Genomic DNA, 72,089 nt, shown 5'->3' with positions numbered 1-72,089 from the left:
AACCATGGGGAGAGAGCCATGGTGAGTGCTCGTACCTGTTGACAACTGCTTCTTTGTTTGCTACAGTTTTGTGGGTCTTAGAGATGCAAACCTTATTGGATTTCAGAGTTAAGTGTTTTGGGAATCTGTCACTCAGATTGGTGTCTTAAAAGTGAGGGGGCCCTAAATATGGGGTCCAAACCCTTAATTCTTCAGGCAGAAGTTTGGAATTGGGGCTTTCCTCTCAGCTGAGGAGGAGAGTGGGGCTTATGGCAAACATGTGTCTCACTCAGCTTTCCTACCTGCGTTGCTGTGGTATTTTCTCATTTACTCAGTATGTAGGAGTCATACACTTGGCCTTTGGATTTCCTTCAGAGGTAATTGCTTTCTGTGCAGTAGCAGAACATTCAGTGAGTCCATGGGAGAAAGGGGTCAGGAGCCTCCTATGCCACCATCTTGATTGACCCCTCTTTCTCTCAGTCTTCTTTTAAAGTAGTTATACTTTTGTCTCATTTTATTGACATTATCTGTTTGTACTTAGCCTCCCTAATTTGACTCTAAATAACCTGAAAGCAAGGAATGTACCTTCATAATTTTCCATCTGCAGTACCAAATTAGTACAGAGCATATCCAGTCAATAAATGAACAAAGACATAAACCAAATGGAACCAAGAAGCCTAGTAATTATGTAGATAAATAGGTCCCTTCCTTCTGAGTCTTCAAGCATGATATCTGGAAAACAGTTTGAGTGAGATAAATTTTGAGTGAGTGAACTACAGCCACAGTTGCCAAGAAAGCCTTTTTTTATAGTTGGAAATAAACCACTAAACAATTTATGTAGGCTCAAGGAGTCTCCCCAAGAGGAATTCTCCGGTTGGTCCAGTGGCTAAGACTTCACACTTTCAATGTAGGGAACCCAGGTTTGATCCCTGGCCTGCAACTAAAGATCCTGCACCCTGTAACTAAAAAAAAAAAAAAAAAAAAAAAAAAAAATCCCATATACCATAACTAAGATCCAATCTAATAAATAAATAAACTTTTTTTTTAAAGTAATCACTCTGAGAAATAGCTCTGTTTCTTCTTTCATCTCATAAGAAAAACAGTAGGAAGTAAAGATGAAGAGGAACTTTGAAATAAAAAGCTTTATAAAGCAAAAAGAGAACCCCCTCATCTTTTAACTATTGTTCACAAGTTACTTAAAATTTCTAAGAAGGTAAATTAATACCTTTTCTTTTCACAGGTTATGAACAGATAAATGAGACTAGACTGGAGCCATCTATCAACAGAGTCTGAAGTCCAGGTGCTAGAGAAGTTCATGTTCCACACTGTTCTTCTGGCCTCAAGCAAAGATTAACCTTGCTATGAAGCTTGGACAATAAATGAAATAACCTATGAAGAATTGGAGTTTGAGTTTATACATATTTTAAGAATATTTATCAACAGATCACCAGCCCAGGTTGGATGCATGAGACAAGTGCTTGGGCCTGGGGCACTGGGAAGACCCAGAGGGATTGGGTAGAGAGGGAGGTGGGAGGGGGGATCAGGATGGGGAATACATGTAAATCCATGGTGGATTCATGTCAATGTATGACAAAAACCACTATAATATTGTAAAGTAATTAGCCCCCAACTAATAAAAAATAAATGAGGGAAAAAAATAAAGTCAACCACTCAGTCAAAAAAAAAAAAAAAGAATATTTATCTTCACTTAAATTTTATACAATTCAAGTAACTTATTTCTTTAGTATTCACATGTCTATTTTAAAATGGCGCTAGTGGTAAAGAACCTGCTTGCCAATGCAGGTAGACTTAAGAGACGTGTGTTCTATCCCTGGGTGGAGAAGATCCCCGGGAGGAAGGCATGGCAACCCACTCCAGTATTCTTGCCTGGAGAATCACATGGACAGAGGAGCCTGGCAGGCTACAGCCCATGGGGTCTCACAGAGTCAGACACAACTGAAGCAACTTAACACGCACAAGAATAGGGTAGTGTGGTACACACTCCCTCTATTTATGTCTGCATTTGAGGAAGCTTGATTAATTAGTCATTGCTGAGAATGTAGCTGATATTGTTGTCTTAAATCCATTTTGTGTGACCAAGCAGCCTGCAGGGGCTCTGAATTGACTCTAGCCCTAGATAGCACCTTTACAGTCACAAGTAAATGTAAGATCCTGATATGACTCCCCTAGATGCCTTTGGGCTGGCCTTCCTCCTGTGCAACCCTTACATAAGACACCCCACAACCTTCACCAAACTCCTGCTGTTTATGGTTTGAACTGACCAATCTGGACTTAGCCAGGGAACACCATTCCACCTGTAGACCCTGGTAAAGGCATGTGCCCCAGGTCATGCCACGCTCTCTCTGCCTGAATCTTGCCTTGCCCTGCTCAAACGGCCCATTGAGGTATACAGTGCACTGCCTCCAGGACCTGTGAGCGATAAACTTCTCTATTTCAATTCCCTTGTGGTCTTTCTTGAACTGTGGCTCAGCAACCAGACACCCAGGGCTCTACTTAACAAATGCCCATTTAACAAAGTCACAACAGTCATACAAGTACCATTTTCTCCCTGAGGGTAAAGTTCTTAAAATAAAGTGAAGTCGCTCAGTCGTGTCCAACTCTTTATGACCCCATGGACTGTAGCTTACCAGGTTCCTCCATCCATGGGATTTTCCAGGCAAGAATACTGGAATGGGTTGCCATTTCCTTCTCTAGGAGATCTTCCTGACCCAGGGATTGAACCTGCATTGCATGTAGGCCCCCGCATTGTAGGCAGATGCTTTATCATCTGAGCCACCTAACCAGCCCCTAAAGGGCTGGCCTTAAAAATCCAATCACTTAGAATAACTGCAAACTTCATGGTAACACTATAGAATTTTGTTTTCATCATTTCCTGCAAACAGTTATTATCTTCTTTGTGCCAGTTATTATCTGCTGTGTGGAGATATACACAGTATTTACACTGGATACAGTAGAAGACATTTCTGCTCTTGTAGGATTATAGTCTTAAGAAGGAGATGGTCAACAACCAAGTAAACAAGAAAAATGAAATGAAGTAGTGATACCTGACACAAAGAAATAAAAACAGGGCATAGTCTAGACAGGGTCAACAGTCATAGTCGTGTAGACAAAGGGATGGGGACAAGACAGTAAAAGATAAAAAGTAATAGGCAACCAAATATATAATTAGCTTTCCATCATATCCGCTATGTCACTTTCCCAATTGTGTTGAATAATGGAACTTAACAGTTAGGCTCAAACATGCTATTATTCTAACACTTTTTATTTTCCTTTTAGAAATTTTGACCTTTTTTAGACTTACAGTATGTAGACATTATACTTTAAATTTTTCTTGAAGTCAAAGGGTCAGCCTTGTAATTGCTCATTATGCTGTGGTATGTGGCTTGAGTGCCCAAAGCATTTAGCTTTAACTAATCTGTACCATCTGCAGAGCATATCTGAAGCTTGCATTCTTGAATAAATTTGCATCATTGGCATGTTTTTCAAAAAATAAATATCTGTACTTTTTAAAAGTAGAAAATGGTTTCACAACCTCTTAGAAATTGAGAAGTGATCTTTCTGAAAAATAACTAGCTAGCTTAAATACTGAATCAGGTTTCTCCTAAACAACTTTTCTCTAAATAAAATAATCTTTGCTGTTTTTTTGGAAGTGGTCTTTGACTTTTTTAGGTATAAAAAAGTGAAATTGAAATTTTTTTAGCATCAGTAACTTCTTCTGTCTTTGGTGGCTCGGATGGTAAAGAATCCGCCCGCAATGCAGAACCAGGCTCAATCCTTGGGTTGGGAAGATCTGTTGGAGAAGGGAATGGATACCCACTCCAGTATTTTTGTCTGGAGAATTCCATAAACAGAGGAGCCTGGAGGGCCACAGTCCATGGGGTTGCAAAGAGTTGGACACTCACTTTTCTCAACTACTTCCATTACCTCAGTTCAGTTCAGTTGCTCAGCCATGTCCAACTCTTTGCGACCCCATGAATTGCAGCATGCCAGGCCTCCCTGTCCATCACCAACTCCCGGAGTTGACTCAAACTCATGCCCATCGAGTAGGTGATGCCATCCAGCAATCTTATCCTCTGTCGTCCCCTCCTCCTCCTGCCCCCAATCCCTCCCATCATCAGGGTCTTTTCCAATGAGTCAACTATTCGCATGAGGTGGCCAAAGTACTGGAGTTTCAGCTTCAGCATCAGTCCTTCAGATGAACACCCAGGACTGATCTCCTTTAGGATGGACTGGTTGGATCTCGTTGCAGTCCAAGGGACTCTCAAGAGTATGCTCTAACACCACAGTTCAAAAGCATCAATTTTTCGGTGCTCAGCTTTCTTCACAGTCCAACTCTCACATCCATACATGACCACGGGAAAAACCATAGCCTTGACTAGACGGACCTTTGTTGGCAAAGTAATGTCTCTGCTTTATAATATGCTGTTTAGGTTGGTCATAACTTTCCTTCCAAGGAGGAAGTGTCTTAATTTCATGGCTGCAGTCACCATCTGCAGTGATTTTGGAGCCCCAAAAAACAAAGTCTGGCACTGTTTCCACTGTCTCCCCATCTGTTTCCCATGAGGTGATGGGACCAGATGCCACGATCTTAGTTTTCTGAATGTTAAGCTTTAAGCCAACATTTTCACTCTCCTCTTTCACTTTCATCAAGAGGCATTTTAGTTCCTCTTCACTTTCTGCCATAAGGGTGGTGTCATCTGCATATCTGAGGTTATTGATATTTCTCTCGGCAATCTTGATTCCAGTTTGTGCTTCTTCCAGCCCAGCGTTTCTCATGATGTACTATGCATATAAGTTAAATAAGCAGGGTGACAATATACAGCCTTGACATACTCCTTTTCCTGTTTGGAACCAGTCTGTTGTTCCATGTCCAGTTCTCACTGTGGCTTCCTGACCTGCATACAGGTTTCTCAACAGGCAGGTCAGGTGGTCTGGTATTCCCATCTCCTTCAGAATTTTCCACAGTTTATTGTGATCCACACAGTCAAAGGCTTTGGCGTAGTCAATAAAGCAGAAATAGATGTTTTTCTGGAACTCTCTTGCTTTTTCGATGATCCAGCGGATATTGGCAATTTGATCACTGGTTCCTCTGCCTTTTCTAAAACCAGCTTGAACATCTGGAAGTTCTCGGTTCACGTATTGCTGAAGCCTGGCTTGGAGAATTTTGAGCATTACCTTACTAGCGTGTGAGATGAGTGCAATTGTGCGGTAGTTTGAGCATTCTTTGGGATTGCCTTTCTTAGGGATTGCAATGAAAACTGACCTTTTCCATTCCTGTGGCCACTGCTGAGTTTTCCAAATTTGCTGGCATATTGAGTGCAGCACTTTCACAGCATCAGCTTTTAGGATTTGAAATAGCTCAACTGGAATTCCATCACACCCACTAGCTTTGTTCATAGTGATGCTTTCTAAGGCCCACTTGACTTCACATTCCAGGATGTCTGGCTCTAGGTGAGTGATCACACCATTGTGATTATCTGGGCCATGAAGATCTTTTTTGTACTGTTCTTCTGTGTATTCTTGCCACCTCTCCTTAATATCTTCTGCTTCTGTTAGGTCCATACCATTTCTGTCCTTTATTGAACCCATCTTTGCCTGAAATTTTCCCTTGATATCTCTAATTTTCTTGAAGAGATCTCTAGTCTTTCCCCTTCTGTTGTTTTCCTCTATTTCTTTGCATTGATTGCTGAGGAAGGCTTCCTTATCTCTCCTGGCTATTCTTTGGAACTCTGCATTCAAATGGGAATATCTTTCTTTTTCTCCTTTGTTTTTCGCTTCTCTTCTTTTCACAGGTATTTGTAACGCCTCCTCAGACAACCATTTTGCCTTTTTGCATTTCTTTTCCATGGGGATGGTCTTGATCCCTGTCTCCTGTACAATGTCACGAACCTCCGTCCATAGTTCATCAGGCTCTCTGTCTATCAGATCTAGTCCCTTAAATCTATTTCTCACTTTCACTGTATAGTCATAAGGGATTTGATTTAGGTCATACCTGAATGGTCTAGTGGTTTTCCCTACTTTCTTCAGTTTAAGTCTGAATTTGGCAATAAGGAGTTCATGATCTGAGCCACAGTCAGCTCCTGGTCTTGTTTTTGCTGACTGTAGAGAGCTCCTCCATCTTTGGCTGAAAAGAATATAATCATTCTGATTTTGGTGTTGACCATCTGGTGATGTCCATGTGTAGAGTCTTCTCTTGTGTTGTTGGAAGAGGGTGTTTGCTATGACCAGTGCGTTCTCTTGGCAGAACTCTATTAGCCTTTGCCCTGCTTCATTCCATACTCCAAGACCAAATTTGCCTGTTACTCCAGGTATTTCTTGACTTCCTAGTTTTGCATTCCAGTCCCCTATAATGAAAAGGACATCTTTTTTATGTGTTAGCTCTAAAAGGTCTTGTAGGTCTTCATAGAACCGTTTAACTTCAGCTTCTTCAGCGTTACTGGTTGTGGCATAGGCTTGGATTACTGTGATATTGAATGGCTTGCCTTGGAAACGAACAGAGATCATTCTGTCATTTTTGAGATTGCATCCAAGTACTTCATTTCAGACTCCATTACCTAGACAGCCTCAATTCAGATTCTAGAGCCCCACCTTTTACTTAACAGGCCCACAGTATCATTTTGTGAAGATTGGAGGAAGGGGCTTGATAAAACAGAAAGAACATTTTATATGAAGTCAGATATTTGCTTATACTTTATTCATTCATTAGGATATGAATATTTATTAAAAATCTTACCATGTGCTGGGCTCTGAGGTAGTGTAGTGGCTAAAAGAGATATGCTCTGTCATCATGAAACTTTTAGTCCAATTCCAGTTTTCTAATATTCTACCTGAGTAATTCTAAACAAGTCATTTCACCTCTAAAAGCCAGGATTTCCTCATGACTATAATAAGCAATGTGTAGAAGGGTTGCAGGAGAAGGCAATGGCACCCCACTCCAGTACTTTTGCCTGGAGAATCCCATGGACAGAGGAGCCTGGTAGGCTGCAGTCCATGAGGTCGCTAAGAGTCGGACACGACTGAGTAACTTCACTTTCACTTTTCACTTTCATGCGCTGGAGAAGGAAATGGCAACCCACTTCAGTGTTCTTGCCTGGAGAATCCCAGGGATGGGGAGCCTGGTGGGCTGCCGTCTATGGGGTTGCACAGAGTCAGACACGACTGAAGCGACTTAGCAGCAGCAGCAGCAGTAGCAGAAGGGTTGCAAGAATTTCAGATACTAGCATAGGCTTAGCACAATGCATGGCATACAGTGCTTACTTAGTAGATTTCAATAAGGACATCCTACCCAGAGACCCCATATATTCAGATATTTGTTTATTTGTGAGTTGAAATAGTGGAAAAAACCAGGGTTTCAGGAAGTCTAGGTATTAACTCATAGAAAAAGCATTTCAGTTCTAAAGAACAAATGAGGTAGTTTCAATTCATTGATTATTTTATTATTGTTTAATTTGTTATACTTATTGGATAGCTGTATTTGTTAGTTTGAACTATTATCTCCAGCTTTTTAATACCTATAAATAAATGATAACTTTAATTCCATAAGGTTGCCACTCACAAATGTGCATTTCCTAGAATAGGACTAACATTGGTTACTATTTTTAATCAATAACAAGAATCCAAGATGACACAATTTCCTTAGAATCCTCATTAATGGTTTTGGCAATAAATGTTTACTACCACCAATGCTTGTTTCAGAGTCTACCAAAACTACACAGTCAGGACAGGAACAGTAATTTTTCTTCCTGAGGATAAAAAAATTGAATGTTTCCTTCAAAAAGTTATTTTAATCCATTCTACCAAAATATAGTCAAGGCTATGGTTTTTCCAGTAGTCATGCTTGGATGTGAGAGTTGGACTATAAAGAAAGCTGAGCACCGAAGAATTGATGCTTTTGAAATGTGGTGTTGGAGAATACTCTTGAGAGTCCCTTGGACTGCAAGGAGATCCAACCAGTCCATCCTAAAGGAGATCAGTCCTGGGTGTTCTTCGGAAGGACTGATATTGAAGCTGAAACTCCAATACTTTGGCCACCTGATGCGAATAGATGACTCATTGGAAAAGACCCTGATGATGGGAGGGATTGGGGGCAGGAGGAGAAGGGGATGACAGAGGATGAGATGGTTGGATGTCATCACCGACTCAATGGGCATGAGTTTGGGTAAACTCTGGGAGTTGGTGATGGACAGGGAGACCTGGTGTGCTTCAGTTCATGGGGTCGCAAAGAGTCAGACACAACTGAGTGAGTGAACTGAACCAAAATATAACATAATCATACATTTTCAATCATTAAATTTAAAGTTCCTTGCAAAGATCTTACGTATACAGAATCATTATTAAAGATACTTCCTAACACCATACACAAAAATAAATTCAAAATGGATTAAAGACCTAAATGTAAGACTGCAACTATAAAACTCTTAGAGGAAAATGTAGACAGAACACTCTTTGGAAATGTAGACAAGATCCTCATTGACCTATATTCTAGAGTAATGGAAATAAAAACAAAAATAAACAAGTGGGACCTAATTAAACTTATAGGCTTTTGCAGAGTGAAGGAAACTATAAACAGGATGAAAAGACAACCCTCAGAATGGGAAAACATAATTGCAGTGAAACATCTAAGAAGCGATTAATCATCAAAATATAAAAGCAGCTCATAGCATTCAATATCAAACAAACAAACAAACAACCCAAACAAAATGGGTAGAAGATCTAAACAGACATTTCTCCAAAGAAGACATACAGATGGCCAACAAACATGTGAAAAGATTCTCAACATTGCTCATTATTAGAGAAATGAAAATCAAAATTACAATGAGGTATCACCTCACACTGGTCAGAATAGCCATCACCAAAAAATTTGGACACTGTTGGGTAAGGAGAGGGTGGGATGATTTGAGAGAGTAGCATTGAAACACATACATTTACCATATATAAAATAGATGGCCAGTGGGAATTTGCTGTATGATGCAGGGAACCCAAATCCCATGCTCTGTGACAACCTAGAAGGGTGGGATGGGGTGGGAGGTGGGAGGGAAGTTCAAGAGGGAGAGGATATATAAATATATATATAACTGATTCATGTTGATACATGGCAGAAACCAACACAATATTATAAAATAATTATCCTCCAATTAAAAATAAAATTTAAAAAAATCTATAAACAATAAATGCTGGAGAGGGTATGGAGAAAAAGGAACCCTCTTGTTCTGTTGGTGGAAATGTAGATTGATATAGCCACTGTGGAGAACAGTATGGAGATTCCTTTTAAAACTAGGAATAAAACTACCATATGACCCAGTAATTCCACTACTGGGCGAATATGCTCAGTTGCTCAGTTGTGTCGACTCTTTGTGACCCCCATGGAGTGTGGCCCACGAGGATCCTCGGTCCATGGAATTTTTCAGGCAATAATACTGGGGTGAACTACCATTTCCTCCTCCAGGGGATCTTTCTGACTCAGGGACCAAACCCACATCTCTTGTATCTCCTGCATTGGCAAGCAGATTCTTTACCGCTGTGCCATGTACACCCTGAGAAAACCGTAACTGAAAAAGATTTGTACCCCAGCTTCCATTGCAGCACTGTTTACAATAGCCAGGACATGGAAGCAACCTCAGTGTCCACTGACAGATGAACGGATAAAGAAGTTGTGGTACGTATATTCAATGGACTATTACTCAGTCATAAAAAAGAAGGAATTTCAGTCAGTTCTAATGACTGAATGCAACTAGAGCCTGTTACACAGAGTGAAGTAAGTCAGAAAGAGAAGAACAAATATTGTATATTAACACATTATATGTGAAATCTAGAAAAATGGTACTGATGAACCTATTTGCAGAACAGGAATAGAAACAAAAACAGAGAACAGACTTGTAGACACAGTAGGAGAAGGAGAGAGTGGGATGAAGTTAGAGAGTAGCATTGAAATATATACAGTAGTGTACGTAAAAATGGATAGCTAATAGGAAGCTGCTGTAACACGGGGAGCTCAGCCTGGTACGCTGTCACAACCTAGAAGCGTGGGAGACAGGTTCAAGAGGGAGGCAACGTATGTACACTTATGGCTGATTCTGTGGAAAGTTCTTAAAGAGATAGGAATGCCAGACCACCTTACCTCCCTCCTGAGAAATCTGTATGCAGGTCAAGAAGCAACAGTTAGAAGTGGGTGTGGAACAACAGACTGGTTCCAATATGTCAAGGCTGTATATTTTCACCCTACTCATTTAACTTACATGCAGAGTACATCATGTGAAATGCTGGGCTGGATGAAGCACAAGCTGGAATCAAGATTTCCAGGAGAAATATCAATAACCCCAGATATGCAGATGACACCACCCTCATGGCCGAAAGCAAAAAGCAACTAAAGAGCCTCTTGATGAAAGTGAAAGAGGAGAGTGAAAACGTTGGCTTAAAATTCAACATTCAGAAAGCTAAGATCATGGCACCCAGTCCCATCACTTCATGACAAATAGAAGCAGAAACAATGGAAACAGTGAAAGACTTTATTTTGGGGGGCTCCAAAATCACTGCAGATGGTGACTGCAGCCATGAAATTAAAAGATGCTTGCTCCTTGGGAGAAAAGCTATGACCAAACTGGACAGCATATTAAAAAGCAGAGACATTACTTTGCCAACAAAGGTCTGTCTAGTCAAAGCTATGGTTTTTCCAGTAGTCATGTATAGATGTGAGAATTGGACTATAAAGAAAGAGGAGTGCTGAAGAATTGATACTTTTGAACTGTGGTGTTGGAGAAGACTCTTGAGAGTCCCTTGGACTACAAAGAGATCAAACCAGTCCATCCTAAAGGAAATCAGTTCTGAATATTCATTGGGAGGACTGCTGCTGATGCTGAAACTCCGAAACAGGCCACCTGATACGAAGAACTGACTCATTGGAAAAGACCCTGATGCTGGGAAAGAATGCAGGTGGGAGGATAAGGGGATGACAGAGGATAAGATGGTTGGATGGCAGCACTGACTCGATGGACTTGAGTTTGAGTAAGTTCCAGGTGTTGGTGATGGACGGGGAAGCCTGGCGTGCTGCAGTCCATGGGGTCGCAAAAAGTCAGACGTGACTGAGTGACTGAACTGAACTGACCTGATGGTTGATTCATGCTGTTGTATGGCAGAAACTAGCACAACATTGTAAAGCAAGTACCCTCCAATTAAAAATGATTCTTTTTTAAAAGAATCATAATTAAAGTAGAAGTTTAACACAAAGCAAGGGGAAAGAGATTTCCTCTGAGTTAACTTGGTTTCATGTAATTTTCAAAACAACACGAATTCTCCACCAATATTACTTGGGAAATGCCCATGAGCACCAGTGTCAGGGGATGTTATTGCTTTACCCACAGAGGGACTAAAGTTTACACAGAGGAAAGAGGTCAAAAGATAGAGTCCAACTTAACTGGCCTCTAAAGGTTCATATGGAAAGACAGCTCCAACTTTGTTTTTGTCAGTTTCACAGGGAGGTGTATTTTTGTATAAAAGCAGGATTCCAAATGTCTATGCCAGTTCTATGAATCAAAGGGAATTGGACATTTATTGAGTCTGTGGTCTGGCTCCCCCAAAGTTGAGGTGGAACCCTCTCAGGCACTGACTGGTAAAGCTTACCTATTCTACTGCTGTATACTTTAGTTTTCTGTTTTGAATCTGTCCTTTGCTAGATGAGGTCAGGGATAACAATCCCCTAGCATACTAAATCAGTTATCAGTTTAGAAAGAAAATCAAACTTTTGTCTGTCTGGTTGACCAACTGTTCATCTGAATTAGTCAGCAGCTAGCAAGAGGCAACAGGTCTTATCAATAAACCAAATGTTGGCTGAATTGTTTGGTTAATTCACTGACTACCAAATTCCCTTTCAGATAGTGCCTGAATCGTTATGTCTTCCCTTGCTTTTTTGTTAGTGGAAACTACAGAGCCTCTGATTATTTACTGAATATTTGTGTTTTTACTTTGCTTTGTGATAAGCCTCTTCTCTTTCCCACAAGCTTGTGTCATATACGTCCTGGGGGAATGGACTGCTTTCCAATTAGGAAAAATATTCAGTGATTTTAGTCTCCTTTAACTGTCTTTATAAGTTGTTTTCATTGAACATCTCCAAATGAAGATGTCTTCCTAAGAGAGCACAGTAACTGGGCTGGCATAATTGAGAGGAAGGAGGGTATGGAAAAGAAAGAGAGAAGAGGAGAGGAGGGAGAGAAAGTGTCACCATTTATTAAGCACTTACTTTGGACCCAGCTCTGGGGCAGCGTGAATTACAGACCTATTTTGTGAGTTGGGCTTGTGGCTCTAGGGTCCAGCAGCATGCATGAGCAGAGTTCATGCAGGAGCATGTTAGCAGAGTCCACAATATTTCCATTAATATATATTTTTTATTTCCCCACTTCTGCGGAGGTGATAGAGGGAGAGATAGCAGTTGCCTATTAGGGTTTGGGGCAGGGAGTTAGTATCATCTCTCTACTGCCCTTAAAAACCTCATCTGCACAGACCTGGAGGCAACAGAGTGGCTCTTTCCTGAAAGGTTATAAAGTGTTTTTGCTCACATATATCTGTGATTGATATGTGGCTTCCCAGGTGGCCCTAGTGGTAAAGAGCCTGCCTGCCAATGCAGGAGACTTTAGACACACAGCTTCAATCCCTGGGTCGGGAAGATGCCCCGGAGGAGGGCACGGCAATACATTCCAGTGTTCTTGCCTGGAGAATCCCGTGGACAGAGGGACCTGGTGGGCCCCTAGGGTCTCAAGGAGCCAGACATGACTGAAGCAACTTAACGTGCACAGTGCGTCTGTGGTTGAGCAGGAACTTGAATCCAGGCCTGTTTAGTTCTAGAACCTGGGCTCTTAATCAGGCTTCACTGCCCTTCTAGCCAGTTCTCTCATATGTCTCACCTGCTTTCTGTTTCCTCTCAAGCCTTCCTGCACTGCAATAAGATATAGCAGCAGTCCTATAATTGCCTGGTAGTGGGAAAGTAGTAATTCCCTGTGCATGTATCCAAAAACTGTTAATTTGTTTAAGGTAACAGGTTAACCTGATTTTTTTTTTTTTTTAAGATTAGAAAAGACATAAAGGTAGCAGTGCAAAAGCAAGTCCAGGAGACAGGTAGAGGTTATGAGAGTCTGTGACCCCTTAAGGGATTGTTCCCTCACCAACCAACAAAGCAAGCCTCACCTTCCCAGAAGTTAAAACTTGGATGAGAGGCTCCCTTGTTTCTTTTCCCACCTCAGTGAGATAATGTAAACTTGCCTGTGTACCCAAGCCCCATGAGAGGCAGTGTTCATGGTTAGGAGTGGGGAATCCAGAACAAGTCTGAATCTCATCTCTGCCATTTTCGAGCTGATGACCATGGTTAAGTTATTTAGTTTCCCTGTGATACCATCTGGAAAGTAAAGATAATAAGAGTATTCACAACATAGGGTTGCTGTGATGATTAAGTGGGTTACATGTTTTTAGCACTTAGGACAGTGTCTGGGATCAAGCCCTGTCAACATCATTAGCAACAGCATCCAGGAGTTTGCTTGTATTCTCTCAGAGCCAAAGCCCTCTCTCTGAGATCTCCGGCTGTTATTTAAGCTTTTCAGGGAACTGAGTGGAGTTTTCTCTCATGCTCTACTCAATGGGCTCAGCCTGAGTTGCCAGTTACTGGGCATCCTCTGGGTACCAGGACTTTCTGTCCATGCAGATTCCAAGTTAGTTCTAAGAGCCCTTTGAAAAGCTGGAGCCAGATCTCCAAAGAATGGTACCTAGGACGCTGGATCGATTTTAAAATGGGATTAAAGTATTGAAGGCTTTTGTATGATAAGAGTTAGCAGGACGAGCTTAACCACTAACACGATTACAAGGCGCACACACTGCAGGATGTGACAAAAGAAATGGATGTGTTGTCAATGCTCCCTTCAAAGTAAGGGCAATTCCTTGGTAAGCTTAAATAATGTTGACAGTCCTGAACAGCCAGACACTTCCCAATCTTTATACATATATTCTTTTTGCACATTCTAGGCACATGTGAGGGGCTTCCCAGGTGGCCCAGAGGTAAAGAAACTGCCTGCCAAGCAGGAAACATGGGTTTGATACCTGGGTCAGGAAGATCCCCTGAAGAAGAAAATGGCAACCCACTCCAGAATTCCTGCCTGGAGAATTCCGTGGACAGAGGAGCCTGGAGGGCTATAGTCCATGGGGTCACAAAATAGTCAGATACGACTTAGTGACTAATCACAAACAAAATAGGCACATGTTAAGTGCTTCTACCACTCTGTATCCCATTTTACAGATGAGAAACTAGGTCTCAGAGAATTTTAACAGCTTGTTCAAAGTATGATTCATAAAGCAGAGCTCCAGGCTTTGTTTAGGACTCTCTGGTTACTCATGATACCTACCTCATGATTAAGCTCACACAGTGCTTTTTGATTCTGCATGTGTGTTAGGAATAGTAAAGTGGCTTCAGTCTTAGACCTTGTCTGTGGACAGCAGTACTTGGGGAGGGGGGCAGGTTCTGTGTCTGTCCTGAACTTTGCTTGGACAAAGACAGAAATGAGGAGCAAAATTAGGCTACTTATCTCACTCAAAAGAACTTGAGGGTATTGTGTTGTTGGTTGGTTGCATAAAGTGCCTTAGGCTACCTGGTTCTGAAACTTCTTTTCCCATTTACTGCAGCCCCATATTTTTTAAAATGTCAACGGTTTAATTTTTATTTTGTCTATTCAAAATTGTGAAAGAAAGCACTCTTGCCTTTGTATTACATCAGCATCAAAGAACCTGAAACCTTACATTCACATGCTTTTTTCTCTTGCTAGCACTGTGGAAATCAAAGCAGAAATAAGAGATTTAACTTTCAATTCACTAAGAAGTTAAAAGGAAGGGAATATATGGTCAATGTGATGAGACCTCTGTCTCTAAAGATAAACAGTGCTTGAGGAGAAAGGAGAGGGTTCTCCATCCCAGGCCCTCAATTCTCTACATTCTGTCCAAGAGTTCACAGATCTTCTGAAGTGTACCTGCCTTCCTTTTAAATCTTTCTTTTTTCCATAACTCTCCGGGCTAACATAGTATATTCAAGATAAGCACAGAGCAGGCAACTTTCCTTTCTTTCTTTCTTTTTTCCTCCCTCCTTTTTGTACTTTTCTTCGCCTTTCTCCTGGTTCCTGCTTTCATGAAAGCCCGAGGTTGCTCCTGATGAGGTAAAGATACAGATAGGAGAAGGGGTCACAAGTTCTTATTGAAGATTCTTTTCTTTCCCATTTCAGGTCTTGGAAAAAAAAAGAAAACACTCCTTCACCCAGATAAAAAAAAAAAATCCTCCGAAAACCTGAGTGGGGAATGAAAAGCATCCACTGTCTGTCCATGCTCCATGTGTAAGTTACAACTTTCTGCACGTTGAATGTTTTATCACTCATTCAGGGAGGCCATGCCATGGTGACACTGCCCTGGGAAAACCAAACAGTAGTGGAATTTGTGCTTAAAGGATTCTCTTCCATCCCAGAGCTAAATATTTTTCTGTTTATGACGTTTTTAGTTTTATATATCTTAATTATTTCTGGAAACACCCTCATTATCCTGCTAGTTTTATTCAGCCGTCCCCTCCACACCCCCATGTACTTCTTCCTGGTCAATTTGTCCTTCCTAGAGATGTGGTATACGTCCAACATTGTCCCCAAGATGCTGCTGATTATCCTAGCCAGATGGAAGACTATCTCTGTGGCTGGCTGCCTGGCACAGTTCTACTTCTTTGGCTCCCTGGCTGCAACAGAGTGCCTCTTGCTCGCTGTGATGTCCTATGACCGCTACCTGGCCGTCTGCCAACCTCTCCACTATCCCATTCTCATGACTGGCCCCTTCTGCATTAGGCTGGCTGCCAGCTCTTGGCTCTGCTGCTTCCTTCTCACAACAATCACGATGGTCCCACTGTCTAGACTAACCTTCTGCAGACCCAGTGAAATTGATCACTTCTTTTGTGACTTCGCCCCTCTGGTCCATCTCTCCTGCATGGACACCTCACTGACTGAGACGATTGCCTATGCCACCTCTTCGGCAGTGACTCTGATCCCATTTCTCTTCATCACAGCCTCCTACTCCTGCATTCTTGCTGCTATCCTAAGAATTCCATCTGGCACTGGCCGGCAAAAGGCCTTTTCCACTTGCTCCTCCCACCTCACCGTGGTCATGGTGTTTTACGGGACACTGATTGCCACATACCTTGTACCCTCAGCCAACTCTTCCCAACTCTTGCACAAAGGATTTTCTCTGCTCTATACCATCCTAACACCGATGTTCAACCCCATCATCTATAGCCTGAGAAACAGAGACATCCATGAAGCCCTGAAGAAGTGCTTGAGTAAGAAGCCAGGTTTCCTTAGATGATGAAAAAAGGAAAGTAGTTATATTTGTCTAATAGTTTATTAACTGGACTGAGTAATTTGGTTTCTACATGAAAGGCAACAGCCTACATCAATAGCTACCAAAGACTAATGACCTGTGAGTATAGCTGAGGCCACTGCTAAATTCTGAAAGCCTCAGGTGAGCTGGTATCCTGGGAATGGTTTAAACAGTTCAGATTCTTTCTTCATTATCTTCAGTAGACCTGGATCCTTGTGTAAAAACTTATCTCCAAGATGAGCTGATAAGACTGGTCACAATTCATTCAAATATTCACAGAGGGTCTACTATGTTCAAGGTATTGTATGAAATATAAGTACAAAATAAACAAAAATAGAATCAGTCCTTGCTCTCACTAAACTCACAGTCTCTAGGGGAAAGGCAAACATTAATCAAATAATCAATGTAAAACTACATATATAAATATAAAATTACACTTATGATTCAAAATTTTAAATAAAATAAATGGTTTTTTACAAGGGACTTCTCTGTGCCTAAGACTCTGAGCTATCAATGCAGGGGGCCCAGATTTGATGCCTGGTTAGGGAACTAGATCTTTCATGCTACAAATAAAGATTGAAGATCTTGTGTGCCACAATTCAGACCTAGGGCAGCCTAAATAAATAAAATACTTAAAATAATAATAAAATGACTACTACTTATCTGTTAGAATGACCAATGTCCAGAACACGGACAACACCAATGAGGATATGGAGCAACAGGAACTCTCATTCCTTGCTGGTGGGAATACAAAATAGTACAAATGCTTTGAAAGACAGTTTGGAAGTTTCTTACAAAACTGAACATACTTTTGATATGACTCAGCAATCATACTCCTTGGTATTTACCCAAATAAGTTGAAAGCTTGTGTTCACACACAAAAAACTGCACATTTATAGCAATTTTATTTATAATTGCCAAAACTTGGAAGCATCCAAGTCCTTCCACAGATGAATGGAAAAATAAACTGTGGTATATAGACAACAGAATATTATTTAGTGCTAAAAAGAAATGAGTTATCAAGCCATAAAAATATAATATATGGAGGAAACTTAGATGCATATTACTAAGTAAAATAAGTCAATCTGAAAAGGCTATATGGCATTTTACCCCAATTGTACCATGTTGTGAAAAAGGCACAACTTTGGATACAGTAAAAAAAAAAAAATCAGTGGCTACCAGAGCTTAGGGTTTGAGGGAGGAATAAATAGGCACAGCCCAGAGGATTTTTAGGGTAGTGGAACTGTTCTTTGTGCTACTTCAATGGTGGATATATGTCATTATATGTTTGTCAAAACCAGTAGAATGTACAATACCAAGAATGAATCCTAATGTAAATTATAGACCTTGAGTGATCATGATGTATTGATGTATATTCATTGATTGTGATACATGTACTAGGCTGTTGTGGGATGTTGATAGTGGGGGTGGCTATGAAAGTGTGGGGAAAGAGGGATGAATGAGAAATCTCTGTACTTTCCACTCAATTTTGCTCAGAACCTAAAATTATTCTAAAAATACACTTAATAAAAATAATAGCAGTAATAATTATAAGGTGTTAATTATATATCAAGAATATGGAACTTTAATTCCTTTCTCTGGAATAATTTGGCTTAAGCAAAGCATTTTCTAATCCTTTGCACTCAAGATTTAGAAGTGGGAAATAAAGATTTGGGGAAATGAGGGCTCAGTAGAGGACCCATGGTGAATCTGTGGTGCTCCATCTCCTCTGCTATTATGGTGGCAGACTCAGTTGGAGCTGGAGCTTTGTATTTGAGTTCCAACTCTTCCTGTCATGCTTCTGTCTGCACTTGCTCCTCCTCTTGCTGACACATGTTCTCAGTACTTAGAAACATAGGGCGTGGTGGGCATGTGTTCTTGCCCTGAGCAACTCTAAAGAGCTGAGTTGACTTCAGAGTAGAAAAGCTGAGATCAGCATTGTACACTCAGTTGCTGCCTGCCTTCTTTTCTGGCTCTTGCAAATTAGGCTCCCCTAATTGAGGATAAGATTATCTCTTGTCTAAACTTTCTGTTTAAGAGTTCTTCCTTTTTTAAGCGAAGAGATTATGTTCACTATGCATGGGAGTTAACTCAAAACCATGGTTGGGAAACAACAGATGCAAGACTGGGTATCTCCAGACATTCTCAGATTTTGCTTTATAAAGAGAGAATTGCCCTCCTCTTGCTCCTCTTGTAAACTAAGAAAATATTGTGAGATCATCTGAGGGTACTCCTGGTGAAAGTATAGCTTGTCAGCTTTCATTAATCCACAGGTGACTCATCTGCAGCAGATGTTAGTGTCAGATTAGCTCTGCAGGAAGTTGAGTAGGAGAGCAGGTACTTGTGTCGTGGGAAAGTTTTTAATTCTAGCTCTGCCACTTTCTTGCAGTGTGCTTTTGGTAAGTTACCTAAACTCACTGATTCTAGCCTTTCTCATCTGTAAAGGAGGAAATGCCATGCCCATCTCACACTGTCCCTAAGTGCACTGTTTGGCCCATAGCAAGTGCTCAGTAAATGGTAGCTCTCGTAACTCTTTCTCTAGATTCTGTACCCAATCTCAGACAAAATTATTATGTAGTAGAAATTCATTTTTTATATTATGAAGTAATAAATATTCAGAATGTTTAAGGCCCAGAGAGAATGTATGGACTATCCAACATTTTTTTTTTTTTTTTTACAAAAAGTGATCTCCTGGTGGATTAAGTGGACTTTCCCTGGGCAACACAGACTAGAATCTAGCACTTCTATATCTGAGTCCAGATATACTCTCTCCCATGTACCACACTACCTACCAACTCAGTGGCTTTTCTTCTTACTTGGGGACACATAAGGAGCACTCCTGTACACGCCAGCATCATTGGTTATATTCAGCAAAAAGAGTGTGTAGTATATCACAGCACATGACAGAGCCATGGAACTCCTCCTCCAGCCCCAAGACCCACACTGCACCTGCCATAAGCCTGCAACTCCAATCAGGTAACAAAGCCTCAGGATGTTTGCGGCCAGCACTATTGCCCTCAGCTGGGAGAAACTTCCCCACCATTTCTTCTGTAGGAAGCCATATCTCCCAGTCTCTCAGATGGGGAAGGGGAGATATTGATGGTAGAACTGGCTTCTTTTTTCCACTGAGGCATGGCAATGAAACATGAAGCCTGAGGAGTCTCCAAGTTAGTGAGGGTTGCAGGACTGAAGCAGCCTCAGCCCTGGTCCCTCAACTGAAAACAAGCCCCTGCACTGGCGAGGAACCCAGGGGTCTGATCTCACTCAGACCAGTAGTTTTCTGACCTTAGAGTTGGACAAAGGTGCCTGAGAAGCCACAAAAAGAAGGAAGAAGATGAGCAGTCTCTGAGACCCACCCCTGTGCTTACCGAGCAGCTCTTTTTATGTATCTTATTTACTGCTGTTCCATTTAAAGCTTCATTTGAATAAAGGCTTATGCTGCTAAATATGTGTTCACACATACACACACATTTTTTTTTTTTTTTTTTTAAAACAAGACCTTTCCTATCTTATAGCTTCCCTTATTTTCCCTGCTGGAAAAAATGTACAAAAAGATGAAGGTCATGTTTGGATTAGTTTTATGTCCTATAAAGTCAATGACACTTGGTGTGCACTGAGAGGACAAGATGGAGAAAATATTTAGAGGAGACTACACCTTCTAGGATGATGGGCTTCTGCAGCAAATTTTATGTGTTAGTTACCTGCACTGTAGTTTTAAGCCTCTGAATCTTCGTAACTGCCTCTTACAAGGCTGAGTCTCAAAGCAACCCTTGCCAGTGACTTTCCTAGGTTTATGAGGGAGGCCTGTCTTTGTGGGACACTGAACACCTCCAGGTAGCATGACCACACCCTGTCATATTTGTACCTTTAGACTCAGGAGTGGGCTGGTCTACAAAAAGAGCCTCTTGTCACCTGCAGTCTTAGATTCCTTCTGAGAAGAAATGAAGGGAAGGCTACACAATGAGCTTTAAGTTTCTGATTCTTGTCCCAGGGCTATGCAGGCCTTTACTGATGGATAGGAGGGATATAGATGTACAGACAAGACCAGATGGAGTTAGGAGAGAAGATAACCACTATTGCAATCACAGGGAGTAACTGTGTTTCCATAGAGACCTATTACCTTGCTCTCTCTGAGCTCAGGCAGGAGGACAAGTCCATCTAGTCCATATAATCTTGGTGGTTTCTCCCTGGTCCATATTTGTGTGAGCTTAAAGAATATGGGACCTTAATAAGAGAGAGTCACAACTTTCAGGCAGAAATCAAGAGTCTTTGGCACACGTGGTCCACTTTTGTGCACCCTTCTGGGGTCTGACCATCCCCCTAATGACTGAAGGAGTGGATGATTGTGGTATCTGCTGAGCTCTTTCCTAGCTGAGACACCTGGGGAAGTCTCTTCAGCACATTAGGTCTTATGCTCTAAATCTGAAAAATCTGGAAGATATATCAGGAGTGATCTAAGGAATATGCTGAGGGTAGCAACTAACATTCATATCATACTTTAAATTTTATAAAGCTCTTCCACATAGCTTCTTATTTGATTCTCATTTGGCCATGAAGTAGAAATGATCTGCACAGAATAGATGAAGAAACTGATTCAAAGATGTTAAATGACTTAAAGCATCTCTCTGAGTGCCTTCTAGTTTCCAACACTCTGTTATTTCCTTTACAGCATACTCCTAGCTCTGAGTTCCATAATTCAGTTCTTCTCCTTGGGATATGTGCTACAAACTGAAAGTGTTCCCCAAATGCATACATTGAAACATAATCCCCAATGTGATGGTATTAGTAGATGGGGACTTTGGGAAGTAGTTAGGTCATGAGGGTGGGACACTCATGAATGGGATTAGTGGCCTTATGAAACAGATCCCAGGGCTCTCCATCTCTCTCTTGAGCCTTGTAAGGACACAGGAAGGAAATGACAACCTATCAATCAGGAAGCAAGTTCTCACCAGATACCAAACCTACTAGTGCCTTGATCTTAGACTTCCCAGCCTCCAGAATCATGAGAAATTAATTTCTGTTGTTAATAAGCTACCAAATCTATGGTATTCTTGTTAGAGCAGACTGAATGTACTAAGACATTCTTTTCTAATTTTTAAATTTATTTTTTATTGAGATAACATTGGTTTATGTGTTAAGTCATTTTAGTTCTGTCTGACTCTTTGCAATCCTATGGACTATAGCCCACCAGGTTCCTCTGTCCCTGGGATTTTCCAGGCAAGAATAGTAGAGTCAATAGCCATGCCCTCCTCCAGGGAATCTTCCTGACCCAGAAATTGAACCAGCATCTCATTATGTCTTCTGCGTTGGCAGGCAGGTTCTTGATCACTAATGCCACCTGGGAAGCACCAACATTGGTTTATAATACTATATAACTTTTGTGGGTACAACAATGTATTTCTACTTCTACAATTTTTACTTCTACTTCTTCTATTTTGCCTAGGGCCTAAATCAAGTAGCCACAATATATCACAGACATTATGTTAAAAAGTGCCAAACTATTTGGCATGTAGTATCTGGGACAGTGATGCCAGTAGGGGGCTGCTGTAGATGAAAGTTTGCCAATCCAGGCCACATTGGATTAAGTCTCAAAGGAAAGGCATATCGTTGTTGGTTATTGTAGCCATAATAAAAAAAAAAAAAAATACTGCCTACCCTCAGCTTGAGGATTCTATCTGTATTTGCCTCATATCTCAATAGTGTTTATTTTCTAATAATAAAAACAGATTAACTCATTAAAAAAAAAAGCCTAAATGAGAACCTAATAATTTCTCCATGGTTATGTGAGGTTTTGCTCATTCAGGAGGCATTTTGACAGGTACTTCTGCTTGATAACGAAGCATCCATATTTTGTATTCCAACTCCATGTCTGACCAACTGCAAGTCTCCTAAATTCCTGGGTTCCATTATCACCTATGATGCTGGATCAATATCATTCACTGAGAAAACCAAGATATGAGTCTGACCTTCACTAAATCCCTTCTCCAATTTAGTTTTTTTTTTTTTTTTAAGTTTTTGAGCACTCTCCTGGATTATTTAACAATGTGGTCTGCCCTGACATTGTTTTGTTCTCCATTTTTTCCCTTGTTTCTCCAAATGGATAGTAAACATCTAATGGTTGGAAATGACATTAGTTCTCAATGAAATCTTGTAGGTTTGGGTCTGAATGGGTTTACAATCCCCTATCCTTTTCTGACTACCAGGGACAGTTGCCTTCGGTGGTGGAACACTTGGATTAGCCTTTCACAGTAGGATGACAGAGAGGAGTACATTAAAGAAAATGTTTTCTTAATTAAAATGATCATTATTTCTGCTATGAAGAACTCTAGTCTTGACTAGACTCTATGCTCTAGTGTCCTGATATTCCTTAAGTTCTCTCTTTTTTTCTGCTGCATAATCCTTTTTTATGGGGTATTTTTGGGGCTTCCCCCATTGCTCAGTGGTAAAGAATCCACCTGCAATGAAGGATACATGGGTTCAGTCCCTGGGTTGGAAAGATCCCCGGGGGGAGGAGATGACAACCCATTCCTGTATCTTGCCTGGGAAATCCAATGGACAGAGGAGCCTGGTGGGCTATAGTCCATGAGGTCACAAAACAGTTGAATACAACTTAGTGACTAAACAACAAAAACAATAATTTAAAAGACTGAGTGGTTGATAATTCTGACATAGTTCTTAAGGCCCAGGATGGAGCTGCTCTTGCCCCAAGCACTACGTCAGCACACTGAAGTTTTTTTTTATAACTTTTGTATTCTTGTAAATGCTTTGCTTGACCAGTCAACACATCAACTGTAGGTGCTATAATTACTTCCTTGTTCCTTCTCACCCCAATCAAGGTTGACCTATGTGGCCACAGTCAATCAGATATTTTCTCTTTTTCTCTTCCTTCCTTTTTATTTTCTGTTCTATAAAAACTTTCTGCCTTCTGTCCCATTTTGCAGTTCTCTGAATGGAGACCGTCTACTTTATGAAGTGTTAGATAAAGTTTGTCCTTGTCACCTAAATTGTCTTCCTTAATCATCATTAACAATAACATGTGGCGGTATGTGACAGACAGTAACCTAAAAGGATGCCTTGTTTCTGACTTGGGCAACTGAGAGTTTAGTCAAGCTTTCCATGAGATAGTAATGGGGGTGGTAGGGGTGGAGAGCAGGCTGAGTGGGAGGTTGCTAAGTTTACTAAGCTGAGTTTTGGATGCTGTACTTGAGGTGCCTATGTGGCGCTCAAATGAGAGACCAGGTTGTACATAGGGATGTGCCTCTTTGACACAGAGAGATAGTAATGAAAGCCATCAAGAGGTCTTTCCTCAATTACTCCACTACAGGGGCTTGTCAATATGACAGCAGTCCCAGGTGAGGGGCAGTGATTTCTCAGAGCAATGCCAGCTGAAGAGAGGAGAGTTTTTAACAGCTTTTTTTTCCTGAGAAATCTTTCTCTATCCCTCTCTCTCTCCCACGTACACACACACTGTTCTATGATCAAGCAAATTTGGGGAAATCTACATATTTAGAGAATGTTAAGAGACTATTGGGCTTCCATGGTAGGTCAGCTGGTAAAGAATCTGCCTGCAATGTAGGAGACCCCAGTTGGATTCTTGGGTCGGGGAGTTCCCCTGGAGAATGGATAGGCTACCCACTCCAGCATTCTTGGGCTTCCCTGGTGGCTCAGATGGAAGAATCCACCTGCAATGCAGGAGACCTGGGCTTGATCCCTGGGTTGGGAAGATCCCCTGAAGGAGGGTGCAGCAACCCACTCCACTATTCTTTCCTGGAGAATCCCCATGGACAGAGGAGCCTGGTGGGCTACAGTCCGTGGGGTCACAAAGACTCAGACACGACTAAGTGACTAAGCACACGCACACACACAAGAGAACACTAAAGACTGACAAGACAGTCTGCAGTCAAATCTTTTCTTCTTTAACTCAGTTTTCCCCATAAGCCAACCCTGCTCAGAAGTTACACTAGAATTTTAAAGTCTCAGGGTGAGGGAAGATAGTAATTATTGGATGTTACTGGTAATAAGCTGAAGCTTATCAATATCTCACAGTTAACACAAATAAAGCTGGGACTGAAACCCAGATCTTGGGACTCTGAATCTGGGGCTCTCTCTACTAATCAAATCAATTCTACTAGTGCCCTTGAACTGTGCCTTGGAGTCTGCCCCTGACAATATACTTACGTAAGGGCAGTCCACCTTCTGAGACATGGAAGTCTGAAAGTAGTGACTCAATCAAACTTGAGACTACAAAGCTTCTGGAAGGTGGCCAGAGGGTGAATGGGGAGAAGGTGAAGTGGCTTAGGAGACATTCCTAATTCTCACTCCTAGAAACTTCTCAAAATATTGATTCTTGGGTTCCATTCCTGTCTATCTACCTAACTGGGACTGAATCAGTATGGTGGGGTCAGGTATACTTATTCTTGAGCAGATCCACAGGTAATTCTGAGATGTCATTTTGATTGAGAAACGCTGCCCTTTTCTACACAAAAATCAATGTCAGATCACTCCAGAACCCACCAGTTCTCACAGATTCATGCCTGAATCAACTTGGTCTTCAAGTTTTCCTGTTTTTCATGGAAGCTGGTTTAGATATTTGGGTGAGCTGTGAGAAAAGGTGTCTGAAAAGTCACAGAGGAAGGATCGCATTTCTGAGGTTAAAGAGGGCGGGCCCAGCCTCACTTCCTCCCTCTCCTCATCTGGGCTTCCTGTCGTCACAGTGTGATCACATTTATTCCCCCTTCACTTCTCCTTTTACACAAATAGCCCTGACATCCGTGTTACCAGTCTTGTCTTGGCGCTTCATTGATAATCACCATTTCTGCCTAAAGGAGAGAGGAAAAGTGCCTGCTTGAAGGTAAGATTGGTGACATTTGAATTTGGCTTGAAAGGAGAGAACTGAACCATATTATGTGGGCTAAGGTATCTTCTTAGGAGTCTCTGTTTATCTCTCTAGTAAACTGTGAACTTTCGTGAGGCTTTTGCAAATGTCTACTGAAGGTAGTAAAATTATCAGCAAGATCCTAGTGGCCCTCAAAAGGCAATCTGGCCAGAAAGAGTTTCAGTTAACTGGGTTCCAATTATTTGATGGGTCATGGTTTTCATGTGCTTAAATTGCTTCAGAACTTGAACTTCTCTGTCTGGTCATTACTGATGACTAGAGCCACTTGTGTGAAATGAAACTGGAAGATTTCCTACTTGATCTGGTCTTTAGAAGATTGGTCTTGTAATTTTAAAGTGAGCAGAGAACCAACAGCTAGAACTATTCTAAAAGGAAGCTGGGCGATTAAGATCTTCGTAATTTGAGAAATTTTCAAAAGTAAAGTTAGTGACTCCTCAGAGATACTAAACAGAAGGACTGTGATTAATCTTAATGCCCAGCTCAGAGTCAAGGACACAGGACATTCTCAGAACCTGTGTTTCAGGAGGTAAAAGATAGACACCACTAAGAGCTGCTTAGATTAGTTGTTTTAAAAGAGCAGGAAGAGCACTATGATCCTCAGGATTCCCCCAAATAAACTTATCCTTAGTATTCAATGGGCTTCCCTGGTGACTCAGATGGTAAAGAATCTACCTGCAGCATGAGAAACCTGGGTCTGATCCCTTGGTCAGGAAGATCCCCTGGAGAAGAGAATGGCTACCCATTCTAGTATTCTTGCCTGGAGAATTCCATGGACAGAGGAGCCTGGCGGGCTACAGGCCACAGCATTGCAAAGAGTCAGACACGACTGAGCAACTAATGCTTTCCCTTAGTATTCAAAACAAGAATATTGATAAATATAATATGACATGTACCAAATCTGGATGACTTGGAAAACAAAACGATATTGCAAGGATTTCTAATTCGGGCCCCATAAATAATGACTGTGGTATTATGGACTCAGAAAGTGATGGCCAAGCTTCAGTCCTGGCTTTCTGTAACCACTATAGTCGCTGGGGGGTCAGATTACCACAAGGAACTCTAGGTGAAAGCTTTCTCCTTCCAAGATCTGCAAGAATCATACAGGGAATGGAAAGGAAAGTTCTGTAGAACCACACTCATCCACCTAATGATGAGGCATGGGAATGGGGCAAAGGGCTATAGATTCTATAAGCATCTCAGGGTTATTGACCTTTGAATTTCAAAATAAAGACCAGACTTTGTAATGAATTAATTTAATAATCAGATGTTAAGCACACCCTAGGCCCAGGTATTATGCCTGGTAGGGGCAAGAGGTGGGGGGCGGGTGGGGAGGGTAATAGAAAGAACGTACTTGTCCTGCAAACAGTCTTGCCCTTAAGGAACTCCCTTGGGAGATAAGAAATATCAGATATGCTTGCAAAGGAACAGAACTGAACAAAACAGAATCTTAGCTGCTGGCTAAACAAAGTTTTGCTTTCTCAATCTCCACTGGAATCTGCACTATTTTGAAATTGCGGTTAAGTTAGAGCAGAGGCTGAACTGTAGCATGATTTCCTGTGATGTTTCCTGTGTGGGCCAATTAAGAGTATTTAGCCTTGAAATAAGAGAATTAGACACCTTTAAATCAGTAAGGAATTAGTCAAAGCCCAGCCTTTCACCTTTCACATCTACTACTACCTAAGTGACCTCACATTTGGTAATTGACAAGAGGCACACACTGGAAACCTCAAACTCTATTGGTCTTTAGCTTCTTATGACTTCAGATTGATTTTTTGACTGTCCAGGGGGCTTCAGACTAGCACATGAAGTCTGTTCACCTTCCTCATTCCTATCTTGCAACAGACCAGGAGCTAGGGATGTGCTAAGCACAGGAGACACAGGAATAACTGATGTGGTATTTGTAGAGTAGCATGAAGACAGTCACAGCAATATACAAATGTAACACAATATAATCTTTTCTCTAATGGAACAATCCTGTGCACAAAATGTAGGAGGAATTTAGGAGTGTGCCCAAGACTCCCTGGGAGAGATGATTGCTCAGGTTCATTTTCAAGAAAGGATGAATTTGCTATGGGAACTAGGGGTAACAGCATTTCAAACAGAATGTGCAAACTCAAAGAAATGTGAATGCCCAGGCATGTTAGAAATGAGAGTAAGCAAATGAAACTGGAGTGTAACAAGCCATGGTTGCAGGACCACAAGAAGTAGGAAATCTTTTCTACTTGGTTCTAGAACTCCAGAACCTAAAATGGAAGGGAAGCTCACTAGCCAGGTGAGTTTCAAGCTAGCCACAGAGTTATGCCTGAAATATCCACTTGACAGACTTGATGGAATATGGGTTGAAATGAGGATGAGAGGCAGATTTCTTCCTCCTTGACCTAGGTTTTCCCCCTAGATTTTAGTGAAGGGTGGAGCTTTTCTGCAAGGTTACAGCCATTCTCTCTCTTTCAGCTTCTGTTTCCGGAAATGCTGTGTTGATTTACTTACAGTGGTTTGGTTTACTTTCCTGAATTAGTCAGCACACAGTACTTCCTGTACCGAGTGAGTGTCCAGTTTGAGCAGATCACCCTGGGCCTAGAGGCTGGATACCTGGCTTCAGGAAGGCCCAGGACCCAGCTGCCACATCAGGTGCAGAGCACTGAAACAAATGCAGAGATATTAGATGGTCGTGCCGAGTGGGCCTGCAGGGTGGTCTCTGGGGCACAGAACAAAAGGATTGCAACTGGAGGCTGGGTGGTCAGTTTGAGAAAGTTGTCTGGAAGTAGGCTTTCAGAAAGAGGAAGACAATGCATTTACAAAGTGAGTGTGTAGGCACTCGGAGGGGAGGCCATGCATTTCTGTGTTGGGATACAGAGGCAAGTCCTCTCTTCATTTCCTACTTCACGGTAGAGTTCCCACTGCAGCAGTAGCATCAATACATCATAGCTATGGCCAAAAGTTGTTCCACCACAGTGATACATTTCTATAACAATTTAAAATAAATGTGATATATTCCAAGTGTTAGAATGTTGATACTTAAAGGGAACTTAGAGATTATATAAATGCTCAAATAAAATGTCAACTCATAATGAGAGCCCAGGTTTGCTACCATAACACTCCAATCTGCGTATTTTTTAGGTCAGGCAATTTGTTCAAAATCACAAAATTACCTAACTAGTTATCTAGAATGTTTCTTGATTCTCTAAGAAATGTTTTTTTTTTTTCTCCACACTACACCCTTTTCTTTCAGACTTATTAAATAGGCATCAATGAACTGTGTTATTTGTTCACATAAAGAAATTTCCAGTGTGTTTTAACATGGGCAGACATGAGAATACAACTCAATAAATCCTAAAGATCTGAAATCAATAGGCTAGCAAGTCAAATATTTAACTTGCCAAACTTTTTTGACATTTTATATTTCAGAACTTGATGGAGAAATAAAGGTGAGAAATGATTTTGATATTGCACATGTTTTAAAATTTGTGGAGGTAAATTTGATCTCATGGCTTCATATTTATTCTATATCAGGAAGAACTAGAAGTATAAAGAATTTCCCCATGGTTTATTCTTCTGAAAATAACTATTGTAGAATCTCAATATTTATACCATGAGGGGCTAAAACTAAAATGATTTCAAGATCAGAATTCCTTAGATCATTTCCTTACATTCAACTTTTTTTTTCACTTTTTATTTTGACAAAAATTTGTACTTAGAGAAAAGTTACAAAAACAATTCCAAGAATTTCTGAACCCCCTTCATTCAGATTTCTCAAATATTAACATTTTATCACATTTTAAAAAATCTTTCTTCAGTTTTCTCATTTGAGAGCAATTGCTGACATGATATCTTTCCCCCTTAATGGTTTAGGGTGTATAAAAACAAAATCCTTTTCTTATATATCCACTTTACAATTATCAAAATCAGGATTTTTAACACTGATATAATACTATTACCACTCCACAGATTTTATTCAGTTCAGTTCAGTCACTCAGTCGTGTCCGACTCTTTGCATGACTCTTTCCCATGAATCGCAGAACTCCAGGCTTCCCTGTCCATCACCAACTCGCCATAGTCTACTCAAACCCTTGTCCATCGAGTCGGTGATGCCATCCAGCAATCTCATCCTCTGTCGTCCCCCCTCCTCCTGCCCCCAATCCCTCCCAGCATCAGGGTCTTCTCCAATGAGTCAACTCTTCGCATGAGGTGGCCAAAGTATTGGAGTTTCTGCTTCAGCATCAGTCCTTCCAATGAACACCCAGGACTGATCTCCTTTAGGATGGACTGGTTGGATCTCGTTGCAGTCCAAGGGACTCTCAAGAGTCTTCTCCAACACCACAGTTCAAAAGCATCAATTTTTCGGTGCTCAGCTTTCTTCACAGTCCAACTCTCACATCCATACATGACTACTGGAACAACCATAGCCTTGACTAGACGAACTTTTGTTGGCAAAGTAATGTCATTGCTTTTTCATATGCTATCTAGGTTGGTCATAACTTTCCTTCCAAGGAGTAAGCATCTTTTAATTTCATGGCTGCAATCACCATCTGCAGTGATTTTGGAGTCCCCCAAAATAAAGTCTGCCACTGTTTTCACTGTTTCCCCATCTATTTGCCATGAAGTGATGGGACCAGTCGCCATGATCTTAGTTTTCTGAATATTGAGCTTTAAGCCAACTTCACTCTCCTCCTTCACTTTCATCAAGAGGCTTTTTGTTCCTCTTCACTTTCTGCCATAAGGGTGGTGTCATCTGCATATCTGAGGTTATCGATATTTCTCCCAGCAATCTTGATTCCAGTTTGTGCTTCTTCCAGCCCAGCGTTTCTCATGATGTACTATGCATATAAGATAAATAAGCAGGGTGACAATATACAGCCTTGACGTACTCCTTTTCCTATTTGGAACCAGTCTGTTGTTCCATGTCCAGTTCTCACTGTTGCTTCCTGACCTGCATACAGGTTTCTCAAGAGACAGGTCAGATGGTCTGGTATTCCCATCTCTTTAAGAATTATTAAATTCCCCCAATTGCCCCACTAATACTCTTCTTTTCTTTCTTTTCATTTTTTCCTGTTGGAGTTTAATTGTTTTACAATGGTGTGTTAGCTTCTACTGTACAATGAAGTGAATCAGCTATTTGTATACATTTATCCTCTACCTTTTGGCCCACTAATATTCTATATTGTTGTTGTTTGGTCGCTAAGTTGTGTCCAACTGTTTATGAGAGTTGCAGCCTTAAGCTGCAGCACACCAGGCTTCCCTGTCCTTCTCTATCTCCCAGAGTTTGCTCAAATGCATGTCCATTGAGCTGGTGATGCCATCCAACTATTTTATCCTCTGTCGCCCTCTTCTCCTCCTGCCCTGAATCTTTTCCTGAATCTTTTCCATGGTCTTTTCCAATGAAAATACATCATCAGTTCAGTTCAGTTCAGTCACTCAGTCGTGTCTGACTCTTTGCAACCCCACGAATCGCAGCACTCCAGGCCTCCCTGTCCATCACCAACTCTCGAAATTTACTCAAACTCACGTTCATCGAGTCGGTGATGCCATCCAACCATTTCATCCTCTGTCGTCCCCTTCTCCTCCTGACCCCAATCCCTCCCAGCATCAGGGTCTTTTCCAATGAGTCAATTCTTCGCATGAGGTGGCCAAAGTATTGGAGTTTCAGCTTCAGCATCAGTCTTTCCAATGAACACCCAGGACTGATCTCCTTTAGGATGGACTGGTTGGATTTCCTTGCAGTCAAAGGGACTCTCAAGAGTCTTCTCCAACAGCACAGTTCAAAAGCATCATAGTTATGGCCAAAAGTTGTTGGTCAAGGTATTGGAGCTTCAGCTTCAGTCTCAGTCCTTCCAGTAAATATTCAGGGTTGATTTCCTTTAAGATTGACTGGTTTGATCTCCTTGCAGTCCAAAGGACTCTACAGAGTCTTCTCCAGCAACACAATTTGAAAGCATCAGTTCTTCTGTGTTCAACCTTCGTTATGATCCAACTCTCACATCCATACATGACTATTGGAAACCATAGCTTTGACTATATGGACCTTTGTTGGCAGAGTGGTATCTCTGCTTCTTAATATGCTGTCTAGGTTTGTCACAGCTTTCCTTCCAAGGAGCAAGAGTCTTTTAATTTCACGGCTGCAGTCACCATCCACAGTGATTTTGGAGTCCAAGAAAAAATCTTTAACTACTTCCACTTTTCCCCCATCTATTTGCCATTAAGTGATGGGGCTGGATACCATGATCTTAGTTTTTTTAATGTTGAGTTTTAAGCTAGCTTTTTTGCTCTCCTTTCACATTCATAATGAAGCTTTTTAGTTCCTCTTTGATTTCTGCCATAAGGGTGGTGTCATCTGCGTATCTGAGGTTATTGATATTTCTCTGGGTAATCTTGATTGCAGTGTGTGCAATCCAGCTTGGCATTTTGCATGATGTACTCTGCACATAAGTTAAATAAGTAGGGTGACAATACACAGCCTTGACGTACTCCTTTCCCAATTTGGAACCAGTCTATTGTTCCATGTCCTGTTCTAACTGTTGCTTCTTTAGCTGCTTACAGATTTCTCAGGAGACAGGTCAGGTGGTCTTTAAGAATTTTTCACAGTTGGTTGTGATCCACACAGTCAAAGGCATTAGCATAGTCAGGGAAGCAGAAGTAGATGATTTTCTGGAATTCCCTTGCTTTCTCTATGACCCAACAATTGGTAGCAATATGATCTCTGGTTCCTCTGCCTTTTCTAAATCCAGCTTTTATGTCTGGAAGTTCTTGGTTCCTGTACTGCTGAAGCCTAACTTGAAGAATTTTGAGCATTATCTTGCTAGCACATGAAATGAGTGCAACTGTGCAGTAGTTTGAAAATTCTTTGGCATTGCTGTTCTTTGCCATTGGGATCTCTGACCATACATTGCTTTTAAGTGTCATTTCTGTAATTTTCTCCTATCTGGAATTGTTCCTGAGTCTTTCTTTGTTTCATTACATTGATGTTCTTGAAGACTACTGGCAAATATTTTCTAGATTGTCTCTCTATTTTGGTTTGTCTGATGTTTCCTCATGACTAGATTCAAGCTATTCCAACTTTTGACAAGAATACTTATAGAAATAGCTTTCATAATCTCACAGAGAGTCTTGCCCACTGTGGACATAGCTTGCTGAACACACCATGGAGAAGTCTCTAGGACAGGGACCCTCTGCATCAAAATTCTACATATTTTATGCTAAGGAAAGAGAACTACTAGTCCATTGACTCTGGAGCAGTTGTAGCTGTTTTATGTAACTGTTACAGTTTTGAGAGTCACCTTGTTATATAGGTCCTGTCTCAGCTCAGCCACTAGGATCATATGTGGTTTTTCTGTTGAGTGATGACCTTGCTAAGCTCCCAAATGGAGGAAACCGAGACCCCAAGATCATCTGGATTTGTGTTCCTCTTTTGCTTCTCTTCTCTTTGCTTCTTCCTTCTTTCTCTCTTTTATAAATCACCAATTCCTCTCCCTGGAGAGCAGCCTTGAAAGGAAATTTTCACCAGAACACAATTTAAGGAAAGAATAAGCTGACAGACACATTCTTTTGACAAAGTGATATAGACATGAGAAGAAATTAATGCATAAAGTTGATGGTTTGATTTGATTTGATTTGAGTAACACCCCTCCACTTAAAACTGCTTATTACTCTGTAAATAGACATACTTGCAAACCCACATCCTACCTCAGCCTCTGCTCACAGGGGTTCAAACTGTAAAAAATGGAAAGAGTCCTCCTGGAGGTTCATCACATTGCAGGGAGGAAATTGAATGGTGAAGTAGGAGATGAGTACCCAGACCGTGGGACAATGGAAGGAACGTGGGCTTGGGAGGATGAAAGACCTTGGTCTATGCCCTGTCTTTGTTGACTGTTAGCTGCATGATCTTATGCTGCTTACATAGGCTGTCTGAGCCTTGGACTTCCTGTTTGAAAAGTGGGGCTAAATTTATAAATAAAATTTATTTATGAACATTTTGCAGGATTTGAAGAACTATGTCATTTATCTAAATTTATTTTGTCATGAGGGTCATAATTTGGGAGCACTTATGGAGAACAGATTTCCTCTCTTATTTAGAAAAACACTTGTTAGTTATGGCCCCAGTGATGAATCAAAGACCTCCACAGACTCTGTGTAGGAATAAATGGGAAACCAATAATTACTTGCTGGATACCATGTTCTTCTATGTAAATTGTCAAATAGATCTGTATATTTAAAAAATGTCTGGGAAGATGTTCACCAAAAATGTTTAATGTGGTTATCTCTGGGATGTGGGGTTGCAGAGATTTTGTTTCCTTTTTTATATTCTCTATATTGTTTGAATTCTTTTTTTTTTTTTTTTAACAAGAGCACACAAAACTTAAAACAAAGATATTTACAAAAAATGAAACAGGCAAAGGATTACTAAAAGGACTTCTGGCACCTAATGTATTTTATTCCTCAAGATCTAGCAGAAATTTCAGAGTCACCCTTAAGAATGGACTGTTAGGGAAGTTCTAGATTTGATCTTTCCTCATTTTTCACTGAACCAGGCAGTCTGATACTGAGCCACCCAGGAAATATTATCTCATTTAGCCAATAAGGTATGAATTATTGTATTACCACTTTAAAGAAGAAGAAATTGGGAAAGTCAGAGAGGTTAAGGAAATTGCCGGGGCCATACTTCTGGTAAGCACCAATGTTAGAATTCAAAACTAAGCCTCCCTGAGTCCAGTACTAGAGTTTGCCAAACTATGTTCCATGGAAAGCAATCTTCTCTGAGATGTTAATAAGTAATCTGTAATACATGAATGGGTTTGTAGTTATACAAGTAGACATTTCTCTTAGAGACCCACAATGTACATAACAGTTTTCTCAGAAGTTGATCAGAAAAAAAAAACTTCATTGTTTTATGTTTTATTTTATTTAATCTCACTTCTTAAATGGTTGACCATAGATTCCTCTCACTCCCTATGGTTTTGCTTGTTTTTGTTTTAGGAATACTTACTAACATCTCATAAATATAGTAGTCTAACACCAAAGCTGTCTTGGGTGTATCCAAATTGAACTTGAATCAGATAAGGCTGGAGAGCAAGAACTGATACTTTCTTGGGACTCCTGTCTGACCGTAGCCACTTCTAGGCTTGATTAGATTCAAGACTATATTTGATGACCTATAAGTATGGGTCAGAGAAAAAAGAGAGATTGAACTAGAAATTAATGGGACAGTTTATCAGCCCAAGGGTTCGTTGCTTGGAGAAAACTAAAGGGTGAACTTCCTTCCTGTCCTCCATGTTGGGTGTGGGAGGTACCACACCTAACTGCAGTTCAGTCACAGAGGTTTCCTGGAAGCTGACATCAGGGACTTTCTTCATAGGACCACATGAGTCACAGATTTTGACTGCAGAAGGGTGTCGGTTTTTCCAGTGGGGTTGGCAGGGGTGGTAACTCCATAACTGACTAGCCAAAGTAAAAAAAAGAAAGAGGAAAGAGGTGGCACTCTCTCTGTGAAAACTGGGATCTTTATTGAATACAGTAAAAGTATTAAAAATCTTCACAAAATGGGCAGTTTTTCTCCTTTAATTCGGTGCAAGACTACGTGGAAAATCAGGGAAGGAGAAAGAGATTCTCTTTCCTGTCTGTGAAGGAAAGGATCAGTGGGGATATCCCCCGGTTTGTGGGCACCTCATTAGTGGGTGCTCTGTGGACAATTAGATTACAGGGCCTGAAGCAGCTGTCACAGGATCTGAAGATATTGGACACGAGGTGACTCTAGGAGGCACCTGGCCTTCTGGGTCAGTTATTTTCTCATGTCCAGAAGATTAGTTTGGTGGCACAGTAAACCTCAAGTCCAAAGCTCGTCACTCTACAGTGTCATGTTCATTCCACTCCACCAGATTATTCAGAATTAATGAGCAAAGTTCCAGTCATTTGTTCTTTCAACAATCTCACTTTTTTAGTGTAATCAGTTACTGTGTTAAGGCTCAAGGATTCAAGGATGAATAAACTACCTCCTACCCTCAAGGAGCTGACATTCTAGTGAGCTGAATCTTGGAATGATGAGTAACTAATCAAATTATGGGGTCAGAGGAAAAGAAAGGGGCAAATTCCAACAAAGTGCCACTGAACAAAAGAAAGAAAGAAAGCACAGAGAAAAGTATCCAACATTACTTGCTAGATTTTAGAGTATAAGCCTCAGAATGTCGCTATGAATTTGGAGAGATGGAGAAGAGGAAATTAGGAAGGGTCTTTTGACATACATATACACACAGAAAACCATGACTACAAACATTGTAAAACAAATATATTTCAACACACACACACACACACACAAACTCAAACAGATAAAGAAAAATGAAGTTGTAAGTTTTCCTCAAAATTAAAAAAAAAAACAAAAACAAATCATCACTACAATCAAAGTAGCAAATATAGTCACCACTCACAAAAGATTATGCCTGGTCTTTTGTGATCCCTGCCTCTTGTTCTTCCCTGCTCTATTTACCCCCACTGTCATACTCCTCTACCCTAGGGAATCACTCATCTGCTTTCTGCTCTTACAGTTTTCATTTTCTAAAATTTTATGTACTCTAATCACACAATAGGTACTCCTTTTTGGCTAACTTCTTTCACTCACCTTAATCATTTGGAGATTCACCTACATTCTAACATGTATCAACAGTTCCTTCTTTTTATTCCCAAGTAGTATACTATTATATAGTTTTACCACCATTTATTCATCCATTCATCCATTGTTAGAACTTTAGGCTGTAGATTAGCTTCCTGGACCTGATTCCAATATATATGTGGGTGGCAGCTTTTCCAAACCAGCAAGCAATTCTTGGATACCAGCAGAGTGTCCAATAATTCAACTCAATTTTAACAATGTCTACTCAGAAATAGAATCAGATTCCACAAGCAAAGGGCTCAGTCCCACAAGGCTGCCTTCCACTTAAAATACCAGCCCCAAGTCCAAGTGTTACCCAAGCTTCTGACCTACCTATTTCCTATAAGTCAGAGGTTCCCATAACCCCATCCTCGGGTTCAACTAATTTACCTAAAGGGCTCACAGAACTCAGGAGAATCCATTTACTCACTAGACTACTGCTTTAATACAAACAATATGTAATGTCAGATGAAGAGATACATAGGATGAAGTCCTAACAAAAGGACTTTCTGTCTATATGAAGCTTGGAGCCAGAATGATAGCATATAAAAATATTCTGGTTCTCCCCCAAGTGGAAGTTTTCTGAACTCCTCCTTTTTTGTTTTTGGAGGCATGATTGACTAATTCACTTGGTGATTGATTCAACCTCTGTTCCCCTCTCCCCTCCTTGAAAATCAAGGAATGAGACTGTAAGTTTTGATCCTCTATTCACAGTTGGTTCTCCTGGCAACTCTATTCTTGGGTGCTTTGCAAAGTTCACCTTCATAAAAAATACATGACCCTCCATGATCTTAGCAGTACTATTTATGATAGTCAGGACATGGAAGCATTCTAAATGTCCATCAACAGACGAATGGATAAAGAAGATGTAGCACATGAATACAATGGGATATTATTCAGCCACAAAAAAAGAATGAAATAATGCCATTTGTGACAACTTGAATGGACCTCAGTTCAGTTCAGTAACTCAGTCGTGTCCGACTCTTTGTGACCCCATGGACTACAGCATGCTGGGCTTCCCTGTCCATCACCAACTCCTGTAACTTTCTCAAACTCATGTCCATCTCCAACTATCTCATCCTCTGTTGTTCCCTTCTCCTCCCACCTTCAATCTTTCCCAGCATCAGGGTCTCTTCCAATGAGTCAGTTCTTTGCATCAGGTGGCCAAAGTATTGGAGTTTCAGCTTCAGCATCAGTCTTTCCAGTGAATATTCAGGACTGATTTCCTTGAGGATAGACTGGTTTGATCACCATGCAGTCCAAGGGACTCTCAAGAGTCTTCTCCAACACCACAGTTCAAAAAGCATCAATTCTTCAGCACTCCGCTTTCTTTATAGTCCAATTCTCACATCCATACATGACCACTGGAAAAACCAAAGCTTTGACTAGACAGACCTTTGTTGGTAAAGTAATGTCTCTGCTTTTTCATATGCAGTCTAGGTTGATCATAGCTTTTCTTCCAAGGAGCAAGCATCTTATAATGTCATGGCTGCAATCACCATCTGCAGTGATTTTGGAGCTTAAGAAAGTCTAACACTCTTCCCATTGTTTCCCCATCTATTTGCCTTGAAGTGATAGGACCAGATGCCATGATCTTAGTTTTCTGAATGTTGACCTTTAAGCCAACTTTTTCCACTCTCCTTCACTTTCATCAAGAGGCTCCTTAGTTCTTCTTCACTTTCTGCCATAAGAGTGGTGTCATTTGCATATCTGAGGTTATTGATATTTCTCCGAGTAACCTTGATTCCAGCTTGTGCTTCATCCAGTCCAGCATTTCTCATGATACACTCTGTATATAAGTTAAATAATCAGGGTGACAATATACAGCCTTGATGTACTCCTTTCCCAATTTGGAACCAGTCTATTGTTCCATGTCCAGTTTTAACTGTTGCTTCCTGACCTGCATACAGGTGTCTCAGGAGGCAGGTAAGGTGGTCTGGTATTCTCATCTCTTTCAGAATTTTCCACAGTTTGTTGTGATCCATACAGTCAAAGGCTTTAGCATAGTCAATAAAGCAAAAGTAGATGTTTTTCTGGAGCTCTTTTACTTTTTCAATGACCCAACAGATGTTAGCAATTTGATCTCTGGTTCCTCTGCCTTTTCTAAATCCAGCTTGAACATCTGGAATTTCACAGTTCACATACCGTTGAAGCCTGTCTTGTAGAATTTTGAGCATTACTTTGCTAGCATGTGAGATGAGTGCAATTGTGCGGTAGTTTGAACATTCTTTGGAAAGTTTGTTTTCTATGTCTATGAATCTGTTTCTCCTTTGGAAATAAGTTAGTTTATATCATTTTTTAAAAATATTTCATGTAAGAGTGATATCTAGGTTATTTGTCTTTCACTGTCTTACTTACTTCACTTAATATGATACAGTCAGGGAAATGAGAGAGATAAATTAGTAGTTTTGGATTAACATATATACACTACTATATATAGAATAGGTAAACAACAGGAACTTACTATTAGCATAAGGAACTCTACTCAATATCTTATAATAATGGAAAATAAACTGAAAGAAAAAATATATATCATAACTGAATCAGTTTTCTGTACATGTAAAACTAAAACAATGTTGTAAATTAACTATATGTCAATAAAAAATAAGTCACCTTCATTAACATTAACCCAGTTGTGGCAATAAAGGCTTGTTATGAATAACAAGATACCTTTATGGTTCTGAATTATTTTCAGGAATTGAGGATGAGAGACCAAATATTATATATCAAAAAAATGTTTTGATTGTTCTTAGTGCTCAGTGAATTCCCAAGAGTTTTGGGAGCTGTGAGCCAGAAACTATGGATGAAGACCAAATGTTTCTGAGAAATATATTTTAGTTATCATAATATGTTTCTTATGAATCACAATATCACAGGTTGTTTCCAGTTTGTGGCTATCAAATCCCAAAGAACAGCACTAAATGCTATGGAAATTCAAAGATTTTCAGCTGGATTGATAAAGGAGGTAACATTCTAATGGACACATTCAAATGAGTGTAGTCCTTTTGGGCAGCTAACCCTTGATTATGAGGCCTGGAAAACACTCAAATCCATGTTAATAAGCATAGATTCCATTTACCAAATACTGGTTGTATATCAGTCTCTGTGATAAGGTGATTTAATCCTCACTTCTACCCTGTGAGGTATAAGTATTATCCCATTTTACATAGGAATAAATTGTGACTAGAAATGTTAAGCAGGTTTCCAAATCTCATATATCTGTTTGGTGGTCTATGTGAGAGTTGAAATCAAATTTTACTTCAAAGTCTGTGTAGTAAATCATCACACTTTTTTAAAATTAATTTTTATTGGAATATAGTTACTTTAAAATGTTGTATTAGTTTCTACTGTACAGCAAGATGAATGAGCTATACATGTATATATATGTGTATATATAGCCTCTCTTTTTTGGATTTCCTTCCCGTTTAGGTCACAACAAGGCTCTGAGTAGAGTTATTTGAGGTATACAGTAGGTTCTCATTAGTTTTCTATTTTATACATAGTATTAATAGTGTATATATATTAAAAATAAATTTAAAAAAAGCAAAAAAAAAAATAGTGTATATATGTCAGTCCCAATCTCCCAATTCATCCCACCCTCACCTTTCCCCTCTTGGTGCCCATACGTTTGCCCCTTATATCTGTGTCTCTATTTCTGCTTTGCAAATAAGATCATCTATACCATTTTTCTAGATTCCACATATATGCATTAGTATATGATATTTGTTTTTCTCTTTCTGACTTACTTCATTCTGTTTGACAGTTTCTAGGTCCATCTATGTCTCTACAAATGACTCGGTTTTATCCCTTTTTGTGGCTGAGTAATATTCTGTTGTATATATGGACTACAACTTTTTTATTCATTCCTCTGTTGATGGACATTTAGGTTGCTACCATGTTCTCACTATTGTAATACTGTGGCAGTGAACATTGGGGTGCATGTGTCTTTTGGAATTATGATTTTTTCTGAGTATATGCCAGTAGTGGGATTGCTGGGTTATATAGCAGTTCTATTTTAGTTTTTAAAGGAATCTCTGTACTCCCTAACACCACACACAAAAATAAGCACAAAATAGATTAAAGGCCTGAATATAAGATAAAAAGTGAAAGTTGTTCAGTCTTGTCCAACTCTTTGCGACCCCATGGACTGTAGTCCATGAAATTCGCCAGGCCAGAATACTGGGGTGGGTAGCCATTCCCTTCTCCAGGGGATCTTCCCAACCCAGGGATCAAACCCAGGTCTGCTGCATTGCAGGCTGATTCTTTACCAGCTGAGCCCCAAGGGAAGCCCTGAATGTAAGACCAGATACTATAAAACCCTTAGGCTTATTTACAGCCTAAATGAACTATCCCTTAAGATCATGTGATTTCTGGGCATCTTGACACTGCAAGGACAGTATGATGGATTATAAAAGCAATCTGTGAACTAGAAAAGGCATAGTTATATTGGGAGAAAAACAATAAATTGACATTCTGCTTTATATATCAGTCTTATGTGCAGCTTTTAAATATGAGTCCCTCTATATAACCTCATTAATTCTGAAAGAAGATTAAAAATTGTGTATCTGGATCTCCAGAATAGAGGACCAGACTTTGAATATTGATGTCCTCTACTGAAAAATGAAATTATATTTTTAAAAAATTCAAGCTCTCATTGCTAATCTCTTTTCATGTCTTCATTGGGTATTTGTTGGTCAGTTTTATCTCTGTTGTAAGACTGACATTCTCTGGAAGATAGTTATTGCTTAGTAATGGTTGTATCTCCCACAGCACCTAGAACAGAAAGCACCATATATGTTTCTTTGGTAAAAGAAACTAAGGCATAGGTATGCTCCCTCCACTTTCATGTAGAGAAGTTCATAGACCAAATGTAGAGTGTATATGCATCTCAGGGTATTTAAGAAACTGGTGGATAAAGTCACTGACCTTCCCAGATGATTGACCAGATTATCCCTGATCCCCCAGATGCCTGCTTTGTGTCACTGTAATTCACCCTCCTGTAAGAATGGTTTTACTACTTACTTCTAGAGTGCTTAATTCAATGTTAAGCACCCTGGCTTGCTGAACTGAAGCAAAAGTGAGTGTCCAAGATGAGATAATTGGTACCTCAATTCAGAGACTAAAAAAGCAAGAAATCTGGGGAAACTTTCCAGAGAAGATTCACAGCTCAAACTCACAGTGATGCTGGAGACCCTTGAACCCTGGACATTTGTGTCCTCTGATCTCTGGTGCCACTTTGCAGAGTCAGGTTACTCACTTCCTCTCTTCTTCCTTCTACTTTTTAGGGCAAGAATATCTCAAGCATGGGCATGAGTAGCTTGAAATTGCTGAAGTATGTCCTGTTTTTCTTCAATTTGATCTTTTGGGTAAGTGTGTCTCTTCTGAGCATGGTTAAGCTCACCTCTTCCTAGCTACACTCTACTTCTCTCTCGTTTCCTGAAGAGCCTGGTGTGGAGTGCAATTCATGCATGCAAAGGTCATGTGCAGTACATCCAGCCTAAGAAGAAGGGAGTGATAATTTTCTCCCCTCTTCCCATCCTGCCATAAGAAAAGCCTGCATCCAACCTGGGCTGGTGATCTGTTTCACCCTAGATAATATACATGTTTCGATGCTGTTCTTTTGAAACATCCCACTCTCGCCTTCTCCCACAGAGTCCAAAAGTCTGTTCTGTATATCTGTGTCTCTTTTTCTGTTTTACATATAGGGTTATCGTTACCGTCTTTCTAAATTCCATATATATGTGTTAGTATACTGTATTGGTCTTTATCTTTCTGGCTTACTTCACTCTGTATAATGGGCTCCAGTTTCATCCAATGAGACAAGTGCTCGGGCCTGGTGCACTGGGAAGACCCAGAGGAATCGGGTGGAGAGGGAGGTGGGAGTGGGGATCGGGATGGGGAATACATGTAAATCCATGGCTGATTCATGTCAATGTATGACAAAAACCACTTCAATACTGTAAAGTAATTAGCCTTCAACTAATAAAGATAAATGAAAAAAAAAAAAAGAAAAGCCTGCAAAATTGAAAGACACCAGTGCGGTTGGTGATGCTGTTTCTCTGGGTGCTTTAGACTATTACTGCTCACTGCTGACATCTATGGGTGAGAAACCTAAGATTCTAACTCCCTGTATTGAATGCCTCTTTTTTTCTTGCTCCCCTGACCTCAACCCTGAATCCTTAGAAAAAATAGCTGATCGAAAAGGAAATCCCCTTTTCTGGGAAGGTTTCACTATATTAAGGCTTCCCTGGTGACGCAGACAGTAAAGAATCTGCCTGCAATGCTGGAGGCCAGGGTTCAATCCCTGTGTCGTGAAGATCCCCTGGAGAAGGGAATGATAATCCATTCCAGTATTCTTGTCTGGAGAATCCTGTGGATAGATAGAGGAGCCTGGGGGAGGTGGGGGGTGGTGTATAATCCACGGGGTCACAAAGAGCTGGACACAACTGAGAGACTAACACTTTCACTTTCACTATATCAGATTTAGCAATTGAATTTCAGACATAGGATGAGTTGTTACTCATGTTTCTATGAGAAGATTCTTAAAAGTTTGGCTTCTCTACTTTTCTGCCAAGAAAGATGAACTTCTCAACCAGTGTATTCTCTTTACAAAGGGAAGACCACATATAAACAGTTGAGCGAGTAAGGAGTAGGGATCTGAATCATGAAGATCTAAAAAAAGGAGTAGGAATCTGAATCATGAAGATACTGTGTTATCCATAGGAATGACCATTTTGATATCTGGTATGGATAGGATGAAGTATGTGTGGGACAGCACAGGAGATGCCTTTTTTTTTAGGCACTTGGAGAAATCTGGGTAAAGAGTTTATTGGCTAGAGCCAAGGGAAAAAATGATTCTAGTGTCAGGTAAGTGGGTATGAGGAGATATTTAAGAACCACCTTGCATTTCAGAATGTTATGTGATTCTTCTTTTCAGTTCTGTGGCTGTTGCATTTTGGGCTTTGGGATCTACCTCCTGATCCACAGCAAGTTTGGAGTACTCTTCCATAACCTCCCCTCTCTCACGCTGGGCAATGTGCTTGTCATTGTGGGTTCCATCATCATGGTGGTTGCCTTCCTGGGATGCATGGGATCCATCAAGGAGAATAAATGCCTGCTTATGTCGGTGAGTGACTCTCACAGCTGATGTGCCTAAGTGGGGGAGGTGGGCATGATGTCTTAAACCACAGGCAAGACGTTTTCTGGTAGCTCATCTATTAGTGAAAATAAATTGTTGGACCATGAAGTTGGCACCTCAGCTCAGTCCAGTCTGTCTAGGCCCAGAGAGGGATAAATAAGAAAAGATATCACTGTCCTCCTTAGTATCCATTTTACACTGTTAATGATGACCCTTATCATTATAATTTGCATTCATAGCTTTTTATTTATTCTTTATGTATGGTTGAAATCAAGAGAGTCATCCATCTACCTAAATGTTCCTCACATTAGTATATATTTCCAGGATCTGACTTAGAGTCATTAACTGGTGGAAAATCTAGTCTCTAGATTCTTCTGAGTATTGTGACCCTTCTAAGATGGCAGAGGATACATATGTATCTCAAATCTGTACTAGCTACACCACAGTGTGAGTGACCCAGCTGGGTGAGAGCCTATGCTGAGGCCATTGAGGTCTAACGTGAGAGATGCTAGAGCTTTTCACTTTCTTCCTGTCAGCTAACTAGCCTCAGGAGCACCTTTAGATTTAGGCTTTGCCTATAAGCTCTATGAAAGAAGAGTTTCTCATTTCTCTGGTGTGCCCACACAGAGCTCGATAATAAAGCACCACTCTATCCATAAATATAGGTTCCCAATCACTTTTTTTCTTCCTCAAGTCTTGTGGTTAATCTTCTTTCCTTTATGTGTTAAACAGCCAAAAGATAGAATAAGAAAGTCCTTGTTCTCAGATAGTCCCCAGACTATTAGCAAAAGATGGAAGATAATAGACTTGGGGAAAAGGTTTTGAGTAATCAGAGTTTGTGTTGGGGTAAAACAATGAAAGAAAATGAAAAAGTGAAAATGTGTTTGCTGTTAAGTATGATTAGTACAAACATCTAAAATTGGAGATAAATATGGGTGAAGATCATGATTAGAGCACCTCTTCTCCCTGTCTGTACAGGGCTCCTCTCAACCTCTATTATCATCTTCCTCCACCCTATAATAGCCTTCTGCTTGCAGAAAAAACCAGGCCCCAAACTCTGAAGACACATGATTTAGTTTACTAGTCTTTTGCTCAACTGCTTCAGCTAGCTAATGCCAAAACTGCTTCACTGATTCAACAAAGGGTAATCCATATTCACTATGCACCTGGAACTCAATAAACGCAATGGGAAGAAGAGAGAAAAGCTGATCTGCTGAAAAGCTGAAGACAGCTGATCTGCCCTCTAGAGTCTTGAAGTCTGATTGTAGGAAAAGAACAGATATTCCTCACAAAACATGAAAAAGCCTATGAAAGCTTGAGTAGGTGGGAACTCCTGCCCATGTATAGAGATCTGCCTTTATGCTGCCAGGGTAGAGTGGGAGCGGGGGAGTAGCTGGCTTCATTGTTGTGAGCATCTCTTTGCTTTGCCCCAGTTCTTTGTCCTGCTGCTGATTATCCTCCTTGCTGAGGTGATCTTGGCCATCCTGCTCTTTGTGTATGAACAGAAGGTAAGTTACCGAAAACACAATTCATTGTTGGATTGCTAAGAGTTGGGGGGGGGGGTGTGGGGAAGAGAATTCGGCACAAGTAAGTCCTATGATAGATCTAGAGTCAAAGTGGAAGGATGAAAGAAAAAGAGAGTGACTGTAATTGGGGAGAAAAAAAATTATGAAGGTGATCGTATTTGAGTGGTGCTTTGAAGGATGAATGGGAAGAACAGTAAAAATCAAGTTTATCTTCCCCCTATTTGCCTACTTACTTTTCTCCATCTGTCTGGCAGTAAAGAATATCTGTCTCAGTGCCTAAGAGAACCCATGTTTGATTTGCTCCTTTGCATCCTTTGTAACCCAGGGTTTTGGAAGGTCAAGAGAATGCTGTGTGTTTCTTCCTTCATTGCCATCCCATCCTCAGCATTTCTTCCTGTTTATAAGCTCCCTCCCCTGACTTAGTTCTGAAGAGATCATTTGGAAGGGAGGAACAAATGGAACTATTTTATTAGCCTGCATTAGAAATTCCCTGTTCCTTAAACTCACCTGCTTTTTACAACAACTCCTCTGCTGGAATGTGTCCCATACAGCTGCAAGAATACGTGGCTGAGGGTTTGACCAAGAGCATCCAGCGATACAACTCAGACAATAGCACCAAGGCAGCGTGGGACTCCATCCAGTCATTTGTGAGTACAAAATCCTCCTTATCTCAGCCCAGATGTAATTTTCCAGCCTCAGTCCCCGGGCACTGAAAGGGTCTCTCTTTCATGAAAGCTTCAGAATCTAAGGTCCACAGCCCCTAGGTTCAGAACAATGCTTGGCTGTCAGAAACAGGAGAGCATGAGATTCAGCTTGGTTGGTACAAAGTTGTCTATTAATACATTCTCTCTTTTACCCTTTACCCACTCAGGCTCATTGTTTCAGCCCTACTAAGATGTAAGAAAGACCCAAACATGTCATTCTGGATTAGTTTATGTATTTTCCAATTTTTTTCTGAAAACAGAAATTGTTTAATATAGGAAATCTCTTTTGAATTCCTGAGTAGCCCAACTCATTCTTGTTACCTAGCTCACCAGAACCCCATTTCTCATGCCCCTCCCCACCACAAACATATATTTTAACTCAGCATTCCTTTCTGGGTGTGCTGGGGTCAGGAAGCCAGTCTGACAATGGCATAGTTTGTGTCTCAGACAATACCATTATGACCACCTGGAGCCACCTGTGGCCCTGCCATGCCTTCTTAGTGTGGGGTAAAAGAAATAGCACAAGAATTAAAGTCCAGAGACCAGGATTGGGTGGCTTTGGGAAAGTCACTTAACTTTCTGGATCCCTATTCTTCTTTCTTTTAAAAATCCAGTCTATAAACCTTTTATTATAGAATTTCTAGGCTGACATAAAAGAAAAGCAAATAATAGCAAAATGAATCTGTGGGTACATATCATCCAGCTTCAACAGTTAACATTTTGCCAATATTGTTTTAGCTAATTCTCTATGCGTTTTTTGCTAGAACTTTTTAAAGCAAATAATAGATATTATATTATTTCAGAGCTAAATATAAAGATAATAACTTTGTTTTTTAAAACAATTTTTTAAGAACAATCTTGTTGTTGTTCAGTTGCTCAGTCGTGTCCGACTCTTTGCAACCCCATGGACTGCAGCATGACAGGCCTCCCTGTCCTTCAACATCTCCTGGAGTTTGCTTAAACTCATGTCCATTGTCCAAGAGCAGTCTTAGGTTTACAACAAATCTGAAAGGGAGGTACAGAGATATCCCATATACTCCCACACTTGCATAGTCTCCCCCATTATCCACATCACTCACCAGAATGGTACTTTTAAAAAAGTAAAGTAAAGTAAAGGCTGAGCCTACATTGACACATAATTATCACCCAAGGTCCATAGTTCACATTGGGGTTCACTCTTGGTGTTACACATGCTATGCATTTGAAGAAATTTATAACGACATATATGCATAATTATAATATCATTCAGAGTAGCTTTGCCCTCCTAAAAACTCTCTGCATTCCCTCCTCCTCCCACCCTCATCCTTCACAGCCACTGATCTTTTTATTTTTCAATAGTTTTGCCTTTTTCAGAATGTCATATAGTTAAAGTCATACTGTTTATAAGCTTTTCAAATTGGCTTCTTCCACTTGCTAATATGCATTTAAGATTCCTCCTTGTCTTTTCATGATTTGATAGCTCAATTCTTTTTAGTGTTAATATTCCATAGTCTGGATATACCGCAGTTTACTTACTCATTCACTTATTGAAGGACATCTTGAGTGCTTCCAAGTTTTGGCAATTAAGAATAAAGCTTCCATAATCATTAATAAGCAGCATTTTTGTTTGTGGACATAAGTTTTATACTTCTTTGGATAAATACCAATGTGTAATTGATGAATCATTTAGTAAAAGTGTGCATTATTCGTAAGAAACCTCCAAATGGTCTTCTGAAGAATCTGTACCACTTCTCATTCCCACCAGCAATGTATGAAATTGCTCCACATCCTCACCAGTATTTAGTGTCAGTGTTCCAGATTTTGACCATCCTCATAAGTGTGTACTGGTAGCTCATTACTTTAATTTTCATTTCCTTGATGACATATAATGTAGATTTTCATATGTTTATTTTCCATTTCTATATCTTCTTTGGCGAGGTGTCTGTTATGTTTGTTGGTTCATTTTTTAATCAGGTTAGTTGTTATCTTATTGCTCAGTTTTAAGAGGTTTCTCTCTCTCTTTTATATATAGATTTTTAGGTAACAGTCATTTATCAGATGTGTCTTTTGCAAATATTTTCTCCAAGTCTGTGGCTTGTCTTCTATTTCCCCAGACACTGTCTCTTGCAGAATAGAAGTTTTTAATTTTAGCCAAGTCCAACTTATCCATTATTTCTTCCATTATTTCATTATTTCATCATGATTTTGCTGTGGTTTCTAAAAAGATATCATCATAACCAAGGTCATGTAGGTTTTCTCTCATATTATCTTCTAAGATTTTTGTAGTGTTGTATTTTACTTTTAGATCTATAATCTGTTTTGAGTTAACTTTTGTGAATGGTGTAGGTTCTCTGTCTAGCTGTTGGTTTGTTTATTTTTGTTTGTTTGTTTTTGTGTTTTTGTTTTTGGTATATGAATGTCTAATTTTCCCAACACCATTTGTTGAGCTATCTTTTTTGCATTGTATTGCTCCTTTGTCAAAGATCTGTTGACTACATTTATGCAGGCCTGCTTCTGGGCTCTCTATATCTATTTGTCTGTTCTTTCACCAGTACCACACTATCTTGATTGCTGCAGCTTTGTAGGAAGTCTTGAAGTTGGGTAGTATCAGTCCTCCAACTTTGTTCTTTTCCTTCAGCATTGTGTTGACAATTATGGGTCTTTTGCCTCTCTATGCTACTGCTGCTGCTGCTAAGTCGCTTCAGTCGTGTCCAACTCTGTGCGATCCCATAGACGGCAGCCCACCAGGCTCCTCTGTCCCTGGAATTCTCCAGGCAAGAATACTGGAGTGGGTTGCCATTTCCTTCTCCAATGCATGCATGCATGCTAAGTTGCTTCAGTCATGTCCGACTCTATGCGACCCTATGGACAGCAGCCCTCCAGGCTCCTCTGTCCACAGGATTTTCCAGGCAAGAATACTGGAGCAGGTTGCCATTTCCTTCTCTATATAAACTTTCAAATCAGCTGGTTGACATCCATTAAATAACTGGCTGAGATTTTGATTGGGTAGCATTGAATCTATAAATCTAGTTGAGAAGAACTGGTACCTTAATAACACTGAGTCTTCCTATCCATGGAAATGGCATACTTCCCCATTTACTTGATTTTGTTCATCAGAGTTTTATAGTTTTCCTATTATATAGGATAGGAAAGATCTTGCACTTATTTTGTTAGATTTATACCTAAGTATTTCATTTTGGGGAATGCTAATGTAAGTGGCATTGTGTTTTTAATTTCAAATTCTATTTATTCTTTATTGTAATATATGAAAGCAACTGATGTTTGTTATCAACCTTATGTTCTGCAACCTGGGTATAATCTGAGCTGTCTTTGATGTGCTGCTTTGTAGGTACCTGCAGTTGTTTCCCTCATTCTGCTCAGAAGCAGCCTTGGGTGCAAGTCCCCCCTTTCCCTCACTGCCAGTCACTGCCCCCAGCCTCTGCCTCCCCTGCCCTGTTGTGGAGTCACACCTCAGGGCAGGAGGTCCACATGGACTCTCAGGGTACATACCTGAGAGTGTGGGGTGGTGGTAAGCTGTGGTGAAGCAGCCTCTATCAGAGACCTAGGATGTTTCTGCTGTGCTGCTTGAGTAAGCACCAACAATGGCAGCTGCTGCCCCACCAATACTGGGTCACCTCTGTATTCTAAGATTTGAATCATTTCTTTGGTCATGGCCAACCCAGATCCCTTGCTGCACTGTGACATGGAAAGAGTGGGGAAAGAGCATTTGCTCAACCTGGGTTGGGGCATGCCCATAGGTAGTTCCACTAAAGCAGACCTCTTTCCACCTTGCCTTAGAGGAAAGCCAGCATGCATGTGCTCCTCATGGTGGAGTCCAGGCTTCTACAGCTCTCCTGTTAATCCAAACAGTCCTTCAATCAACAAAGGGACCTTGTCTCCCCAGTATAGGACCCCAGGACTGGGGCTCCAGATTTGTGACTCTCAACAGCTCACTCCCCAGGGTGGGTGGTATCCCACCCATGTACACTCTTTTTTGCTCTGAGTCGCCTCCCAGGGTCACAGGTCCTGACCTCCTGATTACATGTGTATCTTTCTCACAGCCTTGGTTGTACAGGAGTCCTTCCGCCCTTTTTAAGTTAGTTTTCAGTGAGAATTGTTCCACATGTAGATGTAATTTTGATGTGTTCCTGGCGGGGAGGTGAGGTATGCTAACTTCTGGATTTTTAGTTTAGCACTTATACCTACGTTTTAGGGAAGGAAAATAAATGTTGACCATTCCCATCATGACATACTACCACAGGCCTACCACCTGGACTTAATAGCAGGAAGGTTATGGGGAACTTCTGGTAAAGGGGTATATATACCAGCCCAGAGGGAAAGAAATCTCAAGGTGCATCAACCTGTCCACTTATAGGGCAGAAAAGCTCACAGAGAGACTCCACATATTCAGATCTCTTGTTTGGGAACCAAAGAAGCACCAGCTTTGTAGGGAGCTTCTTCTTTTCCTGCCCATTTAAAATGTAATATCTTGTGAGTTACTTGACAGACAGTAGGGAAGCCCCCCACCACCACCTCCATGTGTCTATGATTTGTTTGGGTATGAAAGTTTGAAAGTGAAAGTCACTCAGTTGTGTCCAACTCTATGTGACCCCATGGCCCACGGCCCACCAGGTTCCTCTGTCCATGGGATTCTCCAGGCAAGAATACTGGAGTGGGTTGCCATTCTCTTCTCCAGGGGATCTTCCTAATCCAGAGATTGAACCCAGGTCTCCTGCATTGCAGGCAGACTCTTTGCCATCTGAGCCACTAGGGAAGCCCTTATTTGGGTATGATTGCTCCTTTCTATGTAGATGAGGGCTATGGACATCAAGTCTCCATACTCACCTCCCAACTATCCTAAGCCATCCCAAATATGACAAACCATGGGAATCTGAAGATTGTTTGATCTACTTCACAGCAGGGGAAAACATACTATTTAGAGTCACTATAGTTAAACATAGAGCTTCCATAAACAGGGGTCACATAGCAAGGGGATTTTTGGCCACCAGTCTAAGCCACTGTCTACATTTGGTGCAGATGAGTGGCTGAAGCTTTCACAGAATCCTCTTGGTACTGCAGACAGGCCACAGACCCAGAAGTAAGAATAGTTGTGGACCTTTGCATATGTTTGAGCCACAGGAGCGGAACATATTTCCAGTAACTAGAGCCAAATAGTCCACGAGGCAAACACTGTGGGCAACAAGAGAGATGTTTTAGGGGTAAAAGATAAGGCAAAATCTCATTCATGAGTAGCATTGGAGAAAACTATCCCTAATTTTGGCTTTTTTCCCAGTGGGTGATACTGTCAGGGGAGTGTGTAATTTCCTTGGTTCTGTCTTTTCGCAGCAAAGATTTGAAACAGTGGACAAGTGTTACAGCTCTGTTACAGTTCAGTTTTATTTGGCAAGCAAATGATAGTACATCCTTGAGGCATCAGGGCAGGCCAACCCAAAGAGGGAGGCTCAATCCTGGCTCCTCTTTTCATATGTTTTGTCTCCTTCCCATGAACCTGCCGTATGTAAACTGGGATAGCCAGGAAGGCTGTTTGTTTCACCTGAGGTTCTCACTCCAGTCCTCGAATTTTCTTTTGTTCCATTTTCCTGGCTTCTTCCTTTCTTTGTCTTTTATCCACCGCCATTTTGGACTCTTTTTTCCTATTCTAACTGCCTAACAATACTACACAATTTGTCCTTTAATATCTCTAAGAGGTAAACTCAAATTGCAGATAGGGGCTCAGTGGGAACCCACCTGAGTAAACCTACTTCTTGTGGGTTTAGCTCACTGTGCTAATGCTTCTGGAGAGGTGATCTGGGCCTGAAGGGGGCCCATTTCTATATAAACTTTCTATATAAAGGTTTTCTATAAAACTTTTATTGTCCATCTGGACTGAAGGTGATACTAGAAGCAAATCCTATCTCCCAAGGGGTTAGGATACCAAGCCACTTGGAATGGGGAGAACAATTTAAATGCCAGTGAATTATAGTAACACCAGGTGGGATGTCCTGTGGCATCCCCCTAAAAAGCAAACAAACAAACAAAAAACCCACAAGATCTTCATTCCACCTGATAGGCCCAAGGCTTCCTTTTTTAAAAAAACTTTTAAATTTATTTTGGGGTGTAGACCCTGATGCTGGGAAAGACTGAAGGCAAAAGAGAAGGGGGTGGCAGAGGATGAAATTGTTAGATAGCATCACTGACTCAAATGGATATGAATTTGAGCAAACTCCAGGAGATGGTGGAGGACAGAGAAGCCTGGCATGCTGCAGTCCAAGGGGTAGCATAGAGTCAGATGTGCCTTAATGACTGAACAACAACATGGCTGATTAACAATGTTGTGATAATTTCAGGTGAACAGCAAAGAGACTCAACCACACGTATACACATATTCATTCTCTCCCAAACTTCCCCCCCACCCAGGCTGCCACATAACACTGAGCAGAGTTCCTGTGCTATGTTAGGACGAGACCTCCCTTTTGAACCTGCCCTCTCAGCCTCTGTTTTATTGTCCATCCAGCCAGCCATTCTTGTGCAGATTGTTGGCCTGAGGCATTTAATAGTCTGATAGCTTCAGACAGCCCTCAGGACCAAACTTTTAATGTGCCCTCAGGAAATAGGGCTTTTAACATCCATCTGGCTGACACATTTTATAAAGCCAGCTACAGTGACTGCAGCCATGAAATTAAAAGACTCTTGCTCCTTGGAAGAAAAGCTGTGACAAATGTGGCATATTAAAAGGCAGAGACATCATTTTGCCGACAAAGCTATAGTAAAAGCTATAGTTTTTCTGGTAGTCATGTACAAATATGAGAGTTGGACCATAATAAGATGGCTGAGTGCCAAAGAATTGATGTTTTTGAACTAAGGTGTTGGAGAAGACTCTTGATAGTCCCTTGGACAGCAAAGAGATCAAACCAGTCAATCCTAAAGGAAATCAATCCTGAATATTCATTGGAAGGACTGATGCTGAAGCTGAAACTCCAATATTTCAGCAACCTGATGTGAAGAGCTGAGTCAATGGAAAAGACCCTGAAGCTGGGAAAGATTGAAGGCAGGAGGAGAAGGGGATGACAGGATGAGATGGCTGGATGACATCATCAATTCAGTGGACATGAGTTTGAGCAAACTCTCAGAGATAGTGAAGGACAGGGAAGCCTGGCATGCTACAGTCCATGGGGTTATAAAGAGTCAGACACAACTGAGCGACTGAACAATGGTGGGGTTATGTGGTAGATGGAAAGTTCAAGGAATTTCTTGGGCTTCTGCTCACTCTTTTTTTTTTTCCATTTATTTTTATTAGTTGGAGGCTAATTACTTTACAATATTGTAGTGGTTTTTGCCATACATTGATATGAATCAGTCATGGATTTACATGTATTCCACATCCCGATCCCCCCTCCCACCTCCCTCTCCACTCGATCCCTCTGGGTCTTCCCAGTGCACCAGCTCCGAGCACTTGTCTCATGCATCCAACCTGGGCTGGTGATCTGTTTCACACTTGATAATATACATGTTTCGATGCTGTTCTCTCGAAACATCCCACCCTTGCCTTCTCCCACAGAGTCCAAAAGTCTGTTCTGTACATCTGTGTCTCTTTTTCTGTTTTGCATATAGGGTTATTGTTACCATCTTTCTAAATTCCATATATATACGTTAGTATACTGTATTGGTCTTTATCTTTCTGGCTTACTTCACTCTGTATAATGGGCTCCAGTTTCATCCATCTCATTAGAACTGATTCAAATGAATTCCTTTTAATGGCTGAGTAATATTCCATGGTGTATATGTACCACAGCTTCCTTATCCATTCATCTGCTGATGGACATCTAGGTTGCTTCCATGTCCTGGCTATTATAAACAGTGCTGTGATGAACATAGGGGTGCACATGTCTTTGTCCAGTCACCTGATCACTGCCAATTTGGGCTGATGTTCCACACATAACTTCCAATTTTGATAGTTTGACAGTTTTGCCTTTGATTGTATTAATAGCAGTCTGATTGGCTTTCCTACTAGCAAAGGCTAGCACCAACCCAGAGGCTGTGTCAGCACAGGTAAGGGCATATTTATACCCTTCTGTCACAGGCAAAAGCCTATGTGGTCCACTTGCCATCTGGTTACCAGAGGAGGGCACCACCTCAAATGATGCATAAAGCAGTCCTTATCTGTAACTTGGAGACCCATAGATTTGAGAGGCAAATGAAGCCTTTTTGCTATTTCCCAAGTTGTTTTGGGAGTTCTATGTCTGACTTTCGGTGGAGTCATTCTGCTGCATAGGAGGAGGTCTGTAATTCTTACAGACACAAGCCTCTTGTCCTTGCTAGTGTATCTGCTTTGCAATTGCCTGGCAGAGTTGAGGGTGAGTGAGCAGAAACAAGCCATATGGTCACATCGGCACCAGGTTGTGTGCAAACAGTTCAGATATCCGCCCATAACTCAGACCCCCACAGAGGTTCATTTACTGTTTCCAATTATCTTGATGCCATTGAGACATCCATATTGTCAAGCCTTTCCATACTGCCCAAATGTCAGTGGCAAGGTTGAAGGGTGTGGGATTGTAAGCAATCACCAGCCATTCTGCTCTGAGTTCTTCCCAATGACTATTATGTCCAGTCCCTTCCTTGAATCAGATGACATCTGACTCCAAAACAACAGCTATGGTGTATCACCAAGGTAGATCACCCTTACAGCTGCCCTCGATGTACCATGTATCCACAACGGGCATCCAGGTACCTTCCTGTACTTGAAGTAAATTGGGTCCAACAGGGGATGTCACTGGGGTCTCTGGTGGGTAGATATAGGTCACTATTTGCAACTCCTGAGTAAGTGGACCAGTGTTATAAGTGCTTCTCTCTTGAAGGTATGCATGCCACTTTTGTAAGGTACTCAGTTGTACACAGGCATTCATAGGCTTTAAAAACATGTCCTTAATCCATCCGAAGCAAATGGCAACCCACTCCAGTATTCCTGCCTGGAGAATTCCATAGACAGAGGACCCTGGCAGGCTACTGTCCGTGGGGTTGCAGGAGTCAGACACAACTTAGCGACTTAACTACTACTACTACTTAATCCATCCCCCCACAGGCAGGGATGTCTCTACACTGACAAGTAAGTCAGTGGTTAGACCCTCAGTTTGTTGTAAGTCTAGATATATTGCTGACAATTGTTTGTCCATAGTGCTATATCAATTCTTTGCCCCTTCCCAAAACTGAGACCAAAATCTTAGTTGGACTCATTTCCCATTTTGTCACTACCATAGTCCTTATCCAAACCCTCCAGAGTATAGACTTACATCCAACTCACAACTTATGTCTGACATTAACACCTCCAGTCCTTGGACTTATTTGACCATAAGTTCAGCTTTTTCAAAAGCTTCTTGTGGGCTTGTGGGGTGGGGTGTTCCTAACCCAGGTATTTCACTTTTTCACTAAATCATATGTGCTGTGTGCTCAGTAGTGTTCTGACTCTGCAACCCTATGGATGGCAGCCTGCCAGTCTCCTCTGTCCATTGGGATTTTCCCAGCAAGAATACTGGAGTGGGTTGCCATTTCCTCCTCAAAGGGAATCTTCTCAATGCAGGGATCAAACCCAAGTTCACAACTCGAACGGCTCCTATATTGCAGGCAAAGTCTTTGCTGCTGAGTCACCTGGGAAGCCCCAAAGAATATAGGGGTCTCAATATTTGGACAAGGTAGAGAATAAAAAGCTGCCCATACCCTAGCACACCTATAAAGGATTGTAGTTCTTTTCTATTGTAGGGCATGGTTTATCTATATTCTATCAATAGCAGCTTTGGGCATCCCTTCAGTCTTAGCAGACTAGATAACTCCTAGCAACTTTACTGACTGTCCAGGTCCTTGTAGCTTATTGGTATTGAACTCCAATCTTTATGCTTAAATGTTCCAGAAGAGGCTTGGGAAACAGAAAACAAGTCATTACATGTTAACCTAGTATCATCAATGTAATGATGGAGAACTACAGAAAGAAGGAGAGTCCATTTCTTCAAGTCCAGGGCCACCATCCCATGACATATAGTAAGATGACGTTGGGGTAGGATGGTAAAAGACCATTGTACCCCCTTCCCACATGAAGGTGCACTGGTCCTGGGGCTCTTTATCTAAGTGTTTGCTAAGAAAAGGCATTAGACAAATCTAAGACACTGTCTTGAGAGAAGAGGCTATGCCTTGAGAGAAGTGGCAATTATATCCAAGAGTTTTTGTAACTGCTACATAGATAGGGGGTATTACCTTGATTAATTCTCTATGGTCTACTGCCATACACCAGGTACCATTTGGTTTTTTCACTGCCTTCATGGGGCTACTGATCAGGCTTTGTGCTGGTATTATAACCACCACTTTCTCTAATTCCTTAATGGTAGAAGTTATTTTTTCTTATTCCGCAGGTACCCATTATTGTTTTTTATTGCTACTACTCTCTGGGGAGATAGGCAACTTTACAGAGTCCCATTTAGCATGACTAATCATTATAAGCTTGAGTGTCTGACCCATAAGTCGAACTCACCCATGGTGGTTTGAGGTCCAGGTCCTATAGAACATACACACCCAAAATATACTCAGATATGGGTGAAGATAAACCAGAGAAGGAGGGGGAGGCAATCTTCTGATTTGTAAATACAAGCTTTCACTTGTATTTTTCACTTTATAATGTTTGACCTCATATCCCATCAATGGTTGCTACTTCTCCTTGGAACTTAGATGGATTTCCATAAATCATAGTGCATTTTGTACAGTATTTGCTAGAACAATCTGTTTATTGGTGCAGGACCAATAAATAGTCTGTTCAAACTGGGACCTGCAAACCAAGGAGCACCCTTGACCCCACCCCTAATCCTTAGGAATCCAGGGTATACCTGCAAATATCCATTTAATTAAGTTGGCTGGGTGCCCTCATTTTTCTCCCACCCCAGCCCCATACAAACATTGCCAGAAGGCAGTTGGTGCTGTAACAGAAGCCATACACATTTGTGGCCCATTTTACACAATGCCATTGCCCCCAGTATCCCACAAATGGAGAACCTAGGCTGCAATGCCCTCTCTACTTTTTTGTTTAAATATTCTGGTTAATTCTACTAGTTCAGGGAGGAAAAATCTCATGGGGTTGTTTTTCAGCTCTTGTGGTGGTTTAGTTGCTAAGTCATATCCGAGTCTTATGAGCCCATGGACTGTAGCCTGCCAGGCTTCTCTGTCCATGGGATTCTCCAGGCAAGAATACTGGAGTGGGTTGCCATTTCCTTCCTATTATCTCTCAGTTCTCTACCATAATGTGCTTTAGTTTGAATCAGAGGCTATGACTGCAGTTCCTCTTCTTCTTTTATAATTATGTCCTCATCTTCTGAGGAGTCATGAGCCCAAGAATTCCACCTCTTGGGGTCCCAGTTGTCCTGTGAAATAATAGTCCTCACCTTTGAATGGGGTAGCCTAGGGCCCTACATTTAGCCATCTTACATTCCATCATTTCAATAGGTTCTTCCTGTTGTACTTTCTTTGATATAATGTCCTATGTTGCAGAACATGCCATCCATACATCTCTCTCTAGTGCCCAACTGAGCTGTAATTCCTTTTCTGTGCTAAATTTTAGAGCGCATAACAAAGGCCATGCAACAGCTGCAATAGATTGCTCACTTTTGCCCCCAACTTTTGCTTTGCTACCTCTTTGGTTAATGTATTTAGTAAGTCTTCTGGTGTTTCCATTGTGTCCCTGCACACTTGCATCAGCCTGAATTGTTCCATAAATTTAGCCAGATCACCCCACATGGAAATGGCTAGCCAACCTGGGATTTCCCCCGCAACAGCAAGCTTTTCCCTGCTTGGCCCCTTCACCCATTCTTGCATCATTTTCAGTCTCCTGCCTAGCTTGCCAATTGTCTAAGGATGGAGGGAACAGAAAGTGCGCAGTGAACTGAGAAGGCATCTTGAGACAAAAACAAGCCGGGTAGCCCCATATAATCACTGGGTCAGTTTATTAAACAGTAACTTACTCACAGTAACTTGACCTCATATCCCATCAATGGTTGCTACTTCTCCTTGGAACTTAGATGGATTTCCATAAATCATAGTGCATTTTGTACAGTATTTGCTAGAACAATCTGTTTATTGGGTGGTATCAGGATCAGGTGGACAACAATCTGGAAGCATTCACATCTATACTCCACACTGCCAAGGGACTGTTAGGAGGATTTTATAGTTAACTTGGAGTATGGAGGTAGGTCCCTGAAAACAGGACATGCACTCCTAAGTCAAGATGAATGGTAACTAGTCATTGGGTGCCAAAAATACATCAGCAAAAGTTTTCATCATTGTTTGGGAACTAATGGAGCATAAAGACCACAATACCTATTATTTATAAAGCCCTTAATGACGTAGAAGTGATTCACTGCACAGGGGTAGGGTCAGTGTAGGACAGGAGAAACTGTAAGGGCCCAAGATGGCATCAGCTATGCTAACAGACATACAGTGGGTCTAGGTGTGGTCAGCCTGATCCCTCCATTATAAAGTCCCCTGTGTGCCTAATTTTTGATCTGTAAAATGTGAATAAGTTAAATATGCCCTCTCTATTTCAAGAAGTTTTATGTGAATAAAATGTATAACAGGTTTGTGAATAAAATGGCATAACAGGTTTGTTATATTCAGTACTCAGTTCTAAGGAGCCATAGTAAACAAGTCAGCTCTGTATTTTTTGCCATAGAGTCAAATTGGAAGGGTTCACCTTTTCTCCAAGGCCCATGGTTTTCTTTCTGTCATCTGACTAACCATTGCTTTCTGGGGCTTTGGCTTTCAGCTGCAATGTTGTGGTGTAAACGGCACGAGTGACTGGACATCCGGAGTACCAGCATCTTGCCCCAAAGGCTCAAATGTTAAGGTAACTTATTTTTGGAAACATTTCTGCTATTGGCCACTGTGATTAAAACTTTAATTCCCCTAGAAATCCAGTCATACAGGACTTAGTCCTCCCAGCCATAAACAGGAAACTTCAAACAAAAGTGAGACCAGGGAAACATAGAACTAGAAAATAAGAAAAACAAAAAAAGAAAAATAAGCAAAAAAAAAAAAAAAAAAAAGAATAAGTTTATCTAGACTAGAGATGCCATTAAGAATCTTGCTACTCTGAACTGTTATATTAGAGGGGAAAAGTTTATGTGATAGTGGCAGAAGACTGTGTCTAGATTTTTCTTGAGTAATAATTAGGTCTTCTTATAGTTGAAAGTGAAATTTGCAAGCCAGAAGCAGAAAAGCTTCTCTTTCTACTTATTTCCCTGCTCTTCTTCCTTGGAGATGGCAGCATCCAACCCCTTAGCAGAATCAATTATAAATGAAGAGTGAGGAGCTGGGGGTGAAAGAGTTGATGGAACTTCTGACTAGACCCAGAGAAGAAGCCCAAATCATCTTGCAACTAGACCAAGCCCCTAAGGGTCTTGTTACCCATGTCACCCACTTGATGTTGTTTGGAAATCTCCAGAATTTGGGCGGGTGGGCCGTCTGTGAAGAAAGACTGGGACACCCACCAACCAGCAACTGCCCTGCAGCTTGGTAGGGCCATGATATGATTACTGGCTTTTGAAGCAGAAGCTGAAATGCAACGTCATAGGATTGCATAGCCTATATTCCTATTTGTCAATACCAAGACAGTAGTTTTGAATGTTCAAAAAATACAAGGACATGTGTTGTTGACCTGAATCTTGGGAGCTAGTTTAATGCAGTGTGTAAATATATGACTTCTACTTTATATACTTCCACTGTAATGATAACAATGCCTGAAAAGTCTCTAGTTTAATGTTCTCTAAGTCATGCTCATTTCTTCACCCATATTTAAAAATATATATATATAAAATATATATATACATATATATATATATATATACACACACACATATACATATTGCCTGTCCTAAGTGTCTTGGCAAAAGACAAACTATCATCCCAAATAAACCTCTTGATAAAGTTGAGTAATATAGTAATGTCATTTGTACATGTAATTTTTTCTAGGGTTGCTATATACAAGCAAAACAGTGGTTTCACTCTAATTTCCTGTATATTGGAATCACCACTATCTGTGTGTGTGTAATCCAGGTAAGAGCTTAATCAGAGGATTATTTTGAGAATTAAATAACTTAAATCATGTAATTTTTAAAGTATGTGCTTGATAAATATGAGCTCCCCCATTCAAGTAGAAAATTATGTTATTACCTGTTTAAGGCATACAGAAAATAATGCTGTAAGATTTATCTGGTCAATTTATCCCTAATAGAAATGAGTGTATCATGGTCAAATTAAAAGCCACTAAGTGGAACCTTACTTTTGTCCCTCATTCAGCTCATCTGGAAAAGCCTGTTAAATAAAACATTTCACTTGAAAAATTGGCCGTGTGTGCTAAGGAGGAGTTGGTGATGAGACTGTAATCAATTTCCTCATTGCTTCTCTGCATATCTTGACAAGTCAGGGGTGAATGGGGATAGTTTCTTGTTCTTTTTTATTATGTGATATTCCTACTCTTTTTATACCCAAGTGTCTTGAGTGTATCACAGATTAGCTAAGATCTACTTAGGAAGCTCAAAGAGAAATGATTTTTTCTCTGCTTGGAAACCAAGGAGGCCTACGGCAGGGGTAGAGAAGACTCATTGCACAATATATTGACCTGTGCAGAATTTGATTATACCAGAAGCAGGATTTCTGTGGTTTCTTAAGGAGACAAAAGATGTCCCAGCACCTAATACTCTACTATCTTGCCATCATCACTCTCACTTGTCTCCCCACTGCCATTCTAAAGCTAAAGGAGAAAACTCTTGAGAAGGAATTAGAAGTGATAGTAGGAAGGGTAGTTTCAGTGTGATGGACACTTTCTTTTCCTCTGGGATTCATCCTAGGGACTGTGGGTGAGATGTTTTACCTGTAAAGACCTCACTTTTTACCAACTCTTTCCTCAGGTATTAGGGATGTCCTTTGCACTGACCTTGAACTGCCAGATTGACAAAACCAGCCAGGTCCTAGGACTCTGACCTGCTGCTGCCATGTGCTGGAGAGACTTCTTTCATCGCTGGAAATCCAAAACAACTCGTATCATGAAGTCCTAAATGACCACCTCTTGAATTGGTGTCTTTGTTCTCCCTCCCATCTCTTCCCTATGGGGTCCCTGTCTTACACAACCAGAGAAGAGGGTGTTGGTCAGGCACTTCTCATCAGATGGCAAGACAATCCTTTACTCATTCATGGCAGTAGCCTTATCATTCATTAATACCTGAGCATTTGTCAGACATGAAAGGGCAAGAGAACCTGTGGTACTAATGGCTCAAAGTCAAAGGAGCTTGACTTTCTGCATCTTTCCATTGTCAAAAAGGCTCTGGCCTCTAAATCACACACAGTCCACTCTCCAAAGTCAAACAAGAGATAAATTTAAGGGAGCTCTGGGGGCAGATTCACTGGATCATTATCACAATCCTCTGTTTCCTTTTGACTAGGGGCCTTTGCTACAAGAATGACAAAAATACTCTTTCTCCAAAGGTTAGGTTTCATTTCAATTTCTTTATTGATCCATCTAAGTCTTTCCAAGAGGAACTGTCCAATGACTCACATCCTGATTTCAGTCAATTGCTTAGACTTTGATTTATATAACTATGAAGGAGTTCAGCAGGATCAGTATTTCTGCTGGTTGAGGTAATAATCACATTCAAAAGAGTTCTGGTGTTATTTCTCTTTCAGATAAGTTTTTTCTTAATGTAATATTTTAATTCTTCAATAAATAAAATAGCTTATGATCTCACAATCACTACATTCTCATTCCTTTGTCTCAAATATAGTTTTCATGACCCAGCCTGATTGTCCTGCTTGTAAGTTAAGGATATTAGTTATCTATTGCTAAATAATGAATTACTACAAAATTTGTCACTGACAACAACAAATATTTATTATCTCACAGTTTTTGTGGATCATAAATCTGAGAGCAGCTTAACTGGCTGATTCTGGCTTGTGATCTCCCTCATGACTACAGTCAAGATGTCAGCTGCAGTCATCTCAAGTCTCAACTAGAAGAGGACACACTTCTAAGTTCTCATATTGAAACAAGAGGGAAGGGGGCAGGGCACAGCCTTTAAAAGAATGACATAACCATAGGATATGACAAAAACTGGTTGGAACCAACTAGGTCCAAGGTGGTGGAATATTCGATTTCCAGTGGACTTTGAGCTTCATCATACATTTATTGTAATACATTAATATAAGCTAAGGGACACATCCAACAGTGCCATGACAGTTCTGAGCCTGACTATCAAAGATCAAACAGTGAGAGGGGACCTGATTCCTGGAAATCTCTGCCCTTTCCCCAAAATAATTGGAATAATCCTCCCACTCATCAGCCTATAAAATTGCCCAGCCCATAAAAACTAACCACACCACATTGTGAGGCCACTCTTGCCTCCTGAGGTGTCCCACACTCTGTCTGTGGAGTGTGTTTCTATCTAAATACATCCACTTCTTACCTATCACTTTGTCTCTCATTGAATTCTTTCTGTGATGAGACATCAAGAACCTGAACTTCATTAACTTCTGAAAGCAGGTGTGGAATTCAGTTAAAAGATTGATTTCAAGTCTCATTCTGAGTTACACAACTTCAATATGGTTCCTGGTAGGCATCAGTTCTTTGCCACATGTGCCTATCCACACCACTGTCTTATGACATGGCAACTGATTCTCCCCAGAGCAAGACACTCAAGAGACAGAATGAAATACAGCACCAAAACAAGCCATTAGTTCCTTTTATAAGCTAACTCAGAAGTGTCATCACAATTGTCCTGCTGTACACTATTCCTGAGAAGTAAACTGAAAAGTTTACACTTGAAGGGAGGAAATTATACAGCATATAGAAACTACGGGGTAGAGATCACTGGGAGCTGTCTTAGAGGTGACCAGCCACACCATGATTTTTTGGGTTAGGAGAAGCTAAATTTAATTGTCTTTGTTGTTATTCAGTCACAAAGTCATATCCAACTCTTTGTGATCCAATGGACTGCAGCACACCAGACTTCCCTGTCATTCAGTATCTCCCAGAGTTTGCTAAACTCATTTCATTTGAGTCAATGGTGCCATCCAACTGTCTCATCCCCTTCTCCTCCTGTCCTCAATCTTTCCCATCATCAGGGTCTTTTCCAATGAGTTGGCTCTTCGCATCAGGTGGCCAAAGTATTGGAGCTTGAGCTTGAGCTTCAGCATCAGTCCTTCCAATGAAAATTCAGGGTTAATTCCCTTTAGCATTGACAGGTTTGATCTCCTTGTGTCCAAGGAACTCTGCTTTGCAAATAGGTTTCCCATACGATTTTTCTAGATTCCACATATATGTGTCAATATACGATATTTATTTTTCTCTTTTTGACTTCACTTTGTATGACAGCTTCTAGGTTCATCCACACCTCTGCAAATGGCACAATTTCATTCCTTTTACAATCACTATAGAGAACAATTGGCTTCCCAGGTGGCGCTAGTAATAAAGACTCTGCCTGCCAATGCAGAAGACATGCAAACACACACGGTTCAATCCCTGGGTTGGGAAGATCACCTTGAGGAGGAAATGGCAACCCACTCCAGTATTCTTGAGAAACCTGATGGGCAGATGAGCCTGATAGACTACAGTCCATAAAGAACAATACGGAGGTTCCTTAAAAAACTAAAAATAGAAGTACCATATGACACACCAATACCACTACTAGCATATATCCAGAGGAAAACATAGTTTCAAAAGATACATGCACCCTAATGTTTATTGCAGCACTTTTACAATAGCCAGGACATGGAAGCAACCTAAATGTCCATTAGCAGAGGAATGAATAAAGAAACTGTGGTATATATGTATACACACACACACACACAAACAATGGACTATTACTTATCCATTAAAAAGGAAGAAAACTGTCCCTGTTTCTTGACTCCTGCCTCCATGATCTTCCCTGAGTTCCAAAGTATCACTCACTCGGGCATGTATGACTCTTTGTGACCCGGTAGACTACAGCCCATCAGGCTGCTCTGTCAGTGGGATTTCTCAGGCAAGAATACTGGAGTGGGTTGCCATATCTTTCTCCAGGGGATCTCCCCAATCCAAGGATCGAACCCAGGTCTACCACATTTCAGGCAGATTCTTTACCATCTAAGCCACCAGGGAAGCCCTGAGTTCCAAAAGGAAGATTCAGATAGTTGCTAATTTGGGAATAGTTGCTAATCTTGGGTATGGCATAAGCCCTCTTGGAGGAGGTCACCATTAACCCGACCACAGAGCTGTCAGATCTTACACAGGACTGGGAAACAGACTCTTGGAGGGCATAAACAGAAGTTTCTGTGCACCAGGACCCAAGAAAAAGGAGGAGTGACCCCACAAGAAACTGACCCAGACTTGCCTGTGAGTGTCCAGGAGTCTCCAGCAGAGGCATAGGTTGGTGGTGGCCTGCTGCAGGTTTGGGGACACTGAGTGTAGTAGTATATGCATGGGATCTTTTGAAGGAGGTTGTCATCTTCATTACCTCCACCATAGTTTGGCCCGAGATAAATAGCAGGGAGGGAACACAGCTCCACCCATCAACAGAAAATTGGATTAGATTAATGAGCCTGGCCCTGCCCATCAGAATAAGACCCAGGTTTCATCCACTTGACATACTCCTTTTCCTATCTGGAACCAGTCTGTTGTTCCATGTCCAGTTCTAACTGCTGCTTCCTGACGTGCATACAGGTTTCTCAAGAGGCAGGTTAGGTGGTCTGATATTCCCATCTCTTTCAGAATTTTCCACAGTTTGTTGTGATCCACACAGTCAAAGGCTTTGGCATAGTCAATAAAGCAGAAATAGATGTTTTTCTGGAACTCTCTTGTTTTTCAATGATCCAACAAATGTTGGCAATTTGATCTCTGGTTCCTCTGCCTTTTCTAAAACCAGCTTGAACATCTGGAAGTTCACAGTTTACATATTGCTGAAGCCTGGCTTGGAGAATTTTGAGCATCACTTTACTAGCGTGTGACATGAATGCAATTGTGCGGTAGTTTGAGCATTCTTTGGGATTGCCTTTCTTAGGGATTGGAATGAAAACTGACCTTTTCCAGTCCTGTGGCCACTGCTGAGTTCTCCAGATTTGCTGGCATATTGAGTGCAGCACTTTCACAGCATCACCTGTTAGGATTTCAAATAGCTCAGCTGGAATTCCATCACCTGCACTAGCTTTGTTTGTAGTGATGCTTCCTAAGGCCCACTTGACTTCACATTCCAGAATGTCTGGCTCTAGGTGAGTGATCACACCATCATGGTTATCTGGGTCATGAAGATCTTTTTTGTTTAGTTCTGTGTATTCTTTTCACCTCTTCTTAATATCTTCTGCTTCTGTCCTTTATTGAGCCCATCTTTGCATGAAGTATTCCCTTGGTATCTCTAATTTTCTTGAAGAGATCTCTAGGCTATCCCATCATATTATTTTCCTCTATTTCTTTGCACAGATCAGTGAGGAAGTCTTTCTTATCTCTCCTTGCTATTCTTTGGAACTCTGCATTCAAATGAGTATATCTTTCCTTTTCTCTGCTGCTTTTTGCTTCCCTTCTTTTCACAGCTATTTGTAAGGCCTCCTCAGAGAGCCATTTTGCTGTTTTGCATTTCTTTTTCTTGGGGATGGTCTTGATCCCTGTCTCCTGTTCAATGTCAGAACCTCCGTCCATAGTTCATCAGGCACTCTATCAGATCTATTAAATCTATTTCTCACTTCCACTGTATAATCTTAAGGGATTTGATTTAGATCATACCTGGATGGTCTAGTGGTTTTCCCTACTTTCTTCAATTTAAGTCTGAACTTGGCAATATGGAGTTCATGATCTGAGCCACAGTCAGCTCCCTGTCTTGTTTTTGCTGATTGTAGAGAGCTTCTCCATCTTTGGCTGCAAAGAATATAATCAATCTGATTTCAATGTTGAGCATCTGGTGATGTCCACATGTAGAGTATTCTCTTGTGTTGTTGGAAGAGGGTGTTTGCTATGACCAGTGCCTTCTCTTGGCAAAACTTTATTAGCCTTTACCCTGCTTCATTTCACACTCCAAGGCCAAATTTGCCTGTTACTCCAGGTGTTTCTTGACTTCCTAGTTTTGCATTCCAGTCCCCTATAATGAAAAGGACATCTTTTTTGGGTGTTAGTTCTAAAAGGTCTTGGAAACACTGGGCTGGAAGAAGCACAAGCTGGAGTCAAGATTGCCGGGAGACATATCGATAACCTCAGATATGCAGATGACACGACCCTTATGGCAGAAAGTGAAGAGAAACTAAAAAGCCTCTTGATGAAAGTGAAAGAGGAGAGTGGAAAATGTTGGCTTAAAGTTCAACATTTAGAAAACTAAGATCATGTCATCTGGTCTCATCACTTCATGGGAAATAGGTGGGGAAACAGTGGAAACAGTGTCAGACTATTTTTTGGGGGGCTCCATAATCACTGCAGATGGCGATTGCTGCCATGAAATTAAAAAACCCTTACTCCTTGGAAGGAAAGTTATGACCAACCTAGATAGCATATGAAAAAGTGGAGAAATTACTTTGCCAACAAAGGTCCGTCTGGTCAAGGCTATGGTTTTTCCAGTAGTCATGTATGGATGTGAGATTGGATTGTGAAGAAAGCTGAGCGTCAAAGAATTGATGCTTTTGAACTGTGGTGTTGGAGAAGATGGAGAAGACGCTTGAGAGTCTAGGAACACCCATCCTGGATGTTCATTGGAAGGACTGATGTTGAAGCTGAAACTCCAATACTTTGGCCACCTCATGCGAAGAGTTGACTCATTGGAAAGGACCCTGATGCTGGGAGGGATTGGGGGCAGGAGGAGAAGGGGACGACAGAGGATGAGATGGCTGGATGTCATCACTGACTCGATGGACATGAATTTGAGTAAACTCCGGGAGTTGGTGATGGACAGGGAGGCCTGGCATGCTGTGATTCATAGGGTCGCAAAGACTCCGACACCACTGAGTGACTGTACTGAACTGAACTTTCACCCCAAGTCAGTCTCTCCCATAGGAAGCTTCCATAAGCCTCTTATCCTTCTCCATCAGAGGTCAGAAGTGATGAAAACCACAATCCCAGAAAACTAACCAATCTAATCACATGAACCACAGCCTGTCTAACTCAATGAAACTATAAGCCATGCCATGTAGCGCCACCCAAGACGGACGGGTCATGGTGGAGAGTTCTGACAAAATGTGGTCACCTGGAGAAGGGAATGGATAACCACTTCAGTATTCTTGCCTTGAGAACCCCATGAACAGTATTAAAGGGAAAAATTATAGGGCACAGAAAGATGAACTCCTCAGATCAGTAAGTGCCCAATATGCCACTGGAGATCAGTGGAGGAATAACTCCAGAAAGAATGAAGAGACAGAGCCAAAGCAAAAACAATACCCAATTTTGTTTGTGACTGGTGATGGAAGCAAGTTCCAATTGTAAAGAAAAATACTGTATAGTAAAGAACAATACTACATAGGAACCTGGAATGTTAGGTCCATGAATCAAGGCAAATTGGAAGTGATTAAATGAGAGATGGCAAGAGTGAACGTTGACATTTAAGGAATCAGTGAACTAAAATGGACTGGAATGGGTGAATTTAACTCAGACAACCTACTACTGTGGGCAAGAATCCCTTAGAAGAAATGAAGTAGCCATCATAGTCAACAAAAGAGTCTGAAATGCAGTACTTGGGATGTAATCTCAAAAACGACAGAATGATCTCTGTTCGTTTCCAAGGCAAACCACGCAATATCATAGTAATCCAAGTCTTTGCCTCAACCAGCAATGCTGAAGAAGCTGAAATTGAACGGTTCTATGAAGACCTACAAGACCTTTTAGAACTAACACCCCCAAAAGATGTACTTTCCATTATAGGGGACTGGAATGCAAAAGTAGGAAGTCAAGAGATACCTGGAATAACACGCAAATTTGTTTTGGAGTACAGAATGAAGTATGGCAAAGGCTAACAGAGTTTTGCCAAGAGACCGCACTGGTCAGAGCAAACACCGTCTTCCAACATCACAAGAGAAGACTCTACACATGGACATCACCAGATGCTCAACATTGAAAACAGATTGATTATATTCTTTGCAGCCAAAGATGGAGAAGCTCTCTACAATCAGCAAAAACAAGATGGGGAGCTGACTGTGGCTCAGATCATGAACTCCTTATTGCCAAATTCAGACTTAAATTGAAGAAACTAGGGAAAACCACTAGACCATCCAGGTATGATCTAAATCAAATCCCTTAAGATTATACAGGGCAAGTGAGAAATGAGCTAGATCTGATAGACAGAGTGCCTGATGAACTATGGATGGAGGTTCTGACATTGAACAGGAGACAGGGATCAAGACCATCCCCAAGAAAAAGAAATGCAAAACAGCAAAATGGCTCTCTGAGGAGGCCTTACAAATAGCTGTGAAAAGAAGGGAAGCAAAAAGCAGCAGAGAAAAGGAAAGATATACTCATTTGAATGCAGAGTTCCAAAGAATAGCAAGGAGAGATAAGAAAGACTTCCTCACTGATCTGTGCAAAGAAATAGAGGAAAATAATATGATGGGATAGCCTAGAGATCTCTTCAAGAAAATTAGAGATACTAGGGAACATTTCATGCAAAGATGGGCTCAATAAAGGACAGAAGCAGAAGATATTAAGAAGAGGTGAAAAGAATACACAGAACTAAACAAAAAAGATCTTCATGACCCAGATAACCATGATGGTGTGATCACTCACCTAGAGCCAGACATTCTGGAATGTGAAGTCAAGTGGGCCTTAGGAAGCATCACTACAAACAAAGCTAGTGCAGGTGATGGAATTCCAGCTGAGCTATTTGAAATCCTAACAGGTGATGCTGTGAAAGTGCTGCACTCAATATGCCAGCAAATCTGGAGAACTCAGCAGTGGCCACAGGACTGGAAAAGGTCAGTTTTCATTCCAATCCCTAAGAAAGGCAATCCCAAAGAATGCTCAAACTACCGCACAATTGCATTCATGTCACACGCTAGTAAAGTGATGCTCAAAATTCTCCAAGCCAGGCTTCAGCAATATGTAAACTGTGAACTTCCAGATGTTCAAGCTGGTTTTAGAAAAGGCAGAGGAACCAGAGATCAAATTGCCAACATTTGTTGGATCATTGAAAAACAAGAGAGTTCCAGAAAAACATCTATTTCTGCTTTATTGACTATGCCAAAGCCTTTGACTGTGTGGATCACAACAAACTGTGGAAAATTCTGAAAGAGATGGGAATACCAGACCACCTGACCTGCCTCCTGAGAAATTTGTATGCAGGTCAGGAAGTATTGGTTAGAACCGGACATGGAAAAACAGACTGGTTCCAAATCGGGAAAGGAGTACGTCAAGACAGTATATTGTCACCCTGCTTATTTAACTTATATGCAGAGTACATCATGAGAAATGCTGGACTGGATGAAGCACACGTTGTAATTAAGATTGCCGGGAGAAATATCAATAACCTCAGATATGCAGATGACACCACTCTTACGACAGAAAATGAAGAAGAATTAAAAATCCTCTTAATGAAAGTGAAAGAGAAGAGTGAAAAAATTTGGCTTATAGCTCAACATTCAGAAAACTAAGAGCATGGCATCTGGTCCCATCAATTCATGGCAAATAGATGGGGAAACAGTGGAAACAGTGGCTGACTTTATTTTGGGGGACTTCAAAATCACTGCAGATGGTGATTGCAGCCATGAAGTTAAAAGATGCTTACTCCTTGAAAGAAAGTTATGACCAACCTAGACAGCATATGAAAAAGCAGAGACATTATTTTGACAACAAAGGTTCATCTAGTCAAGGCTATGGTTTTTCCAGCAGTCATGTATGGATGTGAAAATTAGACTGTAAAGAAAGCTGAGTGCTGAGGAATTGATGCCTTTGAACTGTAGTGTTTGAGAAGATTCTTGAGAGTCCCTTGGACTGCAAGGAGATCCAACCAGTCAATCCGAAAGGAAATCAGTCCTGAATATTCATCTGAAGGACTGATGTTGAAGATGAAACTCCAATACTTTGGCCATCTGATGTGAAGAACTGACTCATTTGAAAAGACCCTGATGCTGGGAAAGATTGAAGGCAGGAGGAGAAGGAGATGAAAGAGGATGAGATGGCTGAATGGCATCACCGACTCAATGGACATGAGTTTGAGTAAGCTCTGGGAGTTGGTGATGGACAAGGAGGCCTGGCATGCTGCAGGCCATGGGGTTTCAAAGAGTCAGGCTTGACTGAGTGACTGAACTGACTGAATGAATGAATCTGGGAAGGGAAGGGAGGCAAAGAGAAGGGAGGGGGCAGCCAGGAAACAGTACTGCAGACTTAAGGCAGGGTTCTGATTCCACCTTAAAGTATACAAGTAACAATGTCTTTAAGCTCTTTTACATGTCAGCGTTCTTCTTATCATAAAGAAAGCTGAGCACCAAAGAATTGATGCTTTTGAACTCTGTTTTGGAGAAGACTCTTGAGAGTCCTATGGACTGCAAGGAGATCAAACCAGTCAATCCTAAAGGAAATCAGTCCTGAATATTCATTGGAAGGACTAATGCTGAAGCTGAAGCTTTGGCAACCTGATGGGCATATCCCACTCATTAGAAAAGACCCTGATGCTGGGAAAGATTGAAGGTAGGAGAAGGGGACGACAGAGGATGAGATGGCTGGATGGCATCACCAATGCAATGGACATAAGTTTGGGCAAGCTAAGGGAGTTGGGGATAGACGGGAATGCCTGGTATGCTGCAGTCCATGGGTTCTCAAAGAGTTGGATATGACTGAGCAATTGAACTGGACTGATTCCACCGAACTGATTCTTCTTATCAGAGAAAGACCGCCTGAGGTTACATTAAAAGAAGCAGAGAAGCTGTTCAAGATTACCTGAGACAAGATTAGAGGAGTGGAGGCCCTGCACTCCCCTGCTCCTATCTTATCATCAGCCTTCATTCTTGCAGCCTTGCTATAAAACTCCTCATCAAATCCTCCCATGTTGGGACATAGTTTTTTTGGCAACAAAAATTGTATCTGCTGTGTCCCCTTTTGCACCTTATTATGGTTATTAGGCCTTACGTGATATGTATTTTCTACTTCACTCAAAACTCTGTCTTTGAGATTCTATTCGACACTGATGCACAGATGCTGAGCTTTTGGCATCACAATCTATTTGAGGCTTTACCAAGCATGAGAGTTTTACATACATTTAAATTCTTCCCATTTAAATCTTGCCAAAATGTCTCTTGTGTGTACCTCCATAACACACATAGAAATTTCAAAGGTCTTATCAAATTTTTACTTTATCCCTATTTCTCTTTTTTAATCAATTATTTGTCTTTATTCAGTATGTTGACCTGATCATGTTAGAAATAAGAGATGGAAAAGGTAAAAATTAACTACACATAAAAATTGGGCCATAACCACAGATATAAAGCCCTTGAGGAAATATGGTTTAAAAAAAATAGGTCAAACAACTTTTAAAATGTAGGTGGTAGAGATAATTTTCTAAAATAGCAGAAATCATCCAAATTGATTCAAAAAGAAAAAGAGAACTTCTGTTTCTGATAAGACAATGGCACTATTACTAGACTAAACTTTCCATTTTAAATAACTAAAATGGGAGGAGGAGCTAAGGTGGCAGAGGAATAGGATGGGGAGACCACTTTCTCCCCTACAAATTCATTGAAAGAACATTTGAACGCTGAGCAAACTTCACAAAACAACTTCTGATCACTAGCAGGGGACATCAGGCACCCAGAAAAGCAGCCCATTGTCTTCGAAAGGAGGTAGGACAAAATATAAAAGCTAAAAAGAGAGACAAAAGAGTTAGGGATGGAGATCCATCCCGGTAAGGGAGTCCTAACAGAGGAAGTTTCCAAACACCAGGAAACCCTCTCACTGGCGGGTCTGGGGGAAGTTTTCTAATCTCAGTGGGCAACCTAACCGGGAGGAAAAATAAAACCCACAGATTACATGCCTAAAAGCAACTCCCAGCAGAAAAGTACCCCAGACGCTCACATCCGCCACCAGCAAATGGGGGCTGAACGGAGAGGAGCGGGCGGCATTGCTTAGGGTAAGGACCAGGCCTGAATGCCCTGAGGGCAATCGGAGGGAGCTAACATGAGATAGCAACTTAAACTGTGGGATAGCGAGAGAGAGAGAGAGAAAATTAAGTGGTGAAAAGCGCTAACGAAAGACACTGCCGGCCCACTCATAGAACAAAGGAAGGACTGAGCAATTCCAGAGAAGACTAGCTGGCTGCAGAACGGCCCATCTCTTGCCTGAGGCAGGAGGCAGGGGGGAGGGGAAAGGGGCAAACACGGCCCCAGAGACAGCATCCCCTACCAAACTGCAAACAGGCTTCCAGTTTCTAACCAAAGACTTCCTGAGATTCTGGATGGTTGACATCCACCGAGAGGGTTGCAGCTAGAGACCAACTCCCCAGAAGAGACACAAAGCACACTGGACCGGGGCACACGGAAACTGAGACTGGGACCGCGGAGGGGAGAAGGCGCACTGCACCCGGGGAGAGTGTGCTTGTCAAGCTCCTGGCTGCCTGAGCTACTCGGGTGGGGAAGGCACAAAACGCAGGCCCAACTGAGTCTGCGTCTTTGTGGAATACCCGAAAACCTGAACCTGAGCGGCTTAGGTCTGGGAAGTACACACAACTCAGGGCCCGCTCCCTGGAGAGCAACCTGGAGCCTGAGCAGTGTAGACGGGGAAGGCACACACACTGTGAGCGGGGGCAAACCCAGTGTGGCTGGAACACTGCGAGTGCTCCCCACACAGGCCAGTGATATTTGTCTGCAGTGCCCCTCCCTCCCCACAGCACGA

The 72,089-nt window shown here is 41.1% G+C and overlaps 2 protein-coding genes across 3 annotated transcripts; both read left to right on the top strand.

Annotated features, from left to right (window-relative positions):
• Positions 1 to 15,411: 15,411 nt before the first annotated feature.
• Positions 15,412 to 16,359, top strand: LOC133074516 (olfactory receptor 11A1-like). Its single transcript, XM_061168439.1, has one exon. It carries the CDS (start codon positions 15,412 to 15,414, stop codon positions 16,357 to 16,359), a length of 948 nt encoding a protein of 315 aa, XP_061024422.1.
• An 8,725-nt stretch (positions 16,360 to 25,084) lies between these two features.
• CD53 (CD53 molecule) lies at positions 25,085 to 61,022 on the top strand. Of its 2 annotated transcripts, XM_061121189.1 has the most exons (8): positions 25,085 to 25,225; positions 41,189 to 41,269; positions 42,841 to 43,029; positions 44,475 to 44,549; positions 45,119 to 45,214; positions 58,044 to 58,124; positions 59,249 to 59,332; positions 60,187 to 61,022. In XM_061121189.1, exons 2-8 carry the CDS (start codon positions 41,207 to 41,209, stop codon positions 60,256 to 60,258), a joined length of 660 nt encoding a protein of 219 aa, XP_060977172.1. In that variant the 5' UTR covers positions 25,085 to 25,225; positions 41,189 to 41,206; the 3' UTR covers positions 60,259 to 61,022. The 2 variants fall into 2 exon arrangements, with proteins under 2 accessions (XP_060977172.1, XP_060977173.1); XM_061121190.1 differs by lacking the exon at positions 44,475 to 44,549.
• The last annotated feature ends 11,067 nt before the right edge of the window (positions 61,023 to 72,089 follow it).

This window comes from Dama dama, chromosome 20, assembly GCF_033118175.1.
Source record: "Dama dama isolate Ldn47 chromosome 20, ASM3311817v1, whole genome shotgun sequence".
Lineage (NCBI taxonomy): Eukaryota > Metazoa > Chordata > Mammalia > Artiodactyla > Cervidae > Dama > Dama dama.
This window is presented reverse-complemented; position numbering and strand designations above follow the sequence as displayed.

Coding starts and splice junctions, on each gene's coding strand:
- LOC133074516 (XM_061168439.1), top strand. CDS start 15,412: ATGGTGACACTGCCCTGGGAAAACCAAACAGTAGTGGAATTTGTGCTT.
- CD53 (XM_061121189.1), top strand. CDS start 41,207: ATGGGCATGAGTAGCTTGAAATTGCTGAAGTATGTCCTGTTTTTCTTC. Junction 41,270..42,840: donor TCTTCAATTTGATCTTTTGG/GTAAGTGTGTCT, acceptor TCTTCTTTTCAG/TTCTGTGGCTGTTGCATTTT. Junction 45,215..58,043: donor GGGACTCCATCCAGTCATTT/GTGAGTACAAAA, acceptor TTTGGCTTTCAG/CTGCAATGTTGTGGTGTAAA.